The sequence below is a fragment of the Loxodonta africana genome, chromosome 2 (assembly GCF_030014295.1).
Source record: "Loxodonta africana isolate mLoxAfr1 chromosome 2, mLoxAfr1.hap2, whole genome shotgun sequence".
Taxonomy (NCBI): domain Eukaryota; kingdom Metazoa; phylum Chordata; class Mammalia; order Proboscidea; family Elephantidae; genus Loxodonta; species Loxodonta africana.
This window is the reverse complement of record NC_087343.1, coordinates 199,725,547-199,796,946: the sequence shown is the minus strand read 5'-3', so window position 1 is coordinate 199,796,946 and position 71,400 is coordinate 199,725,547. Positions and strand designations below refer to the sequence as shown.

General features: G+C 43.3%; 3 protein-coding genes across 3 annotated transcripts; 1 reads left to right on the top strand and 2 right to left on the bottom strand.

The window, feature by feature from the left end:
• The first annotated feature begins 15,092 nt into the window (after positions 1–15,092).
• Positions 15,093–28,788, top strand: LOC100673051 (butyrophilin-like protein 9). Its single transcript, XM_023552978.2, has 10 exons — positions 15,093–16,008; positions 17,893–18,303; positions 19,605–19,886; positions 21,485–21,613; positions 21,786–21,818; positions 22,120–22,140; positions 23,976–23,996; positions 24,753–24,779; positions 27,067–27,093; positions 27,969–28,788. The coding sequence occupies exons 1-10, from the start codon at positions 15,690–15,692 to the stop codon at positions 28,595–28,597; spliced, it is 1,899 nt and encodes a 632-aa protein (XP_023408746.1). The 5' UTR covers positions 15,093–15,689; the 3' UTR covers positions 28,598–28,788.
• An 8,562-nt stretch (positions 28,789–37,350) lies between these two features.
• Positions 37,351–46,535, bottom strand: LOC111751760 (olfactory receptor 2M3-like). The gene is made up of 2 exons (XM_023553484.2): positions 45,453–46,535; positions 37,351–37,375 (listed from the first exon to the last, which is right to left on the bottom strand). Exons 1-2 carry the CDS (start codon positions 46,430–46,432, stop codon positions 37,351–37,353), a joined length of 1,005 nt encoding a protein of 334 aa, XP_023409252.2. The 5' UTR covers positions 46,433–46,535.
• A 15,718-nt stretch (positions 46,536–62,253) lies between these two features.
• Positions 62,254–63,323, bottom strand: LOC100672771 (olfactory receptor 2V1-like). The gene has a single exon (XM_023552973.2). It carries the CDS (start codon positions 63,232–63,234, stop codon positions 62,254–62,256), a length of 981 nt encoding a protein of 326 aa, XP_023408741.2. The 5' UTR covers positions 63,235–63,323.
• Between the last annotated feature and the right edge of the window lie 8,077 nt (positions 63,324–71,400).

The window sequence follows — 71,400 nt, the reverse complement described above, 5'->3', positions numbered from 1 at the left end:
AGTGGTTGTACCATTTTACATTCCCACCAGCAGTGTATGAGAGTTCCAATCTCTCCGCAGCCTCTCCAACATTTATTATTTTGTGTTTTTTGGATTAATGCCAGTCTAGTTGGTGTGAGATGGAATCTCATTGTAGTTTTAATTTGCATTTCTCTAATGGCTAATGATCGGGAGCATTTTCTCATGTATCTGTGGGCTGCCTGAATATCTTCTTTAGTGAAATGTGTGTTCTTCTCCTTTGCCCACTTCTTGATTGGGTTGTTTGTCTTTTTGTGGTTGAGTTTTGACAGAATCATGTAGATTTTAGAGATCAGGTGCTGGTCTGAGATGTCATAGCTGAATATTCTTTCCCAATCTGTAGGTGGTCTTTTTACTCTTTTGGTGAAGTCTTTAGATGAGCATAGGTGTTTGATTTTTAGGAGCTCCCAGTTATCGGGTTTCTCTTCATCATTTTTGGTAATGTTTTGTATTCTGTTTATGCCCTGTATTAGGGCTCCTAAGGTTGTCCCTATTTTTTCTTCCATGATCTTTATCGTTTTAGTCTTTATGTTTAGGTCTTTGATCCACTTGGAGTTAGTTTTTGTGCATGGTGTGAGGTATGGGTCCTGTTTCATTTTTTTGCAAATGGATATCCAGTTATGCCAGCACCATTTGTTAAAAAGACTATCTTTTCCCCAATTAACTGACACTGGGCCTTTGTCAAATATCAGCTACTCATACGTGGATGGATTTACATCTGGGTTCTCAATTCTGTTCCATTGGTCTATGTGCCTGTTGTTGTACCAGTACCAGGCTGTTTTGACTACTGTGGCTGTATAATAGCTTCTGAAATCAGGTAGAGTGAGGCCTCCCACTTTCTTCTTCTTTTTCAGTAATGCTTTGCTTATCCGGGGGTTCTTTCCCTTCCATATGAAATTGGTGATTTGTTTCTCTATCCCCTTAAAATATGACATTGGAATTTGGATCGGGTGTGCGTTATATGTATAGACGGCTTTTGGTAGAATAGACATTTTTACTATGTTAAGTCTTCCTATCCATGAGCAGGGTATGTTTTTCCACTTAAGTATGTCCTTTTGAATTTCTTGTAGTAGAGCTTTGTAGTTTTCTTTGTATAGGTCTTTTACATCCTTGGTAAAATTTATTCCTAAGTATTTTATCTTCTTGGGGGCTACTGTGAATGGTATTGATTTGGTTATTTCCTCTTCGGTGTTCTTTTTGTTGATGTAGAGGAATCCAAGTGATTTTTGTATGTTTATTTTATAACCTGAGACTCTGCCAAACTCTTCTATTAGTTTCAGTAGTTTTCTGGAGGATTCCTTAGGGTTTTCCATGTATACAATCATGTCATCTGCAAATAGTGATAGCTTTAGTTCCTCCTTGCCAATCCGGATACCCTTTATTTCTTTGTCTAGCCTAATTGCCCTGGCTAGGACTTCAAGTACGATGTTGAATAAGAGCGGTGATAAAGGGCATCCTTGTCTGGTTCTCATTCTCAAGGGAAATGCTTTCAGGTTCTCTCCATTTAGAGTGATATTGGCTGTTGGCTTTGCATAGATGCCCTTTATTATGTTGAGGAATTTTCCTTCAATTCCTATTTTGGTAAGAGTTTTTATCATAAATGGGTGTTGAACTTTGTCAAATGCCTTTTCTGCATCTATTGATAAGATCATGTGGTTTTTATCTTTTGTTTTATTTATGTGATGGATTACATTAATAGTTTTTCTGATATTAAACCAGCCTTGCATACCTGGTATAAATCCCACTTCATCAGGGTGAATTATGTTTTTGATGTGTTGTTGGATTCTATTGGCTAGAATTTTGTTTAGAATTTTTGCATCTATGTTCATGAGGGATATAGGTCTATAATTTTCTTTTTTTGTAATGTCTTTACCTGGTTTTGTTATCAGGGAGATGGTAGCTTCATAGAATGAGTTGGGTAGTATTCCATCTTTTTCTATGCTTTGAAATACCTTCAGTAGTAGTGGTGTTAAGTCTTCTCTGAAGGTTTGGTAGAACTCTGCAGTGAAGCCGTCCGGGCCAGGCCTTTTTTTTGTTGGAAGTTTTTTGATTACCGTTTCAATCTCTTTTTTTGTTATGGGTCTATTTAGTTGTTCTACTTCTGAATGTGTTAGTTTAGGTAGGTAGTGTTTTTCCAAGAATTTACCCATTTCTTCTAGGTTTTCAAATTTGTTAGAGTACAATTTTTCGTAGTAATCTGAAATGATTCTTTTAATTTCATTTGGCTCTGTTGTGATGTGGTCCTTCTTGTTTCTTATTCGGGTTATTTGTTTCCTTTCCTGTTTTTCTTTAGTCAGTCTAGCTAATGGTTTATCAATTTTGTTAATTTTTTCAAAGACCCAGCTTTTGGCTTTGTTAATTCTTTCAATTGTTTTTCTGTTCTCTAATTCATTTAGTTCAGCTCTAATTTTTATTATTTGTTTTCTTCTGGTGCCTGATGGGTTCTTTTGTTGCTCACTTTCTATTTGTTCAAGTTGTAGGGACAGTTCTCTGATTTTGGCTCTTTCTTCTTTTTGTATGTGTGCATTTATGGATATAAATTGGCCTCTGAGCACTGCTTTTGCTGTGTCCCAGAGGTTTTGATAGGAAGTATTTTCATTCTCGTTGCTTTCTAAGAATTTCCTTATTCCCTCCTTGATGTCTTCTATAACCCAGTCTTTTTTCAGGAGGGTATTGTTCATTTTCCAAGTATTTGATTTCTTTTCCCTAGTTTTTCTGTTATTGATTTCTAGTTTTATTGCCTTGTGGTCTGAGAAGATGCTTTGTAATATTTCGATGTTTTGGACTCTGCAAAGATTTGTTTTATGACCTAATATGTGGTCTATTCTAGAGAATGTTCCATGTGCACTAGAAAAAAAAGTATATTTTGCAGCGGTTGGGTGGAGAGTTCTGTATAAGTCAATGAGGTCAAGTTGGTTGATTGTTGTAAGTAGGTCTTCCGTGTCTCTATTGAGCTTCTTACTGGATGTCCTGTCCTTCTCCGAAAGTGGTGTGTTGAAGTCTCCTACTATAAATGTGGAGGTGTCTATCTCACTTTTCAATTCTGTTAAAGTTTGATTTATGTACCTTGCAGCCCTGTCATTGGGTGCATACATATTTACTATGGTTATGTCTTCCTGATCAATTGTCCCTTTTGTCATTATATAGTGTCCTTCTTTATCCTTTGTGGTGGATTTAAGTCTAAAGCCTATTTTGTCAGAAATTAATATTGCTACTCCTCTTCTTTTTTGCTTATTGTTTGCTTGATATATTTTTTTCCATCCTTTGAGTTTTAGTTTGTTTGTGTCTCTAAGTCTAAGATGTGTCTCTCGTAGGCAGCATATAGATGGATCATGTTTCTTTATCCAGTCCGTGACTCTCTGTCTCTTTATTGGTGCATTTAGTCCATTTACATTCAGCGTAATTATAGATAAATAAGTGTTTAGTGCTGTCATTTTGATGCCTTTTCATGTGTGTTGTTGGCCATTTCATTTTTCCACATAGTTTTTTGTGCTGAGACGTTTTTCATAGTAGATTGTGAGATCTTCATTTTCATAATGTTTCACTTTATGTTAGTTGAGTCGTTACGTTTTTCTTGGCTTTTTTCTTGAGTTATGGAGTTGATATTCCTTTTTGTGGTTACCTTATTATCTACCCCTATTTTTCTAAGTAAAAACCTAACTTGTATTGTTCTATATCGCCTTGTATCACTCTCCATCTGGCAGTTCAATGCCTCCTATATTTATTCCCTCTTTTTGATTATTGTGATCTTTTATCAATTGATTTCCATGATTCCCTGTTATGTGTATTATTTTGTTTATTTATTTATTTTTTAGAATTAATCTTTGTTTTTGTGCTTTCCCTATTTGAGTTGATATCAGGACATTCTGTTTTGTGACCTTGTATTGTGCTGGTATCTGATATTATTGGTCATCTGACCAAACAATCTCCTTTAGCATTTCTTGTAGCCTTGGTTTAGTTTTTGCAAATTCTCTAAACTTGTCTTTATCTGTAAATATCTTAATTTCTCCTTCATATTTCAGAGAGAGTTTTGCTGGATATATGATCCTTGGCTGGCAGTTCTTCTCCTTCAGTGTTCTGTATATGTCGTCCCATTCCCTTCTTGCCTGCATGATTTCTGCTGAGTAGTCTGAACTTATTCTTATTGATTCTCCCTTGAAGGAAACCTTTCTTTTCTCCCTCGCTGCTTTTAAAATTTTCTCTTTATCTTTGGTTTTGGCAAGTTTGATGATAATATGTCTTGGTGTTTTTCTTTTTGGATCAATCTTAAATGGGGTTCGATGAGCATCTTGGATAGATATCCTTTCATCTTTCATGATGTCAGGGAAGTTTTCTGTCAGGAGTTCTTCAATTATTTTCTCTGTGTTTTCTGTCCCCCCTCCCTGTTCTGGGACTCCAATCACCCGCAGGTTATCCTTCTTGATAGAGTCCCACATGATTCTTAGGGTTTCTTCATTTTTTTTAATTCTTTTATCTGATTTTTTTTCAGCTATGTTGGTGTTGATTCCCTGGTCCTCCAGATGTCCCAGTCTACATTCTAATTGCTCGAGTCTGCTCCTCTGACTTCCTATTGCGTTGTCTAATTCTGTAATTTTATTGTTAATCTTTTGGATTTCTACATGTTGTCTCTCTATGGATTCTTGCAACTTATTAATTTTTCCACTATGTTCTTGAATAATCTTTTTGAGTTCTTCGACAGTTTTATCAGTGTGTTCCTTGGCTTTTTCTGCAGTTAGCCTAATTTCATTTGTGATGTCTTTAAGCATTCTGTAAATTAGTTTTTTATATTCTGTATCTGATAATTCCAGGATTGTATCTTCATTTGGGAAAGATTTTGATTCTTTTGTTTGGGGGGTTGGAGAAGCTGTCATGGTCTGTTTCTTTATGTGGTTTGATATGGACTGCTGTCTCCGAGCCATCACTGGGAAACTAGTTTTTCCAGAAAATCCGCTAAAAAAAAATGCAGTCAGATCCCTATCAGAGTTCTCCCTCTGGCTCAGGCTTTTCAGATGTTAATGAAGCCGCCTGGGGAGGGTGGGGGAGGGATGAGAGAGCTAGGAGTGTAGCACCTCAGAATATAGACAGAGTTGTTTGTCTTACTTGGAATTACTCTTATATCTGAAATTTCCGCGGGTCGCGTCGCGTATATGTACTGGGTGTGTGGAGATTGCCCCCCGGGGGGTCTGGCCCGCTGGCGTCATGGTCAGATCCTCCGCTGTCAGCCCCACCCCCAAGGTTAAGGCTCCCCTACTGGGACGGTGCACTCCCGTCGCCAAAATCCGTCGCTGCCTCCTGGGGGCTCCCCGTCTCTCCAGCCGCATCGCACGCTGCTGCCACGAACCGGGTGAGACTGCGCGTCCCGGCTGGGACGCCGCTCTCCCCGCTCCAAGACCAGCCACTGCCTCCCGGGGACTTCTCCCTCCGGCGCGCCACGCCGCTCGTGCAAACTGTGTGGGTGCCTCCCGCACGAACGACTGGACCCTCCCCGGGGTCAATTGAGGGAAATGTAGGTGGTCCCCGCGCTCACGCCCCGCCTGTGCCGCCAAACTCCCGGCGGGACGGCTCCCCAGCTGGGACGCTGCTCTCCCCGCGCCAAGACCAGTCACTGCCTCCCGGGGACTTCTCCCACTGGCTGCGCTGCCATGCCGCCCACGCCAACCGGCTGGGCTCGCTCCCGGGATGAGTTCGGGGCTAGGGCTGGGCCCCTTTTCTGTGCCGTCTGCCCCCCTGGGCTCTGCCCCAACTCGGACTCCGAAGGTCACCTGCCTGGTGCGCTGGCTCCTGGCTCTGAAAACAATCGCTGTCTCCCCGTATTTGTTCGTTCTCCGTCTCTAAATCTGTGTTTGTTGTTCAGAGTTCGTAGATTGTTATGTATGTGATCGATTCACTTGTTTTTCCGAGTCTTTGTTGCAAGAGGGATCCACGGTAGTGTCCACCTAGTCCGCCATCTTGGCCCCGCCTCTCCTTTGCCCATTTTTTAATTGGGTTACTTGTCTTTTTGCAGTTGAGTTTTTGCAGTATCATGTAGATTTTAGAGATCAGATGCTGATTGGAAATGTCATAGCTAAAAACTTTTTCCCAGTCTGTAGGTAATCTTTTTACTCCTTTGATGAAGTCTTTGGATGAGCATAGGTGTTTGATTTTTAGGAGCTCCCAGTTATCTACTTTCTCTTTTGCATTGTTAGTAATGTTTTACATACTGTTTATGCCATGTATTAGGGCTCCTAGCCTTGTCCCTATTTTTTCTTCCATGATCTTTTTCCTTTTAGATTTTATGTATTTAGGTCTTTGATCTATTTTGAGTTAGTTTTTGTGCATGGTGTGAGGTATGGGTCTTGTTTCATTTTTTTGCAGATGGATATCCAGTTATGCCAGCACCATTTGTTAAAAAGACTGTCTTTTCCCCATTTAATTGACTTTGGGCCTTTGTCAAATATCAGCTGCTCATATGTGGATGGATTTATGTCTGGATTCTCAATTCTGTTCCATTGGTCTATGTATCTGTTGTTGTACCAGTACCAGGCTGCTCTGACTACTGTGGCAGTATAATAGGTTCTAAAATCAGGTAGAGTGAGGCCTCCCACTTTGTTCTTCTTTTTCAGTAATGCTTTACTTATCCGGGGGTTCTTTCCCTTCCATATGAAGTTGGTGATTTGTTTCTCCATCTCTTTAAAGAATGTCATTGGAATTTGGATCGGAATTGCATTGTATCTATAGATCGCTTTTGGAAGAATAGACATTTTTACAATGTTAAGTCTTCCTATCCATGAGTAAGGTATGTTTTACGTTCTACGTGTTAAAAGAAGATGCTGGCTAAATGGCTATTGACTTTGGAGACATAAGACTGGTTGAGCAGTGGGGGGATGTATGCAACTCCTGCATCATCTTACATTCATCCAGGAACTCAGCTAAAGATTAGTGCCTGCATCTCAGAAAGCAGTCAATGTTTTTGTCCCTCTCTTTCTCAATGCTTATGTGTGTTTCACCATCGGTGTGACAAAAATACAATGTGGGCACTGTGCCAGCTGATAGGCAAAGGAATTTGCAGTCTGAGCCCTTTGGGAGCAATGAAGGAAGGTATGAAATACGGAAGGCTCAGGGGGCCATGCTTTGGAATGGAGAGGGTAGATCGATGAGAAATCATCAAATCCACTTTTCTGCCCCTGAACAGTGCAGAACAAAATCCATCTCCCTTAATGTAATGACTGTCTCCTCTTTTTGTATATCAACTCCATGCAATTGACTAACATCCTTTGTGAGAAGGAATCTATGCCAGTCTCCATGAGAATATACCAAGGACCAAGGAGACTCAGTCACTGAACTTCAGGAGTCAGAGTTGTGGTTGAAAAGACAATACAGACACATAAAGACATTTGCAAACATGCCCTCATGAGATATTTATACAAGTTCAACCTATCTGGGGCAACTTGAAGAGTAAGAAGAATGAGGTGTGCACCCAGGTCCAGTTCACCCAGGAAAACTTATAGGAAGCAAGAGTTCTGAGCAAGATTTCATCAAAAAGAACAGGGATTGGCAGAGAAGAGGTGGGTAGGATGCCACATGCAAAAGCACGGAGGTGAACATGATGGCCACATGTTCTTGGCTGGTGAAGAGATTAGAGGCCAAAAAGAGAGAAAGCCAGAAAACCAAGGATGAAGAGTAATACAAATCACTGGATGGACTCTGAGAATGAGGGAAAACTCTTTATTTCACAAACTCAGAAGAGGTAACTCACCCTTCCCAAGCCAGCCTCTGTGCTCTCAAATTTACCTTAAGCCACTCTACTTTTATCATGTTCCCTTGGCAGAAGAGGACTAATTTACATACTTGCAAGTTTGGCATGCTTTTCATTCCATCTCCTCAGGTACCCAAGTCTGCTCAGAGAAGTGATATGTATGAGAATGGCTTTTGTATTCAAAAAGGGGATTCTCCTGCTTCTCCACCTTCATGGTGAGGGCTGGCGTCCACCAAGGAGAATTGTCCTAAATTACTGTTGCAGACTGTGTAAGGGGGTGAGCTCTCCAAGAGCAGGTGGGAGTCCTTCCTTTCCCATATCACGTACAGCCTGCCACAAGTCAAGGGTTCACCCTCTGTCTCAGTTACCTAGTGCTGTTGTAGCAAAATATCACAAAGTGGGTGGCTTTAAAGGACAGAAATTTATTTTCTCACAATTCTGGAAGCTAGTGGTATCAGCTGTGTTTATTCCTTCTGAGAGCTCTGAGGGAAAATCTGTTCCATGCCTCTCTCCTAGCTTCTGGTGGCTCCCAGCAAACCTTGGCATTCCTAGGCTTGCATCTGTCTCTGTAGTCATGTAGCCATCCTTCTGTTCTTTCCTCTTATAAAACACCACTTGGATAGGATTAGGGACAATGCTCCTCCAGTATGAGTATAATTTAACTGATCACATCTTCGAAGACCCTATTTGCAAACAAGGTCATATTCATAGATACCAGGGATTAGAATTTCAACATAGATTTTGGGAGGGCAGAGTATCAATCCATAACACCCTCTGTTTTGGATATAGGTCCTAGGTACCCATATGAAGCTGATTGAACAGGGCACAAGGGCCGCTAGTTCCTGTTGGACAATCTACCCTGAAGTGCCAACCCTGGCAGGTGGGGTCTTCCTCCCATGTTGCATCAGGACTGTGTCTAGGCTCACAGAGCTGAGCTCTATTTCTCTCTCTGCATTCCTGCTGTGATAACCTCCTCTCTCTGAAGGCAGTGTGAAGACTTCTTATGGTCTCAAGGAACATGCTCAGGGGAAGTGCAGCAACGAAAAATTCAGGATTAGTGTTTTAAGATAGCCCTCACCACAACTGCAATTTTTCTCCTCTAGCCTGAATCACTTGGGACCTTGGAACATCCAAATGGCTCTTGACTGCTCATCAAACAACGTTGCACTTTCCTGTGGAGCATTCAGGGCCTTCTGCAACTTGGTCCCATCTATTTTTGTTCAAAGAGTCCCTGGATGGGACAAACGGTAAAAAGGTTGGCAGTTTGAGTCCACCCAGAGGTACCTCAGAAGAAAGGTCTGGCACATCTGCTTCTGAAAGCTCACAACCTTGAAAATCATCTGGAGCACAGTTTTACTCTGTAACACATGGGGTTGCCGTGAATCAGAATCCACTTGGCAGAAACCGTTTGGTTGTTTGGCTGTTTTAGCTCAGCCTTTCCTTAAATTGGTAAATTCCCTAAACCCTCACCACAATCCTGTAGTCTTTTCCAAGCCTCCTCACACATACTACTCACCACCTTGCCCTCAGGATGTCTGCTTCCCTCCCCTCCATCACTTCCCTGACCCTGCTGTTATTCTGTGTTCATTTTAAATTCAGTTTGTTGGTGAGCTCTCCTCTAGCCCCCCAGCCCCAGGGACAAGAGCCCACCATTTGAGGTTGGCATTCAGCCCCCTTTGTTGCCTTAGGATATCATTATGCATGTGTTAGCCCCATCTGTCTGAACCTGTAGTCACCTTGAAGTTGATAACCCACTGATCACTGGCTCTCACCTCTACTTAATCAGAATTCTAGCACCTGCATAGGGACCTCCTAAAACACCTGGCACTTCTGGGAGACCCTGGGGGTGTCCTGTATGTGCTTGAGGCACCCTGTGTCACAGTGCTAACCTGTCCCTTAGGGAGATGCCAGTGTGGGGCACAGCCAGGTGGACATCTCAGTCCAACGTGCTTCTTTCCCACTAACATCAAAGTTGCACCACGGGCTATGGCAAAATGAGATGAAGGTGGGGGTAGTGCTTGCTTCTTCTTCGATCTCCATTCCACTAGAGAAATACTACTACAGTGTGCCAATTTATTTCAAACTTGTATTTGAAATGACTCTTTCAGTTTTTACTTACGGCAACACTCATGCTATCTTTTGTTCTGCCTTGCAGAGATGGGTCTGGTGGGTTAAGATTTGGGCACTAAAAAAACCAGTTGCAGTCAAGTTGACCATGACTCATGGTGACCCCATGTGTGTCAGAGTAGAACTGTACTCCGTAAGTTTTCAATGTTTGATTTTTTGGAAGTAGATTGCCAGGACTTTCTTCCTAAGGTACCTCTGGATGGACTCAAATCACCAACTTTTCTGTTAGTAGCCAAGCACATTAACCATTCGCACCACCCAGGGACTCAAAGTTGGGCACTAGCCCCCTTCCCGAACCCTTGGCTAGTGGAAATTCCAGTCCAGTCTCTGTCTCTTTCGCTGTGATAGGGAGGGGAGAGGGGCTAGTAGGGATGGCCATCCTACCTCCCTGGAGTCCCAGCTCTGCCCACCCAGAGATTCCAGGCAGCCAGCCAAGCATTTTCTTCCTGCTCTGAGTCTCTATAGCTGCAGACTCTCTGAATCTTCCAGATAACTTTCCCCTCTTCCTAAGACCTAAGAAAATTTCTTCCCAGGGAAATTCAATTCATGATTTTCCTCACAGAGGCAGGATGTGATGAGGCGATTTCCTTGTTTTGTCCTTTCCATCTTGGTTTCTATACCAAAGGGCAGAGCACATAGCCTGTTTCTTAAGGTAAAAGGTGAGTGAGTAATTCTGTCACAGATGGGCTCACCCCCTGAACTCAGTGGCTGGGCCGTGTCTAGGGGATCTTAGCATCTTGGGCTGAGACGCTTTACAACAATTGTTTCCCTTTGCAGAGGGATTTGAGATTGCCCAAGACTCATCTGTCATTCTGGATACTTTGTTGCCACCTACTAGGTAAGTAGCTCATTCTCAACACCTGTCTACATCTCCACTTTTCAGAAATGGAAAAGAGAAAATTATAGTGAGAAGTTTTGGGGACAGCATGAGATGGGTTGGAACCATCTTATTAGTTGAGTCAGCTGCAGGATGGAGTTTTGAGTGTGGTTAAGAGGAGATGTCTGTTCAGGCAGCTCCCACCTGAGGAGGCAGGATTCCAGTTGTCCTATTTCATCATCAGAGAAAAAAGATTTCAAGCCTTACTGAGGCTCCCCTCTTGGGGTTAGGGATAGAAATCCCCTTGTGGGCTTTTTGAAAACAAACCAAAGTAGGCTGGTGCACATTACTTGACTGCACATTAACTGAGCGCAAGGCATTGCAGTGGGCCTCAGGAGGGGGCAGTGAGGAAGAATGGGAAAATCCCACGTCTTGTTAGTGTTGTGATTCCAATTCATGACGGCCCCACGTGTGCAGAGTAGAACTGCTCCATAGGGTTTTCAAAGCTGTGACCTTTTAGAAGCAGATCGTCAGGACTGTCTTCCGAGGTGCCTCTGGGTGGCTTCAAACCACTAAATTTTCCACTGGTAGTTGAGTGTTTGGGGAATGGGAGGAGGGCAAAACACACCACCTGAGTTTACAAAAGTAGCAAAAGCAAAAAATAACAATCTTTAAAGAGAGATTCAAGAGCTCAGGGACTGGAAATCCAGGCAGTATAAGGTGTTGTTTAAGAATTGGAGGTTCTGGAGGAGAGAAACTGGAATAGGGCTGGAGCTGAGCAGTGAGAAAATAAGAAGAAAACAAAAGAGAGTAAAGTAGGGAGAAGGAGGCCTGGTGGTGCAGTGGTTAAGTGCTCGGCTGCTAACAGCAACTGTGGTTTGAAGCCACCAGCCATTCTACAGGAGAAAGATGTGGCAGTCTGCTTCTGTAAAGATTACAGCCTAGGAAACCCTATGGGGCCGTTCTACTCTGTCTTATAGGGTCTGTATGAGTTAGAAATTGACTTCAAGGCAATCAGTCAATTTCTTGGGTGGGGGAGGGGGTTGAAAGTAGGGAGAGAGAAATGGGCTCCCCTGGTGGAGGGTGGAGGCATTTCTTCTGCATCAGTGTGCAGGATAAATACCTCAGGAGAGAACATTCCAGAGGCTACAAGAGAACTCCAGGGAAAACGTATCCCACCAGCAAAGCTTAGCTCCAGTCTCTAGCCTGAGACCTCCTTTCTGCCCTGTCCTTCCCCTGACTGGATCTCCCATCTTTCCCAAATATCCAGTTGTGTCCAGTCTCTCACCCCTTCCTCCAGCAAAACTTTCTTACCTGGAACAGAACTGATATCCATTTACACTGTGGCATGAATAATTGAAGTCTTAAAGTGTTTCCCTTCACAGTAATAAATGCACTTCAAGAAGGATCAGAGCCTTTAAACTGGTGACATGCACTCATAAAGGGCAAACTTCAGCCAGAGAGTGGGGAGAAGGATCCATTTAGAGTGCAGAGGGGCTTTCAGCCCTCTGAAATCGCTGACTTTTCCCCCAAGAAATTGCCAGACCCCTTTCCCTGGATTGAAGGATTTCAAGGCAATGTCCTTGAGTGTTGGGAGCAAAGGGATCACAGTGCATCATGTACTTTCTGTCTAAAGCTTCCTTGACAAAACCGAAGGGAGACTCCAGTTTTAATTCATCTAGCAATAGGATTTTTGCTTTTTTATTCATTGGTTGGTTGGTTGGTTTTTTGGCTGACACCCTTGTGACCCATGCCACTTCTTCAGTCCATTTCTGAGATGGCTGATCAGGCTGTGAGCTGTAGCCAGAGAAGCTCATGGGGCTCCGTAACATGGTCACAGTTTTGGGTAACAGGAGTGACCGAAGGGTATACCTAGACTTGACAGAGGAAAAGGCTGGTGAGAAATCCATGTCCAGAGAACCAGCAGAGTACAGACTCTGAAACGAGATAGCTTGGCTGGGATCCCAACTCCACCATTTATTAGCTGTGTGTCTAGGGGCAAGTCACTTAACCTCCCTTGCAGCTGTTTCTTTATCTGTAATTTGGACTTACTAGTAATCAACTCGATAGCAATTTTTTTTTTTTTAAATAATGATGATGATGGTACTTATTGCATAGGTAAGTGCTTGGTAAATAGTAAGTGCTCACTTAGTGTGTGCACATGTGTGTGAGTGTGTTTACAACCTCCTTCTAGCATAGACTCACTGTGGAAATCATATGGGTGTGTCACAATGGAGAATAGGGGCTCCTCTAGCAATTCTATTGTTCTGGAAAGCACTGCCCCATCCCCTGCCCCCCAGGAGGTGGTAGCACCCCCTGGTCAGGGAAATTGGGCATGTGCTCCTCCTGTGAGGCAACCCCACCCCAGCTATGGGTCTTAATACCCTATCGATGTTGTGACTGATTGTTCAGAATCTGGCTGATTCAAATGGATTCATAAACACTCTCTGAGCTCCTCTTGTTTTAAAAGGCACTAGCTGGATGCTCATATACCCAGCATGGCTCTGCACTCATGGGGTTTTAATCTACGTCTAGAGTGCAGAAGAAAAGACAGAGGCACAAAAGAAAAGAGAAGGGAATAAGGAAGAGGGTGAGAAAACGCAAACCCAGGTTGCGACTCACTGCTCTAGACCCACCCTTCACTGCTTTCTTCCCAAGTCTATTACAGATGCGTTCCTGCTGTCAGTCACAAAGACAAGAGGCTGGACTGTCCAGCCAGAGCCTCAATTCTAGCCCAAGGCCTCGCTCATGCTGGCCATTGTGCTAATAAGTTACTCCAGTAACTGCTGGCCATCAGCGCTGCTAGGCCTCCTCCAGAGAGAACTTCCAATCTCCTCACCGCTGAGGGACCCCTGTGGTAGCATGAATTGAACTCCAGCAACTTGCTCCTCTGTCTCCCACCTGTGTTTGAGCTTCCAGAGGGCAGGGGCCAATCAAAACTGGCCATTCACCTCACAGACCATGGCCTCTCCCTCACATTTTATTCCCTTCAGCTTGAGCCCTTCCTAGCTCAGGGGTAACTGGGGGCGGGGGAGGCTCAGATTTACTCACCTTACATACCCTACTCTGAATGCTCCTCTGCTACATGGTCCAGCAGCTTGTAAATTCCCTTGTTTTTTATACCCTACCAGGAAACCCTGGTGGTGTAGTGGTTAAGTGCTACGGCTGTCAACCCAAAAGATTGGCAGTCTGACTCCACCAGGTGCTCCTCAGAAACTTTATGGGGCAGTGCTACTCTGTCCTATAGGGTCACTATGAGTCAGAATCGACTTGACAGCAATGGGTTTGGTTTTTTGGTTTTATACCCTACCAGTGGTAGTGTGGCTCAGCCACGCAGCCACAGTGTAAGGTGGAGGGGGAGAGCTTGCACTCGGGAAGAGGAAGAGGCAGGGGATGGTGACATTCCTAAATAAGACAATCCCAACAAAGGAAGAGACAGGGGGTGGTGACATTCCTCAGTAAAATGGTCCCTTCATAGTTAAACTTTAAGCCAAGGAAATGATCTTCACAGGGGTCTTTGATTTGCTAAAGTCCTTAACTTGATAAAGTCCCTAACTTGATAAGACCTCTAACTTGGTAATTAAACCTTAAGCCAAAGAAATAGTCTTCGTAGCGGGGTCTTGTCCTGGCTTTTAAATGTTAATAGAGAGAGAGATCAAGAGACAAAAGGAGTATAAAACCCTAAGAAAACGATTATTGGGGCACTCAGATTCTTTCTCTACCTGAGTAGCCCGCTTGAGGCTTCCTAGTCAAGTGTACTTTTACTACTAACCCTCCGCTTACTAATAAACCTCTGCTTGCTTGGCACTGTTTGTCTCAGTGTTTAAATTCTTTTCTACACCAAAGACAAGGACCGAGGCCATTCTCCGGTAACAACAGGACAGTAGGAACATGTGCCACATTGTGGGTCTGCAGAAGGAAAAATCAAGCAATGGGAAAATATGGTGGCAGACAATGGGAGAAGGGGAGATAAGTAGGGCCTGGAGAATAGAATCTTACTGTGGGCCCCTTACTCCCCACGTGCCCCCCCTCCCGCCCCGCCCTGGGATGCTATGATGATAAGAAAGGAGAGAGTCTTTTGGAAAAAGACAGAAGATGGACATTTGGAAGGTGGAGGGGAGAGAGCAGAAATGCTGACATTTATTAAAGAGCATCCAACCAAATGTATGGGAGGCTTAACTACCCTCAGAACTGGCATTGATTTCTTCCACTGTTCAAACAATAAAACTGAGGTGTAACCAGTAACAAATTCTGAGAATCTGAGAAATGTGGAGAGGCTTGTGTGTCTCTAAAGATATATCAGCTCCACCACACTCACTGGCCACCCCAGACTGTGAGACATTACAGTGAGGGGCAGGGGGGGTGCTGAGGAGAGGGAGTGGCTCTTGTATGATTTAGGGCACAGGTCTTCTGGACCACAGATCGGGGGGGTGGCTAGATGGGATGAGTCCATCACTGTGGTCCCGAAGATACCACAGACACCAGGACATTGGGGCCCTCTCCACTGGAGGAAAGTGTCCCTGAAAGCCATTGGAGCTGACTCCACTTTGGAAAGATTGGAACTCTGTGTTTGTTCCTCTGTTTTGTGGACCTGGTGTTCAAGAGCAAAGGGAAGTAGGAGCAAGGCTGAGTAGCTAGTGGTAGGGCCAAGAGATTGAAAATGCATCTGGGATTCCCCATAGATTTGCCTTTGTTTGGGGAAAGTCACTAAAACTAGAAGAGGGTGGCACTGAGGCCCCACCCTCCCATAATGTGGGAGTCTTTTTCTGGGTGTAAACAATATTCAGCTCGGGGCTGCTTCCTGTGGGACCCTTTGTCCTGTCCCCTTAAAGCTCTGAGCAAGGCCAGTGAAGCTATTAACAGTGTCACCTGATAAAATAAGAAGCAGCTCTCACATCCAGCCAAGACTTAAAAGAAACCAGGCTTTGGGGCTGATAAGGAACTCCAGAGCCAGATAAAAAATAGTTGAGGCAAGGACACACCTCTGGTCTGATGGACCACATTCCAATTCCTCTGAGTCACTTAGCATCTCTTTGTTCCTCTCCAGGTAGCCACCACTGCTGGCAGGAGATGATGGATTTCTCAGTCTCCCTGGACTCAACGGCACTGGGTTTTTTTCTGGACTCCTTGTATCAAGTACCTCTATCCAGCAGTCTCTTCTTCCTCACCCACTTCCTTCTCCTCTTCCCACTTGTGCAGCTTAGCTCAGGTAGTGTGTCTGATCTGTTCCCTGTCCAGTCAAGACACGAGTACCTCAGCTTTTGTTCGTCTCTCCTTCTCCCAGATGCAGCCCTGGGCAGAGATCTTATAAGCTAGTACCAGGCTATACCAGTGGCTAAAATACACAGAGATATCCATCCCAGTTGTTAAATTGCCACTTCTCTGAGCATCATGTAGCTCTACTACCATTTCTCCAGCCACCAGCATCATTCACATAGTTTCCCAGGATTCCTCAGTTAACAGGCATCCAAGGAGACACAGCAGGAAGGTGCCAGAAGACTCTCACTGGTCTGTACTTATGCTGAGCCAGTTGGCAAATATTTTTCACTCTGCTCCTGTGTATAGGCCATAACTTTTGAGGAGCATGAAGGACCTCAGTCTGACCATTTCTTATCAAAGAACCAGCCAACAGAGGGTATAAACTAATTATGCAAGTGTTACTCCCTAATGCTCTGGGCTGCAAACCAGGGACACTTGGGTGACTGAGGCACAGCCCAGGTCCTCAAGCAGCTTGTAGTCAAGGTAGAGGCCAGACATGACCTAAGCAGCTATCCAGCTGTGTGACCAAGGCTGCAAGAGAACCATATCCAAAGACTTGGGGAGCATAGCTAAGAAAACAATTTGTTTTTCTCCTGGAAAGCCAAGAAGAGCCATAGAGAGGAGGTGCTGTTCAAGCTGAGCCTGGCAGAATGTACATTCTCCAGGAAGATGACAGGTGGAGGGTAAACTGAGTCAGGGTGTGCCCATGTAGACGGCCAGGCATCAGGTGTGTAGGAGAAACAGCTAGAAAGAATTTGGGCAGGGACACTGGTAGGAAGGGTGTTGGAGCTTCACCCAGTGGGCAGCAAGGTGGTGTGAACAAAAAAAGGTACCTCCACATTCTGTGAGCAAAGTGAAGGACGGGGAGGGATCCACGGAGAAAGAGCTTTGGGGATGGGATTTTAGCTGAACTTGGAAGGAAGGAAAGGAGGTGCATGGAGGTCAGACAGAAGAAAGTGAGGGCATGCTGAGTGGCCAGGAACAGCTCATGCAAGGGAACAGCAGCAGGCACCAGCAACTCTCATGAAATTGCAGAAAACAGATTAGCTAGGGAGGGGCAGAGGTGCCACATGAGACATCACTGACGAGGAGGACAATCAAATGAAAGATCATGATAAAGAGAAGTCTCGAAGGCAGGGTTTGCTCTTTAGATAGGAAAACCCATGAAGCAGGGGGCCCCCACAGATTATTTTGAATGCCCTTTGTTATTACAGAAGCTATACATTATAAAAAATTAGAAATCAGACAAGCAAAAATAAGAAAACTTCTGTTCTCATTGTGCAGAAATTACCATCATCAAAAACTTGGTGTATCTCCTTTCACATCTTTTCCTCTGTACATTCATGCAAATATATCTTCTTTTAATCAAGATTGTTTAGTAGTGCACATATTGTTTTGCAACTTACTGTTTATGATAAAGATTTCATTTCAGTAACTTTTCATTTCATTTAATACCTTGGCCATATTCAAATTTACATAATTGTCACCAAAATAACAGCTGCAGCCAGTTGGTTCAAACCAGGGCTTCCAACCAGTTCTTACCAGTTCAACCCCCTGCTGAGAATTTGCATTTCCACCCCAGAGATACTGAATCAGAATTGAAATTTTAACAAGATTCTTAGGGGGATCTAGTTAAAATGTCGATTGTGATTCAGTATCTCTGGGATAGAAATGTAAATTCTCAGCAGTCAAAGGACCACACTGGTTCAAACCAATAACCAGACCGGTAAAAACCAAACCCAGTGCCATCAAGATGTGGCACCTAGTATATCTGGTTGTAATGTCCCTTGTGTGTTTTTTAATCTAGCACACTCAATTTTTAAAATAACAATTACTTGTTCAAGAAACCAGGCCAGTCGTCCTGTAGAATGTTCTACCTTCGTCGTTTGAATGGTTTACTGGAAGAGGGATAGGATGAAAAATCATATTTGTTGAGGGCTGATTTTGGCAGTTGTTACGGCTTCTTCTTCTTTTTTTTTTAATGGCTTCACATTCCTAGAGAAAGTCAAGGTGGTAGGACCTGGGCAATCCATCCTGGCACTCATCGGGGAAGAAATAGAGTTCCCGTGCTACCTGTGGCCCTACCTGGACGCCGAGCACATGGAGATCCGCTGGTTCAGGAGCCGGCCCTCTGACATCGTCCTCCTGTACGGGGAGCAGCAGGAGCTCTCCAGGGGGCAGATGGCGGAGTTCCAGAACAGGACAAAACTCCTCAAGGACGAGATCAGAGATGGCCACGTGATCCTGAAGCTCCATAGTGTTGTTCCCTCCGATGAGGGCCGCTACGGATGCAGCTTCCTCTCCAGTAACTTCACCGGGGAAGCTATCTGGGAGCTGGAGGTAGCAGGTGGGTAAACTAGCCACGCCTCCAAAAAGCAGTAGGAGAAAGGATCCATTTGGATAGAGCTGCATTGCTTGAATTTCAGAGAAAGGAAGAATATCCCTAACACATAAACAAATAACTATTAATAAACTCGGGGAAAGGTCCATTAGGAAATGGGTAAGATATATGAACAGCAAGCCCACAAAAACATACTCAAAAGGCTCTTAAACTAGGGAGAGATGATCACTTTTACTCATAATGAGAGAAAGGCAAATTAAAGCTATGCTAAATATACCTATATCTATCAGATTGGCAAAAATTCAAAAGCTGGACCACCCACTCTCTTGGCAGGGCTATGGGGAAACAGGTCCTCTCATACCTTGTTGGTGGAGTTGAAAATTAGACTCTCCAGTGGAGGGAATTTGGCAATAGTTAATAGAACTACCTGTGCATTTACCTTTAGAACAGCAATCCCACCTGTAGGAACCTACCCTGAAGATACACCTCCAACAATATGAAAAGAAAAGCACATGTATAAGTTTAATCCTTGTAGCACTGTTTGTAATTGCAAAATACTGGAAACAGCTAAACACCCAAGCACGGGAGCCGAGTGTGGCACACACGTACAATGGAGTACTATGCAGTTAAAAACAAAAACAAAAAAAATGAGGAGAAACTGTACAAACAGTTGTGGGGTGATTTCTAGGGTATACTGTTAAGAGTAAAAAGCAAAATGTAAAAGAGGTTCTACAGTAAGTAAACTTTTGTGTAAGAAAGAAGGTGAGCCAGTGCAAATAGAAACACAGGAAGGATAAATTAGGAACTAAAGAAGTTGGTTACCTAAGGGGGGTGGAACGGGATGGAAAGGATGGAGAAGGACATGGGGCTTCCTTGAATATACATTTTGCAGTGTTGATATTTGAACCATATTACTGTTTTACCTACTTAAAAAATGACGCTAACGCCACAAAGATGTGGAGATAAAACAGTACAGACAGCCCAAGCACTGAGCTTTGGAAGAATCCAAGACAGAGATAAGACATTCTCTTGGAATTTGGGGTGGGGCAATTCTTCATTCTGGGGGGACTATCCCTTGTATATCAGGACTAAAGACCAGTAGCACTTCCTCACCAAATGCCCCACTTTATATTTTCAAATGTACCTAAGGAGTAGTACTGCCCCCACATGCCCTACTGATCTTGACTGTCATTTATAGTCCATGGGTGGAGGCTACCAGCCAGTGATTGCAAATGGTGAATGGTGGCATGGGCTTCATGCACAACCTTTGGGAAGGAACCTGATCTTTCCCACTCCGTCTCTCCCAGGGATGGGCTCGGACCCTCACATCTCCCTTGAGGGCTTCAAGGAGGGAGGCATTCACCTGAGGTGCAGCTCCAGTGGCTGGTACCCCAAGCCCAAGGCTCAATGGAGAGACCATCAGGGACAGTGGCTGCCTCTTGAGTCTGAAGCCGTCATCCAGGATGTCCAGGGCCTGTTTAGTCTGGAAATATCCGTGGTCCTCCGAGAGGGAGCCCACAGCAACGTGTCCTGCTCCATCCAGAACACCCTCCTGGTTCAGAGTAAAGAGTTTGTGGTTGAGATAGCAGGTCAGTGGTTGCCAGTAACCTTCACCTTCCTAGTTACCAGGTTCTCCAGATCCATTGTCCCAACACCTGTCTATAAGGACACAATGGCCTATATGCATGTGGGCTGGGCTGGGCTGGGCTTCACACCTGAAAAAGTCAGCAACTAAGTCTACTAAGAGCACAACTGACAAGCCACACAGTAATGGGGGGAACAGGGGGAGAAAGGCCCAAAATTTAAAGGCCATGCACTAAGTCCCATAATCTCATTAGAAGTCATATGAGAACCTAACCAGCCAGTTGCCGTTGAATCAGCTCTGACTTATGGTGACCCTATGTGTCAGAGCAGAACTGTGCTGCATAGGATTTTCAATGACTGATTTTCACAAGTAGATTGCCAGGCCTTTCTTTTGTGGTGCTTCTGGTAGACTCGAACCTCTAATCTTTTGGTTAACAGCTGAGCATGTAAACCATTTGCACCACCCAGGGACTCCCCATGAGTGTCTACTTGTTCCTAATTTCATCCCTTTGGCAGCATTTATTGAGACCTACAATACGCCCAAAACCTCTGTCCTAAGGTTCATATTCTACTGAGGGAACAGACAAAATGAGTAAATTACATCACACATTAGAAGGTGTTGGAGCCCTGGTGGCACAGCGGTTTTAAGAGCTATGGCAAACTACGGCTGCTAACCAAAAGGCTGGCAGTTCAAATCCACCAGCCACTACTTGGAAACCCTATGGCACAGTTCTAGTGTGTCCTATAGGGTTACTATGAGTTGGAATCGACTCCATGGCAACGGGTTCAGTTTTAGAAGGTGTTAGGTGCTATGGAGAAAAATGAAGCAGGGAAGGGTGCTAGGGAGTGGCAGGATGTGTATATGGATTTAAAAGAGGTGGGTCAGGGAAGAAATTTAGGTGAGGCCATTACCTAGTACCAAAGTCTTGTATGAGGCACTCACAGAAGGGTGCAGACTGAACTTACACAGTGTTTAATGTACATGGTTCAGTTTTAAGTCTTGAGGACAAACCCAACCTGTGATTCATTTTTCATGTCAGTCCAAATCAATAGTTATAATAGAAAAAAATCTTTCCCTTTTATACAGTCAGGAAGATATGACCTATTACAACGTATCTCTGAGAAGGAGGTAGCTACAACTTGGAGCCAGGCGCCCAAGTTAAATTCCCATGAGACAGAAAAAGAAGGGCACTACCTTCCTCTATGTTTACCTTTCAAAGAGATGGCTCTGAGATCCTGAAGAAAAACATTTCTGGGTTGTAAAAGTGGGCAACATAGCAATCTGTAAAATGGACGTGATAGTGGCTGTTCCACGTGCTCTCCAGGTAGCATAATGTGGAACAGAGGCAAACTTAAACTTGCTTAGCAGAGGGGCAAAGTGCTGCAAACCAAAGTATGTGACCAAACCAAACCCTTTGCCATCAACTCAATTCCAACTCACAGCAAACCTATAAGACAGAATACAACTGCCCCACAGGGTTTCCACGGAGCAACTGGTGTATTCGAACTGCCAACTTTTGGTTAACAGGCATAGCTCTTAACCACTGCGACTTAGTGCTGAGTGGTGTCTAAACCTAGACAACTCCCTTGGGATGTTTTCCAGATGTTTTTTTCCCCACAACCTCCTCCTGGAAGGGAGCTTTCCTTCGGACTCTAGCAGGACTGCCGTTGCTCATGGTTCTCCTCATGGTACTAGTGTTGTACTTCTTTCAACAGCAACAGAGAACCCAAGGTAGGAGGGAGGCCAGGGGACTTTGCTGAGGAGGGAAGTGGTGAAAAGGGCGTGTGGAGGAGGGCACGGTGGCAGTGCGGTTTAGAAAGCCTCCATCCTGCCTGGAGGCAGGGCTGAAAGGCAGAAACAGGCAGGGGAGAAAGCATCCTCACCTCTCCTTTCTTCCTTTCAGAGAAGCTAAAGAAGCTGGCAGAGAAGGAAAAAGGTAACAGTGGAAGAGGCACGCTTTTCCCCCACATCCCTGACTTCCAAACGGGCGGGTGCTGGGTCAACAAGGTAGCACCTCAGGCCCAGAGAGACCTAAGAGCAGGGCAGAGTGTGGGTGGGACAGAGAATGTTCACTCTTTCTCTTCCCGCACCTTGGAGCCTTCTCCTCCCGGTGTCCAGCGAAGGTGCGGAGGGTGGATGAAGTCTGTGCACTTTGAGGAAATGATGTCTCTGTGTTCATCAATCTTCCTACCTGATTCATTTTCCCACCTGAGAAATTTTTCTCATTTCTCTTCCAGAGGAACTCACAGCAGAGCTGGGTAAGTTCTGGGTGGCCATAACCAAAATGCTGGCTGCAGGCAGTGTACAGCACACAGTGCGTGTGGTCGTGGGAGGAGTTAAGTGGTTTTAGGCTTCCCTGTGGAAAGAAATGTACCTCAAGGATCTAATCCTAAATCCACCCTTCTGCCGCTCCTACCTCCATTCCCCAACCAGTGAAAGGACAGGCTGCTTACCCAGGAGCAGCTGCCAAGGTGGCCTAACTTGACATATTCTCGGCAGATCCTAAGGAGTCCTGGGGCGCAATGGCTAAGTGCTGATCTGTTAACCGAAAGGTTGGTGGTTCAGGAGAGAAAAGACCTGGCGATCTGCTCCCAGTTGCCTTTTCTGACTCATAGAGACCCTATAGGACAGAGTAGACCAGCCCCATAGCATAGGGTTTCCCGTAAACAAACAAGGCCATAATATTTACAGAAGCAGATTGCTACATCTTTCTACTGCTGAGCGGCTCATGGAACCACCCACCTTTCCGTTAGCAGCCAAGCTCTTCACCACTGATCCACCAGGGCTCCTTCCAGTGAAGATTACAGCTGAGAAACCCTATGGGGGCATTTCTACACTGTCATATAGGGTCTCTATGAGTCAGAATCAAGTTGACAGAACCTAACAACAACAGACAGATCCTGCAAGCCCTTCCCATCAAATCATCCAACTCAATTAAAATTCCACCATTAAATGTTTTCTCCCTCTGGTTCAGCTTCCTAGGATGTCTTTCTCTTTTTAATGAAATGCCACTGGGGAGGGTGGTACATTTCATTTGCCCCAAAGTAGGACTAATTATTCAGATTCACTTTTCTCCCCAGGGAAACTCAGCAACTCTCTACTATGGAGTGTGGGAGTTTATACATAGGAGGGGAGACATGGAGAGTGTGAGCCCAAAAGAAGGGGTGATAGGAAAGAAGGCCACAATGAGTGAGGGAAAAACCTCAAGAGAACCACTTGGCCTGTACCAGCAATGCTCCAGAGAAAACTGTGAGGTTGGGGAAGTCCTGCTGGGAGGCAAGGGGGGAGGCTGCTGTAATAACTCGTTGGAGTCCCTGGGTGATGCAGACGGTTATGTTGGAGTCCCTGGGTGGTGCAAATGGATAAGTGTTGGACTACTAACCACCTAGAAGTGCCTCGGAAGGAAGTAACACCTGGTGATCCGCTTCTGAAAGGTCACAACCTTGAAAACCCTATGGAACATAGTTCTTCTCTGCACACTGAGGTTGTCATGAGTCAAAATCAACTCGACAGCAACAAGTCGCTAACACCATAGTTTGAATTAGGATACAGTGTCACCTTTCCCAGAAGCATTTACTTTTGAAAGAGGGGATAGGGTGGAGATATCAGGGGAATGCATTTTTAGTGGCAAAATGTCAGAGTCCTTGGTATCTGGGCAGGGAAAATAATTGAGTGTGATTTCCTTCTAGTACTTTAAATAAATTACCCGGTAAGTGGCCCTGAGGCTTATAGAGGCTGTGTGCAGTGTCTCTGAACTTATTCCAGACCTTTTCCCCAGGAAAAGTTTGTGATTCCAGGGCAAATGAGTGTAACCTCTTCAAACCAGACCTGAGCTGTGGAAAGAGGCCCCTCAGTACGAAGATCTGTTTTCCCTTCCGGGACTGTGCAGATTTCTGCCTTTGAGCAAAGAACAGGATAAGGCATCAGAATCCCAAATATGAGCCTACTTTATTAGGGTGATGCAGATGTGAGGATGGATTGGGGTCAGCAGTGATTTAAGACTAAGCTACCCCTTCCCAGTGGCCTGACTGCCATAGGGAGGTGGTTCCACTTGTTTGAAGGCTGATGTTTTTTTCTTGCATTCTGCTTACAGGGAAGCTTCAGACAGAACTTGGTAAGTGACCCCTCTTAGAACTATTTCTTCTTGTCCACCTTTTGCATTTGGTTATTGCCTTAGTCATCTAGTGCTGCTATGACAGAAATACCACAAGTGGGTGGCTTTAACAAAGGGAAGTTTATTCTCTCACAGTCTCGTAGGCTACAAGTCCAAATTTAGGGCACCAGCTCTAGGGGAAGGCTTTCTCTCTCTGTTGGCTCTGGAGGAAGGTCCTTGTCATCAGTCTTCCCTTGGTCTGGGAGCATCTCAGTGCAGGAACCTCAGGTCCAAAGACTCGCTCTGCTCCCAGCACTGCTTTCTTGTTGGTATGAGGTTCCCCAACTCTCTGCTTACTTCCCTTTCATCTCTTGTAAGATAAAAGGTGGTACAGGCCACACCCCAAAGAAACTCCTTTTACATTGGACCAGGGATGTGGCCTGAACAAGGGTGTTATATCCCCTCCCAATCCTCTTTAACCACAGGCAAAGATTATTATTTATAACACATAGGAAAATCACAAAATGGAGGACAACCACACATGGCCTAACCAAGTTAACACATATTTTGGGGGGAACACAATTCAATCCATTACAGTTATCCATGTATCTTCCTCGCATCTCCCAACTAGGTAGGATGCCCAGGTTGGCACCTTGCTGGCTGTGTGGATGACAGAGAAAGGGGAAAGGAAAGGGGGTTGGTGCAAAAGAAGATGTGTGAGCAGAAAAGCTGTGGGCTGCTGATGTTCTAATCCATGTTTTTCCTTGGCTGATGCAGACTGGAGAAGAGCCGAAGGCCAGGCTGGTGAGTGAAGCACCTTTTCCTTCCCACTATTCCACATTAAAGCCCAGTCACACTCACTCTGATTAACCACACTTCATTCTGATTTCATTCTATAGCCTTACACACTGCATGCATTAACCTACGTTACTTGGTAAAGGTTATATTCTAATTTTATTTTTATATTGTTCTGAAGCCTAAGCAAAATGTAAACCCTTGGTTCAAATCCTAGATGTACATTAGGATCACCTAGACTCCTGGTGTCCACTTGGGCCTGGGATGGGCACATTCCCATATACGTAAATATTTCTTCCCCATACCTCCCTCTATTCCCCCCCCCCATAAAGCAGTCTACTGTGTATCTTTATTTTGTATATATTTTTGCAAATGTGAATTTCTATTTTGTGCACATGCATTTTAGTTTATGTAAATGATATTTACAATCTTGCACTGTTTTTTTTTTTTCACTAATCACTGTGCCCACATGTGTGTCTGATCTGTGTCTCCTTCTTGCTGTGGACCCCTCCATTTTAGCCAGCCACACTTCTGAGGTAGACATCCAGACTGCCCCTAACATCACAGCACCACAAACAATGCTGAATGAATAGCCTTAAACATGTTGTCTTATGGCCCTGTGTGAAGAGTCTCTGGGCTATGCACCCAGGAGAAGCATTGCTCACCCATGGGGGATACACCCACTAGGTGGGAGAGAGAGGGACCCAGAAGGCAGTGCCATCCATCCTCCCACCAGTGGTGCACAGAGGCCCATGTGCCCATGTCCTGTATGAGCCAGCTATCTAAGTCTGCCAGTTCCTTGGAGATAAGCAGTTGTTCATTGTTGTTTTAGTTTGCACTCCTCTGTGAGTCCGAATTGACTTGATGGCAGCAGGTTTGGTTTGGAACACTAAGAAGTTTGAGCATCTCTTTATATGCTCATTGGCTCCTGGCACTTCCTCTTCTGAAAATTGCCAGTTAATATTCTTTGCCCATTTTTCTATTGGGGTTTCTGTCTTTTTCTTATTGATGCACAGGAATTCGTTATACATATTACAGATACTAATCCTTTGTTGGTATTAAACATTGCAAATTCCGTCTATTCTGTCATCTGCCTACTAGTTTTGTCCATGGTGCTCTGTATTGAAAAGAAGTCATCTGTTTTGATAAAATAAAATTTATCAAAATTTTTACCTTATGGCTTGTGTTTTTAAAGTTTTGTTTAAAAGACCTTCACACACTTTGATCACAAAGATATCCTCCTACACTTTCTTCTATTAACTTTATATGTATGATGTGTAGGTCTTTAATCCATTAGAATGCTGTTTTCTGTGTTGTTAGGTGATAATCCAGTTACTTTTCTCCAAATAGTGAGTTGGTTTGCCCAGTGTCATCCATGATTTCCCCACTGATGTGGGGTATCTGTCACCATTAGTGCATATTTGGTTCCCATATATAGATGGGTCTGTCCATTGGCCCACTTCTTATCTCATTGTTTTACTGCTAAGGCTTTTATAATACCTGGACGTACAATTTCCCCTTCCTTTTTAAAGTTAATGGACTTTTTAAAAATATATAAATCTTAGGAAGGATAAATTTATGAAGTTCTTTAAAAAAAAAATCCAAAAGGAGTTTTGCATGGGATTTCTTTGAATTTATAGATAAATTTGAGGAGAAGCAACATTTTTAGAGAATTGAGTTATTCTATGCAAACACTATATGGTTTTTCTGTTTTGTTTTTTAAGTTCTTCTGATACAAAACTAGGGTTGAATACTCTGCTGTAAATTTTTGGAGCTCTGAAAATGTCTTCTACTGCTTTTGCTATTTTGTGACTTGGTGATGTCTCAGTTGCAAAACAAAATAAGAAAAAACAGAAATCCACTCAGAATGGCTTATGTTAAAAAGGAGGCACGTTGGGAGAAGACATGGTCTTTAGAGGATATCTTAGAACAGGAGCCATGGTCAGCAGAGCTTCCTGGGGACTGAGCCAGGCAGGTCAGAGATTGAGACCTTCTTTCCATTCCTCAGGACATCCAGGCTACTTATATTCGTTCTCTTTGTCCATAAGCTCCATCTGCTTTTCCTGACACGACTTCAGCCTGCATGCAGCCTTGGCATAACCCAGTGCTGACCCCAGCTCCCCTACCCAATCCCAAATTCCCAGGAAAATGATGTGATGGATACACAACAATTTGGATCCAAACCAGTTGGCAGGGTGGGGATGGGGTTATTCAGTTTGCAGGTGTCATCATGCATCTTGGATCTTCCCTCCCTCTTGTTCTAGAGTGATTGACTCAGATCTTTGTTTGGTTTCAGAATGGAGAGCAGCCCAAAGATATGCAGGTAACTGAGCGGAGAAACTGTGACTGAAAGTGCTTTGTGACTCAGGTTGTTTGGATCTTAAAAGGGAGATGGAGAGGAAAGAGGAGATTAGAAAAAGAGACTGTCCAAGAGCCAAGCACATGGGCCTGCCTGCACAGACACTCAGGCACACTTACAGATATGTGCACGTATGCAACATGACACATACACCTGCATGTGGATGTATGCACACCAACACACATACACACACACATGCTCACACTCACACAAAGCCTTCTTGGTTTCACTAGACTTGTTTCTATCTGGCAGGAATGGTGGTTCTTGGGCTTGTTTGCAAGGAGAGAATACAGCCTATAAGGAACTTCTCAGATCATCCGGTCCAATCTCTTCATTCGACAGAAGGGACCCTGGGGTTCCCCATTTATTAAATGGGTGTGTGTTGGGGCAGAGGTGTTGGAGTGCAGAGCATTGAACTAAATAATCTGAGAGGTCCCTTTCAGTTTTAAAATCCTAAGATCGCTGCAAAACTGAGACCCAGAGCCCATTGATGATTTCAAAACCACAGCAGCTGATGGGACTGAGCTGGAAATAGAACCTGCCTGGAGTTCCTTCCTCTTGGCTCCAGGGGGACGTGCGCCTGCCTCCATCCTCACAAACCAACCTGTTATCTTTGCCCTCCAGGGCACCCAATGTGGAGTTTAGAAACTTTCCTATTTCACGAAGAAATAGGATCCCCCTTGTCACTTTGAAATACTTGGGAATGGCTCACACACCACTTCGGGGAGGGTGACCCCATTGATTGCTCCAGTAGAAGAAAATAAACCTTTGCCCACCGGGGTAGCGGACAGGCCAGGGCCAGAAGGCCCCGGCCGCACTAACCCTATGCCTCTGCGTAGTGGACGTGACCCTGGATCCAGCCTCTGCGCACCCCAGCCTGGTGGTCTCCGAGGATGGCAGGAGCGTGTCTTCCCGTGAGGCAGTGCTGGCCCTGGCCGTGGGTGCCTCGCAGTGGTTCGTGGAGCAGACGTGCGTGCTGGGCCGTGAGCGCTTTTCCGCGGGCTGCCACTACTGGGAAGTGCACGTGGGCCACCGAAGTCGCTGGTTCCTGGGCGTGTGCCTGGCGACAGTGCCACGTGTGGAGCCAGCACGCCTGACCCCGGCCTCAGGCTACTGGGTGATGGGGCTGTGGAACAGCTGCGAGTACTTCGTGCTGGACCCCCACCGTGTCGCGCTCACTCTGCGTGTGCCCCCGCGGTGCGTGGGAGTCTTCCTGGACTTCGAGGCGGGAAGGTTGTCCTTCTTCAACGTGTCCGACGGCTCCCACATTTTCACCTTCACTGACACCTTCTCAGGGCCACTGTGTGCGTATTTCAGGCCCAGAGCCCACGACGGCAGCGAACACCCAGAGCCCCTGACCATCTGCCCATTGCCCATTAGAGGGACACGCATCCTCGAAGAGGACGACAGTGACACCTGGATACAGCCCTATGAGGAGGCCTCGGACCCCGACCTGGGCCTGTGGTGAGGCGCCCTGGGTCCTGGGCAGCTTCCTGAATTTGCCCTCCCTCTTCTAGAGTGAACAAACTCGCTAAAGCGAGCTTCCTTGCCAAAATGTCAGCCATGGCTAAAGCCTCAGCAGAGAAGACAGGAAAAAGGAGAAGAGAGGGACCTTTACCTGTGCATATGTACGTGATTTTCTTTAAGGAAAACCAAAACATTGTCATGGAGTCCAACTCATAGCGACCCTATAGGACAGAGTAGAACTGCCCCACAGGGTTTCCAAGGAGGGGCTGGTGGATTCGAACTGCCAGCATTTTGGGTGGCAGCTGTAGTTCTTAACCACTGGGCTCCTCTTTAAGGAAAAGAGACAGGTAATTCCAAAGTTCATTTGTGCCTATTGTAGGATTGAGCAAATGAGTAAATGTTGCTGGGAGCCAGGGTATTAACTGTGGGAGATGGGAAAGAAATATGGAGGGGGGCGGGGGTGGAGGGGAGAAACCTTGTTGGATTGGAATTAGAGGTATCAGTATATTTTTATATATTTTTTTCCTAGCTCTAAACAGGTGTAGAAGCAATGACATCTCATTACCAACGTGTTCTCCTAGGTCTCAGATCTTAGTTTTGTAAGACCATTTCCCACTAAAATGAGCTTGATGCGAGGGATGATTTCAGGGCTAAGGCAGACAAAGTACAAGGTAAGCCTGGAGTATCTTGTGCCATAAGGTAAAAATGTGCTTAAAAATTGATGGAGGCATAACAAAAGGACATAGGAGCCAAGTCGAAGGGACTCCACGGACCAATTATGAGACAGTTGGAACATTTAAAATGAATGAAATCTGCCAGATTAACCACGTGATTAAATTTAACATCATCGATGATGAGAAAAGGGACATTAGTTTCACAGCTGGGGAAAATGAAATATTAGAGAAAAGTATTTTATCAATTTAAAATTTTCTGAGTGTGACATTTGTACATACAGTGAGTGGTTAGTAGGAGAATGTTCTTTTTCTTGGGAAACATGTTGAATTTTCAGGAGTAAAGTACCACGGTGTTTGCAACTTACTCTCAAATGGTTAAATTAAAAATGTATATGAATATATAAAAAAAGATAAAATGAAATGCTAATACTTGGTGAATCTAGGTAAATAGTTTACAGATGTTTATTGTATTATTCTCACAACTTTACTGTAGGTTTGAAATTTTCCCAAAAGAGTTGGGGGAAAAAAAAAGAAACACCAAAAAGTTGTGATTATCTGTGCATGGGAAAATGGTTATTGTTACTTTTTTATTTTCTCTGTATCTTTTATAATGCATCAGTTTTGTAATAAGGAAAAAGCAACCTGATTTTTAAAATGATGCCGTTTCCAAAATAACTGATTTAAAAGGAACAATAATAAAGCCACTTGCATGATCTTCCATGATGTTGTTTTAGAATAAAAGAATATGGCTTGCTTCACCGTCCCCTTGATTGAGGCTGAGCTTTCCTTGCCCAGCTTGGCCAGGAGGAGTGGTGGAGCAGAGGAGACTAATTTGGGGCTGAGCTTTCTAACTGGCCTTTTCTCCCTTGCCCGTCTTTGCCTTTTTTCTTTTCTCCTTCATCAGCACTGAGCTTTCTATTGGTGCACCCAGCACTGCGGACTGGAGTGGGATGGGGGAGGGGCTGGCACATAGGGGCTGACTGTTTCATGGCTCAGGAATTTGGTTACACACAGGAGGATTGAAAATGTAAGAAAATTCCTTAAGTGTGGTGAGAGTCAGATTTCTTCATGTCAGAGAAGGTAAATCCAGAAAATCTGGAAAGGAGAAAGAAGAGAATGAAAAAATAACTGTCGTGGAAGACTGGAAGTAGAGATGACAAGTAAATACATGGTTTTTTACTATGTAGAATTTTTTTTTTAGAGATAAATAGTATATAAATACATTCATATTTATCTTGACTCACGTGTGTATATAAAATATATAGGTAACAACGACAAAAAAAAAAAAAAAAAAGGCTGCTGAGGCTGCTTATGGACAATCAAATACCTCATGGGGTTTGGTTCCCTGATTTGGAGGTTTAGAGTCATGGTTTCATAGGACACCCCAGCTAATTGGCCTAATAACGTGTCTAGGGCTTCTGTTCTACCTCCTAGTTTGTTGTGCAATGCTTGGGGTCTTAAAAGCTTGCAAGTGGCTATCCAAGACACAGCAATTGGTCTCTGTTCCCCTGGAGCAACAGAGGAAGGAGAGTCAGAAATAGGAGGATATGGAATGTGTGGCTAATTGCCTCCATGAACAACTGCCTCCTTTGCCACGAGAACAGAAATGGAATCTGCCCAGCTACCATTACTGAACATTTTGACCAAAGATTCCATGGAAGAATCCTGATCAAAAGGGGGAAAATGCAGAACAGGTTTTCAAATTCTCATGGACTCCAGACATTCTGGAGCCATAGTGAATTCCTGAGATAATCTTTAAACCTTAAGCCAAAAATGTCCCCTGATGTCTTCTTAAACACAAACAATAGTTTAGCTTAACTAGTAAAAAATGTCTGCCTTGAGCATTATGCTCTATCTATCTATATGGGATCAAATCAACAACAGCAACTCAAAAGATTAGATAGAAATCTTAGGGGGCGGTGAGTTTATGTTAATGGAGGAGGAACAATTCAGAAACGGAGGGTGAGAATGGTTGCACAACTCAGGGTGTGATCAGTTTCACTAAATTGTTCATGTAGAAACTGTTGAATTGGTGGTATGTTTTGCTATGTATATGCTCAACAAAATAAAATTATTAAAAATAAAATATATAGGTGTGTATGTGTGCATACGTATAATTGCTAGTTCTGTCTGTTTTGAGAACCTAGAAGCAATGAGTCCAGTACCAGTGAACACACCTAGCACCCAGAACTTGATTTTTACTGGTATTTTCCACTAAAAGAAACTAAAGCTTCTTGGAGAAATGGTTAACTCCAGGTCTGGGGCAGGGAAAATACAAGATGAGTCTGAAATATACCAAAAAGTAAGGAAGTGCTCAAAGGATGATGGGAGATGACAAATGGACAAAAAATACAGTGGCTGAAACAAAGGACTCAAGCATGCCAGCGATCATGAGGATGGTACTGGACCAGGCAACATTTCACTGTTGTACATAGGGTCACCATGAGTTGGAGCTGACTCCACGGCAACTAAGAACCCTGCAAGAGTTGAATGGCAGGAGGGAGACTGCACAGTGTTACCCACATGGTGCTGCTGATCTGCTGACTTGCCTCCTTGGTGTGAAGCAGCAGCTGGTCCAATTGCTCTCCCTACCCCATGGATCTTTCTTCAGTTTGTCTGACTCTTGGGCCAAGTGTGTATATATTCAGCTCCATGAGGAAGGGCCCTGGCTTCGGCAAGATACCCTCATCACCAACGTCAAACAAAGGCAGCAAGAGTGGACACAGGTTTCAATTAACTCAAGATCTCTTCCTGACTGCTTGCCCCACGATCTTCAGGCTCCAGCTCAAGTTCATGGGCTTCCAGCCTGCTCGTGAATCTCGTTGATCTATAAAAACATTAAGTTCTTTTTGGGGGGTCACTGATGCTTCCTTTCCTTCTTCCTCATGTCAAAGGGAAATGATCACAAGGAAATCTTTTAGAACTTTACAGTTGAAATCATTTGATTGAGCAGTCTTAATGCTTTCATGTCTTTTACATTTTTCAAATCACTGCCTTTGATTGTTTTTATAGAATCCTACTTTTTGGTCTTTAATAGCATCTTGAGCAGAGCCTATAGTATTCTGGACACTTTAATTATCAAATGATCTGTCCAATTTGCAAACCCTGACCTCATGTCCAATTCCAATTCCAGGGCAGGCAGGCTGGGGGAGTGGCCTCTGACAGGCTCTTGCTGCTGCTTCAGCACTGAGGCAAGAAGGAAAAATGAGGGAGTCAATGCAGCCACAACCCCCCTCCCATGTTCTCTCCATACCTTCTACTGAACTAGAACCTCTGCTCCATCCTGTTCAGGCCAGAACACCCCCATGCTCCTTTGATGCTGGATTCACTCACCTGACAGACAACATGCTTGGGAAGGAAACAGCAAAGTGGCTCCATGTGGCTAGCTTTCTAGATGTTCTTTTGACCCACAGGAAACTCACACATGTATGCAAAGTTGAGGGGGGTTGGGGCAGGGTGCCCATAGCTGCCCGTCACTCCAGGAGTCATGTCTCCAAGTTTTCTTTTTTTCTGGGCAGATCAACGAGCCTGCAAAACTAGATGCCAAGCTCCTCTTTTCGCAGGCTTGCAGGCATTCCCAAAAGTTACATGTGGTTCTTTAGGGGTGACTTACGGGAATGATAAGGACCACCCACCCTCCTTTCCATGGAGGCAGGGAATTGCCTCCCACAGTGAGCACTCCACTCCCAAGGCTTTGGCCATGAGTCACCTTCTAGTCTTCTTCCCATCCCTCATTCTCCCCAAAGGAAACAAGCTCCTCTTTAAGCCACTTATTTATTTCATACATTTATTTCCTTTATTTACAGTTTATGGTCAATACCAATCCATAAAATGAGAAGTTATGAAGAATCAGAGCATAATTAAGCAAATTCAAAATAGAGATTCAACACACAAAAAAACACAAGCATAAAAGTGGGTTTACTCACACACACAGAAGCATGAGATCCATCAGATCTTATTTCAAAGAATGGCAAATACTTGCTTTTTTCTTGAAGATTGTGGCCACACCAGATACTAGAACACCACTATTTATCAGTGTTGTGAACCCGAATTTGTTTCTAAAAATAATTTCTCACATTGAAACTGCTGTAAAAAGAGACACTTTCTAGAATTAAGCCTGCTCTTAGGCTTACTATCAGCTTCTAACCATCTAAAAACTGACTGATACAGAAAGTGTTTCAAATACAACTGTGCTGATTCTAAAGGTTAAAAAAAAGTATTTTCGAAAACAGTTTAAAAGAATTATTGCAAACTTAATACTTCCAGTGCTCTTCCAGGTCTTAACCTCTCAGATACTTGATTTACTATCCTGGGATTCATTATTTGTTTGCCTCTTAATTTCGAGATTTTTAAATATAACTTCCCAGTAGATAATCTTTATATTTAGGAATTATTTAATATTAGCAGAAAAAGACAGCAGTGTTTGAGTATTGTCAGGTCTCATATGTCTAATCGGTGGAATCAGGTCCCTTGTTGGATGGGAATGTCTGTGTGGGAACCTTTTTACTTTATCATGTATGAGCCAGGTTTACAGTTAGGCATGGATTAGGGAAGAATCCTATCTCTTGTAGCTTCTGTACATGTCAATAACACCCAGCAATTTAAGTGCGATACCAAATCCAGAGCTCCAGAGGAAGGAGTTCTATTCCCCAAAACAGAGAGATACTAACAATAAAAAACTTCACCTAGACTCTATCAGGTTGGAGTCTGTACTACCTCTCTTAACCTAGGTTTGTGGATAGTAGGAGGAGATGATGACAAGACCAGCCACTGACTACAGGGTGGTGGCAGCCAGTGGATTTAGGTTGCAGGTTAACGGTCCTACGGAAGAATTATTGGGTATTGGTGGCTTGCCTGCTAAGAATGGCAAGTTGCCTGTCCACCATAGCCTGGACCAAGCCGCACTTCTTTCTAGGCTGAGAAGTGCTGGGGGATGGCTAGGGTGTCAAAGTCAATTGGGAACTTCTTTGTAAACCCCAAGGATGGTCCCTAGCCTTTGATGATGGCAGCTTAGAGTATTCAGGGCCTCTTTGGGCCATCGTTGCCAATTTGGGACAACAGGAATATTCTGCTACACCATATGGTTATATACATTGCAAATATTTCCCCCAATTTTGTCACTTGTCTATTTAATTTACAATTGCTCTTTAGCACAGAAGCTCAATTTTCTAATGTACCGTGCCTTTCTCTTTGTGGTTTCCTCCATCACTTCCAAGCTCAAGAAGCAATGCCCATTTCCACTCACATGGATGCTCACCAGGATCTTGCCATTTGGGGTTCAGCCACCATTCTCTGCTTCCAGAAGGGGAGTCTCTGTTTTGGAATTGGCAGCCCTGGGCCAGGCCTTGGCAATCAATCGTTCCAATCTCTCTGCTTACTTCCTGCCCAGGTTCTTTCATCAGCAGCTCTACCTTAGCGCCAGGCAGTGTTGTGTCTGGTGACTAAGCCTGTGTCCCACAAGGGCCAGGGTTCCGGGGGCCCCCCACACTGATGAGACTTGGGGGGCTCTTCCTCCAGCCAGTGGACCCCTGTGTACTGGCTGCCACAGCCTCCATCAGGCTGGGGAACTCTGACCTTCTTCCTCTGTCGCAGCAATAATTTGGAGGAGATTTTGTAGACAAAGGCCCAAAACCATGTCATTGTGGGCTCAGTGAATCCACCACTCCTGCTGCCTCCCTGGGACGTTCTCTAACCCTCACCTGGAAGATGACCTTGGAGAAGACTTGGTCAGTGAGGGACCTGGTAGGACCCTAGGACTGGGAAATAGAGAAGCAGTAGGTAAGCTGGGCAGTGCAGGGGCACAGGCTGGAGACTTTGCTGGGCCTGAGGCCAGTTTCGGAAGGGTGAACCCCACATAAGGTGGGGTCCAGACATCATTTAAACCCAGTGCCGTCAAGTTGATTCTGACTCATAGTGACCCTATAGGACAGAGTAGAGCTGCCCCATAGAGTTTCCAAGGAGCGCCTGGTGGATTTGAACTGCTGACCCCTTGGTTAGCAGCCGTAGCACTTAACCACTATGCCACCAGGGTTTCCTAGACATCATCTAGCTTCTACTAACCAGGGAGATCACAACCTCATCATAGGAGCAGGTACTGCGTACATCTGACCACAGTTTTAACTGTCACTTTCTTGCTGAACAAGTTGCTTTCAGTAGGTCAAAGAAGCAAGAAGCATGAAACTAAACAAGGTCAACCCAGAGGAAATGGGCCACTGAAGTGGAATTAGGGCCCCCTGTTGGTAGCCATGGGAGGAAACCTCAGGCATAATAAAAAGGTAGCCTGGATTGGGGAAAGCAGGTCTCCAAAAGGTCAAAGAAAGGAGAGCTAGACTCCCATGGCCTCACTCTCATAAAGTGTTAATCATTCTAAAACCTTGGGATAAGGGAACCACAGAGGAGCTCTGAGAGAAATATGGCAGTGATCCTAATAGAAAAGAAAAGGTGAGAGGAACAGTAGAGACCCATGAGGTAGCACAAGGACCTCTTCAAAATCAGGCAGGAGATACATTGAGTGGCACCGGCCATGCACAAGGGCCTCAGATAGAGCAAAGGCCCAGATGGACTGGACCCAAGACATTGAGATCTATTTTCAGAGAATAGGAAGCTTCACTTGACTACAGATGCTTGGTAATCCATTCATTCATGGATTCCACCAATGTTATTGTTCTGGGTTGATTTGTGTCCCTATTATATAAATGAGCCAAAGATGGTCTCTGTGTATTGGTCCTAGGTTGTCTATTTCTTCATAACAGACTGGGGCCCATTAGTCCAAAAAGCCCACCATTTAAATCAGATTTTCACTCAAGTATTCTTTTACGCTGCAGAAGTTAGAAAGTGATGGTGGCTTGGAGAGGGAGGCAACAGTAACTTGGATGTATAAGGCATTGCAAACATAACCTGAACACAAACGAGCTCCTGATGTCCCACCTTCCCCACAATGAGCCTGCTTTCCCCTCATTGTAAACCAAAAACAAAACCAAACCCAGTGCCATCAAGTCGATTCTGACTCATAGTGAATAATGGTAATTCACTTCCTTCTTCCCTGTTGCTCAAAACACATTCTGGGTGTCATCCTTATCTCCTCTCTGTCATCCCAATCCAGACTGTTAGCAAATTCTATCAGTTTTACCTTTCAAATAAATCTAGAATTGGACCACTTCTAATCACCTGGTTTGTCCAAGACAGCATCATTCACACCTGGATTGCACACTACCTCCCACCTGGTCTCTCAGGCTATATCCATTTTGACATGCCATCATCCCTTAGGGCTCAAGTCTGTTCCTCACCTACTCCCCTTCAGCCTCTGTAGAATAAAGTAGGATAATCATCGTCTCATCCTGAAACCATTCAGAATGTACTACGGTCAACACAGCCAAGATTTACGTTGGCGAGCCAGGTAGTTTTGTTTGGGGAACAAGGGCAACTGCATGTCACTTGTACTCAAGCCTTTCTTTGGCAACTGTTTCACCATCTTCCCCCCACCCTAGAGATGTTTGGGTGGTTTTATGGCCCTGTAGAACCTTGGATTGAATCCTACTACATTCATTTCCCATTTGAATCACTATTACTAGGAATTCTATTTCTGTTCTCAAAAGCTCCCCCTCCCCCTCAACCCAGCAGTGGTCACTCACGTGTTTTATCTTCAGGTTCCACAGCTCTTTCAGCCTGTAGAATTAGATGGGGCACAGGAAGACCCCACTGCAGAGTCGCACTGAGCTCCTGTGTGAAATCAGCCAATTACAAATTCAGTGGCCTCTGCTTAGCCTCCGGCCCACTCTCCCCACCTTTTTAACAAGCTTCCAGGACAGACTTGACCAGTTATTTGCTATTGGTGTGAGCAGGAAAAGTCAGCATTGATTCAGAGCCTACTAAGTACCAGGCCCTGGAGAGCAAAGATAAATGCTTCTCTCAAGGAGTTCCCAGCCTACAGAGAGACAGCTGAAAACAATCTTGTTTTAGTAGGTGAGGCCCCAGGATAGATGAACTGAAGGAAGAGCCAGGGAAGCAGCATCCAGGGCAAGGGCAGAGCTAGCACAATTTGTGAAGCCACACAGCAAGCAGTGCTTATTAAGCTTGGTCTTCAAGCTGTTTTTTTTTTTTTCAAGCTGTGTCCTTGGCATGTCAGAATCACCCAGGGCCTTATAAAAAATGCAGATCCACAGACCCCACCCTGAGATGCTCAGATTCAGGAGATGTGGGTGGAGCCCTAGAATCTTGCAGGTTTAAGGGGGGCCTGGGGGATTCTGATTCAGATGGACTTATTTTAGAAGCCTAGAGAATCACGCTGCTGTGGGGGAGGGAGTTGATGGGTTGATGGGTCTTCACTGTTGCCTGGGAAGGTTTGGAGACCCAATGTGTTTGTGAGTAATTCTGGAGTGTAGGTGGGGAAGAACAAGGAAAGCCCAAGGGTATCCATACTTGACAGAGGTCCTGAGACTTATGTAAAAGGAGGAAACTGTCCTGAACATTTTCTGGAAGGTGATGGCCCTGCAGACTTTCCTGTTGTGGTCACACCTTGATCATATCCCCCTTACTGGGGCCTAACAGTCTGGGTGTCCCATGTCTTATCAGTTCTCCATTTATATTCACTTCCTGGCTACAACAAAAACACAAGGCTCACTTACTTCCAAATTCAGTCCTGGTCTTTCGTTTAGGAAATAATATTGGAGCCATTATTCCCTGAATGTGACCTGACTGGAACTGGGCTCCCAAGGGCTCACAAAGACTCACAAGGACACATCAACTGGGCCCTGAGGTATAAGCACAATAGCTAAAACAATCTTGGAAAATATCTTTTAGGGACTCTTTCACAGAAGTCAGAACACAAAAGACTTTCCACTCTTATCTTTTTTCTATAAACATTTAGTAAATAGAAATTTGTTGGACCAATGAAGGCCCTCCTGACTGTCGTTACTGAACCCTGTACCAATGATTGTTGAGAGGGACAATTCAAAACGTAGGATCACAGTTCCTAGCCAATCTGTGAAAAGGTGAAGCTTTCAATGGTTTTCCCATTTTGTAGTGTTAATACATACTGATGACTCTGTAATGTTCTTTGGACTTGGGCAGACATGGTTGTGGCAGCGTGCTTGTTCATTTTCCCATTCTTGTTTATTCTGCAACGTTCCTTGGACTTGGGCAGACATTAGCTCTGGCAGCATGGCTCTCTGCTTCTCAGTTTTTGCCTTTTTTTAATATATGCCAAATAAAACTTTCTTTTTGCTTTACTAAACTTTATGATGTTTTTACCCTATAACACCTTCCAAAACGACCTCATTTCCTAGGCCTGTCACTTCCATAAGGCCCCAGTGGTTACTGCTCCTTGAGCTAGTAGAAGGACTCACGCAGGTGAAGCCCCTATAGAAATTAGAGCTAAGGGTTTTTGCTTGTTTGTTTTTTCTTTAATCAGCAGGGAGAGTTTCAGGACAAAAATCAGAAAATCTTGGAGGATCCCCCAGAGCCAGACAATGGGCCTGAGTTAAGATAATTGCTGGGTGTCAACTCCAGGGATGGGACCCTAACTGCCTTAATTATCTAGAGCTAAAACCAAACCAAACCCATTGCTTTCCGTTCCAACTCATAGGCACCCTATAGGACAGAACACAACTGCCCTGTAGGGTTTCCAAGGAGCAGCTGATGGATTCAAACTGCCGACCTTTTGGTTGGCAGCCGAGCTCATAATCACTATGCCACCAGGGCTCCTCTCTAGTGCTGCTCTAACATAAATACCACAAGTGGGTAGCTTTAACAAACAGAAATTCTTTTTTTCTTACTGTTTAGGAGGCTAGACATCTAAATTCAGGGTGCCGGCTCTCTCTGTTGGCTCTGGAGGAAGATCCTTGTCTCTTCTGAGCTTCTGTTCCTAAGCAGATCTTCATGTAGCTTGGCATTTCTCTTCCCCCATCTCTGCCTCTTTCGATTGCTTGTTTAATATCTTTTATATCTCAAAAGAGATTGATTTAGACATACCCTACACTAATCCCATCCCACTGAAAAGCAAAGACAACCCATTCCCAAATGATAACCGAAAAACCCACCACTGTCTGGCCAATTCCAACTCATGTGACCCCATAGGGTTTCGAAGCTGTAAATCTCTGCAGAAGCAGACTGCCACATCTTTTTCCCAAGGAACCACCAGTGGTTTTGAACCATCAACCTCTTGGTTAGCAGTCCATCACTTCAACCACTGTGCCACCATATTTTGGGGGGGCACAATTCAATCCATAACACTAACCCTCTTCTGTTGGTGACTTTTCTGCCTCAAGAGAAAGGAAAAAAAAGAGTTGGAGGAGATACCTACTGCTCCTGACTGTCCACAGGGGCAAGAGGGCTCTGCAGTAAAGGAGCTGAAGGGGAGATAAAGAAGGCTATTGAGCCCTGGTGGTGCAGTGGTTAACGTTGGGCTGCTAGCAACAAAGTCGGCAGTTTCGAAACCACCAGCCGCTCCTTGGAAGCCCTGTAGGGCAGTTCTACCCTGTCCTATAGGGTCACTATGAGTTAGAATGACTTAACAACAATGGGTATAACTAAGGCCCCACTGACATGGACTGGGAATGCAGAATGAGGCCTGTTCTGTTGCAGAAAGACAAAGGCCAATTAAGTGGGGGGCAGGCATGGTACAGGGCCTTGGAGAAGGGTTCAGATGGATGTAACTGAACAGATAAGGAGATGGGAGGGGCTGGAGGCCAAGGATAAGAAGCTGGTGGAGTGGGTTAGGGAAGGGTTGGAGGAGAAGAGAAGAATTTGGTTGTGAATGTTCCTCAGCCCTTACTAGAAGTGATGGGTACATTGCTTACTGGAATGTGTTGATTACTGAAGCTTATGTGCATTTTATGGAAAGGGCTAACAAAGAGCTCAAGCACAATGCTGGACACCTTAAATGCATTTTCTAATTTTATCCTTCCTAAAACCTTGCTGAAGTGGTTATTCTAGCCCCATTTTAAGGTAGAAAATCCTATTGGCTTGACCTTCAAAAATGTGTCCAGAATCTGAGCGCTTCTTGCCACCTCCATTATTTCCACCCTGGTCCAAGGCCGTCATCTCTGATGAATGGGGCTCATCCTTCTGGAACTAGAACTTTTCTCTAGGTGACCTCTCTTCCTCAAGGCAGCAGAAAGGTTTTGGGAGACAACTGACATCAGCATGGCTATGGGGAGGGAATTAGGGTACTAGGTATGGCAGAGTGTGAGGTGCTAAGTAAGTAGAGGGCATGGAGCAAGCTTTACAGAGGGGAGGTGGGGTGAGCCAAGCCCTGAAGAATGAGAACAGCCTGCCTTAGGCTGGAGACGGAGCCTAAGGCAGTTCTCCAAGAGTGTGTGGGTCACCTGCATCACTATCTCCTGGGTGGCTTTTTTGGGAAAGTGACTTCCTGAGCCCAGTGTACTAAGTCAGAACCTCTGGAGGGAGACCAAAGTCTATGCCATCAACAAGCATACTAGGTCACTTTTAAGCACTTTCATGTTGAGGAGACCCCTTGAACAAAGCCAAGAGAGTATGGGCCTTTCTAGAGTTTGTTGATAGTGTGCTGGAAAAAAGAGGGCTGTACAGCACTCTGTTGCTTTCCCAGTTGAACTAGTGGTTAATCTCAATTTACACTTGCTGACCCAAGATTTGAAGGGGAGGAGGGTAGTGGAAAGAGGCAATTGCAGGCAATGGTCGTATAGGGTCGCTATGAGTCGAAATCGACTTGACGGCAGTGGGTTTGCTTTTGGTTGGTTTGGTTCTGTTACCGGAATAAGGTTCTTGCCTCTCACTGGTCAAGAATCAGCAGGTAAGGCACGTACAGTTTTCCACCCAAGCAAAGCTTTATTGAAGAGGCTTGCAAGCTGAGACGAGGAGGGCCTAAAGCAACTTTTACCCTCGTCTCACAGAATAAAAGAACCGCCTGCATTTTTAAAAGTTCTTGGGTGGGAAAAGATTCATGTTTATTCATAGGCACAGGCGGGGATATGTTAACTAAGGTGCCCGTGCAGCAGCTTTCTAAGATGGCTCCTGTCCCAGAGGCCTCTGGGATTCGCAGCAGGACTTATTATGGGGTGTCGCACCTGCGCAGTCTCTTGCTCCCTGGCTTTGATTCCCTGGCTGGTGCTGCAGCTCCTCACTGCCCCTAGTGGAAGGTCACACAGCAGTCACAGGTGGATGTTCTGCACATGTCCCTGGAGCTGGTTTTCTCCAGCTGCTTCTGGAAGACAACTTTAAAAACGTTTGCAGGCTATTTTCTGATATCCTTCCCCATTGTTCTGGGGAATGGCTTTGTTCCTGTGCCCTGGCCCACTTCATGTTACTTCGTAGATTTAGGGGGCCCTGTTCCCTGTCTTAGTTCCAAACTTTGGTTACATATCAGAATCATGTGGATAGCTTTTTAAAGTTGCCTTGGCTCTACACCAGGCCAATTACATTGAAAGCCCTAAGTCAAAACCCAGTTAAAAACATTTAAGACTTGCAGGTAAGTTTTTAATGTGCATCCAGGGATGAGAGCCATTGTGCCAAAGCAGGGGGTCTTAAGACCTTTTGTGCCAGGGACTGCTTTGGCAGCCTGAAGGATCAGGCAGTTTCTCAGAATGTTAGTAAAGACACAAAATAAAATACACAGGATTACAAAGGGAAGACATTATATTAACATATGGTTATCAAAAATTAAAACAAATGCATTAAGTAGGCCAGATGAAGTCACCATTTTTTCTGTGTCAAAAATGGTCTAATATTAATTTCATATGGTTCAACTAAATTGTAATATGTGCTTATCACATTAAATAACAAGATACAGCAGTGGGTTTAATAAACGATAAACATAAAATCTGGAGGTGTCTACAACTGCAATGTAGTATGAAAACAGCTTTTAACCATACTTACCCGGCCTGGGCAGTGTGGACGCACCAGCAGTCCCGCCTGATTCAGCGGCCCGCACCATCTGTCCAGTTGGCCAGCCCAGTGCCTCCCAGAGCACCCTATGGGTCCCACCTACCTGTCACGTCCCCCAGAACTTTCGAGGGCGTGAGCAGGAGGCCCAGGGGCCGGGCTGGTCTGGTACCCGCATGGCAACTTGCAGCAGTGAGCAGTGGAAGGAGCGAGGGGCAGACACAGCTCTCTAACGTCCGATAGGATCTGGAGGGGGCAGGCGGTGCTGCTTGAGGACCCGGGCGGAGGCGGCGGATCCCTCCTTGGACAGGATCCGAGAAGTTCCAGAATAAATGTTGGGCTATCTGTAAGTGCTGGTCTCTAAATGTATCCATCTCAAAAACGCGTAGAAGGTATATAGACCAATTTGAAAATTTGCTTCCTTAAATGGCATACAACAATTGTTATGTCATAGTTTTTTTTAAGTAATGCACTTATAACTGAACATAGTACATTTTACGGAAAGAATTGTTAAAAAAAAAAAAAAACTCAAGCACAGCACCAAGCAAGGAAAATGCAGTTTCACATTTTATCCCTCCTAAAACCTCGTGAGATGGTTATTATTAGCCCCATTTTATTGCAAAAAACCCTGTTGGCTTGACCCTCAAAGTGTATCCAGAACCTGAGCACTTCTTGCACCTCTATTATTTCCACCCAGGTCCAAGTGCTATCATCTCTCAACTACAGGAGGCTCCGTATGATGGGGCCCTACAGGCAGTTCTCACACAGCAGCCAGGGTGGTTCTGTGGAATCTTGTTGCAGATCATCTCTCTCCTCGGCTCAAAACTCTGAGCCCTTCCACTGGCCTACCAGACCCTAGATGACATGGCCCCTGTCCCCTGTTACGTCTCTGGTAAGCTCTCCTTCACACTTTCCCTGGCTCTCGGCACTCTAGAACACTTTGCTCAGTTGTCCCTTCTGCCTAGAACACTCATTTTTAGAGTTGGCCAGACTCTAAACTCCCTGAGGGCTGGACCATGCTTCACGATTGTGCGCATATCCCACAAGTCTCAGAAAATGAATGTGAGTCTCTTGGGAGCAATGTGATTGACTGGTTGAGTGGAAATATTTGGTCCAGCCCGTTCAAGGAGATCATTGTAGAAAACATTTATCAAGAAATTATTTCCCAAATCCCTTCAGAGTCCCTCCATGATCAAAACCTCCACCAGTTCCGGCCGTAGGTCTCCTCCTTACCCCTTACTACTGTTGCATCTTTGATCTCAATGATAAAGACTCAGTTGCCCCCCAAACTCCATGATTTCATGGAGTGACCCATTTGTAGCCTCTGTAAACTTCCATGGTATTATGCTGATGGGAAGGATATAAAAACTTTCTGACTGTTTTTGAGATTTTATACTTTGATATTTGTATTTAAAGTATAATTGTGAGAAGGTACAAGCTTAAAAACATAAGAAATGAGATTTGTGTTACAAATAGTAATGACTCAATAATAATTTAAAGAACAGTTGTTGTTGAGTCAACTCCAAATCATGAAGACCCCATGTATGTCAGAGTAGAACTGTGCTCCATAGGGTTTTCAATGGCTAATTTTTCAAAAATAGATTGCCAGGCCTTTCTTCTGGGGCACTTCTGGGTAGGTGGGCTTGAACTTCCAACCTTTTGGTTAGCAGCTGAGTACATTAACCATTTTCATCATGCTGGGTCCAATAATAATTAGTGAGTGTGTATAAATGCCAGGGAACATTAGACTTATATTACCAGTAGCTATGATCACATTCCCGCACACATCTCTCTACCATGAGAGCTTGCGTGTTGCTGTGATGTTGGAAGCTCTGCCACTAATATTCAAATACCAGCAGGATCACCCATATTGGACAGGTTTCAATTGACCTTCCAGACTAAGACAGATTAGGAAGAAAGCCCTGGCAGTCTACTTCTGAAAAGAATTAGCCAGTGAAAACCTTATGACTAGGAAATACTGCAAAGATGTCACTTTAAAGACTAAAGTGTACCTGACCCAAGCCATGATGTTTTCAATCACCTCATATGTATTCGAAAACTAGACAATGAATAATAAGAAGAATAAACCCAAAAAAATCTGTTGCCATCGAGTCAATTCTGACTCATGGTGACCCTATAGGACAGAGTAGAACTGCCTCATAGAGTTTCCAAAGTGCGCCTGGTGGGTTTGAACTGCCGACCTATTGATTAGCAGCCGTAGTTCTCAACCACTACACCACCAGGGTTTCTGAGAAGAGTTGACGCCTTTGAATTACGGTCTTGACGAAGAATGTTGAATATACCATGGACTGCCAAAAGAATGAACAAATCTGTCTTGGAAGAAGTACAGCCAGAATGCCCCTTAGAAGCAAGGATGATGAGACTTCGCCTCATATACTTTGGGCATGTTATCAGGAGGGATCAATCCCTGGAGAAGGATATCATGCTTGGTAAAGGAGAGGGTCAGTGAAAAGAGGAAGACCCTCAACAAGACGGATTGACACAGTGGCTGCAATAATGGGCTAAATCATAACAATGATTATGAGGATAGCACAGGACCGAGCAGTATTTCACTCTGTTGTACACAGGGTTGCTTTGTCAGAATTGAGAACACCTGACAACAACATGATCATTCAGATGAATATAGTGTAACCTGTAGAGAGAAGTAACTTTGTCCAATGTCTCACATCTCGCATATGTGAGACTCAAACTCTGTGCACTGTACCCACTTTAGTACTCAAATGAGACAAGCTAAGTTCTGAATCAGTTATCGTACCTTGCTCACTTTTAACATGCAAGCGAGAAGAACAGTTGCCCCTACGAGCCCTAGAAAGAATGTAAATAATGTATCTACTTTTTTTTTTTTTCTTAATTTATAATGGGCCTTGATTCCATGGAAATGGCTGTGCTCAATGCAGACATTCATTGTAACATCAGTGGTCAAGCACCACCAGCTACCTTGGCATCTTCCTTCTGAGCATCCCAAATATTTTTAAAGATTACTCGGCTCCCAGCCTTGCTCAACCAGCCAGAGAGGTCCAAATGAGGATGGAAACCAAAAACCAAACCCGTTGCCACTGAGTCGATTCCGACTCATACTGACCCTATAGGACAGAGTAGAACTGTCCCATAGAATTTCCAAGGAGTGGTTGGTGGATTCAAACTGCTGACATTTTGGTTAGTAGCCAAACTCTTAACCACTTTGACAAAGAGAAGAAATATGAGCCACTGGGGATCCTGAGCTTACAGAGGAAAGGGCAGACCAAGAGAGAGCAGAGGAAGCCCCAGAAGAGCCTGTGTGCCTACACGCCCCATCTCCCCAGCATCTTCTTCAGGGCCCTCGTTACCTCCTTGTTCTTCAGGCTATAAATAAGTGGGTTGAGCATTGGGGTGAGGACGGTATAAAAGATGGAGGTGGCTCGGTATCTAGTCGGTGTCTTAGAGGAGGCCCGATGCATATAGCTAAATATGGCTCCCCCATAGTAGAGGCCCACCACAACCAAGTGGGAGGAGCAAGTAGTTACAGCCTTCTGTTTCCCCTCAGTGGAAGGCATCCTGATCACAGCTGTGAGAACTTGAGCATAAGAAGCCACAATGACCCCAATGGGCAGCAGCAGCATGACTATACAGCAAGCATAGATGAAGTCCTCAAAGAGCAATGTGTCAGCACAAGAGATGCGCAGCAGGGCAGGGACTTCACAGAAGAAGTGATCTACCTCTCGAGAGCTGCAGTAGAGGAAGCTGAAGACCATGCTCACGTTTATCACACTGTCCGCCACCCCACCCATCCAAGAAGCCTTGGTCATGAGGGAGCAGACCTTCCAGTTCATGAGCACAGAGTACCTCAGGGGATGGCAGACCGCCACATACCGGTCATAAGCCATGACTGCCAGGAGAAAGCACTCAGCTCCTCCTACCATAACCACTAGGAAGATCTGAGCCCCACAGGCTCCCTGAGAGATAATCTTACTGCCTGAAAGAAAGTTGGCTGCCATCTTAGGCACCACAGAGCACATCATGGTCAGGTCCATGATGGAGAGCTGACTCAGGAAAAAGTACATAGGGATGTGCAGGTGCACATTGGCCTGGATGAGGAAGAGGAGGAGGATGTTGCCAGCCAGTGCGGCCATGGAGGCCAGAAGGACCAGGGAAAAGAGGAAGAAGCCATATGGTGTGTGGCTGAACAGGCCTGAAAGGAGGAAGTTCATTATGGTGGTGTGGTTCCAGAGCTCCACGGTAGTGACCCTGAGAAACAAACAAACAAAAATATCATCCTGGGCTGTTGTTGTGGGAAGGTTTAGCATATCTTGAGATCCAAGGAACTGAATGCGGCATCTCCATCATACATGGAAAATAACAATTTCCCATTTCTTCCAAAGGACGGAGCCCGGATCTCTGACACGGGTCCCACCCTCTCCTCCTGCAGTGAAAATCCATTTTCTCTCACCTGCTCTCCGTGGTTACCAAGCAAGATTTGATCTTATTTCTCTGGAAAGACTGTAGAAAACAGGAAAGAGAGGCAGGTGTGACCAGAGAAGAGAAGGGGTTTTAAGTGGCACGTGGATAACTATAGAAATAGGAAGCAGGGGCGTAGATTTAAGAGGAATGGTGTAAGAGTTTAGCTGACTGAGAAGGTAGAGGGAACAGTCTCTGTAAGATCACCTTCACATCTGGCACCAGCTATAACTTTGAGGGTTCCCATAATGACCCTCAGGTTTGATAATCTGCTGGAAGGACCCACAGAACTCACTGAAAGCCATTATACTCATGATTACAGTTAATTAAAGGGTCCCTGGCTGATGCAAATGCTTAAGCTCTCCACTACTAGCTGAAAGGTTGCTGTTTGAGCCCACCTCAGAAGAAAGCCTTGGCAATCTGCTTCTGAAGGTCTAAAGCCTCAAAAACCCTGTGGAGCAGTTATACTCTGCACACGTGTTTGCCATGAGTCAGAATCAACTCAATGGTAATAACAATAGCAAGCAGCCAATAAAATCAGCCAGTGAACAAAGTGCATATGAGAGAGTCCAAGAAAATAGCAAATGCAGAGTTTCCAGCTGTCCTCTTTCCATGGAGTTAGAATAGCATTACTTTCTCAAGATTGATGTACGATGACATGCATGGAGTATTGTCAACCAGGGAAGCTACCCTAAGCCTTGGTGTCCAGAGTCTTTATTGGGACTCCATGATCGAGTGCCTATGTGACTGACCTCAGCTGCCAGTGCCTCTGGTTGAGCTGATACTACGTGATCCAAAGCCCACACCCTAAAACACATTGTTACTACTTAGTGTAACCAACTCCCACCCTTAATCACATTGTTAGACTATCCAGTGTGACCCAAGGCAAACAAAGATACTCTTACCAGGCATGACATGCCAAGGGCTTAGAAATCACCTCTCAGAAAGCTGAGGGCAAAGGCCAGATCTCATTTTGGGAAAGAGTAAATTCTTTGCTACATAGCAGGGAAGTAAAGTATTGGGGGGTAGGGAGGGGGTACAAAAAGAGAGAAGGAAGAAGGAGTGGAAGCAACAGGCAGGCACAGCAACAGAGCTAAATGTTGATGTCAAATATCACATGAGAATGTCAGAAATGCCTCCTGGACACATTCCAACCATTCATCCCACTTGTAAGTGGATTATATGTGGGCAGGGATGGGGGGCATGCCACAGTTACGCATCACTCGTTAGCACAGTGCCTAACCTCGAGGAGGCATTCAAGACACATTCACTGAATTTACAAAGGAAGGGATGGACCAGTGTTGACTCTACAAATAGTGAGTCTCTGAGGATGCTTTGCTGGAGAATGTGCCTCCGGTTTCTGTGGTGTCACACTCAGAATTCAAGAATGTCTCCTAATATAAACTGAAAAGACTATCAAAGAGAGACAAAGAATATTGACTGTAATATGTGGGTATTGATGAACAAAAAGGAAAGAAAAAAGAGTAAGATACACAGAAGCATCCTGTGGACCTATAGTCATGACTGGAGTTCTTAATCCTGTTTATGTCTCTGGGACATCTGGAGATGTTAGAAATGCAGATGCCTTGGTCCCACCCCCTGGGGTTCTGGTTCATTGGGTTTGAGATGGGAGCCCCCTCATATATGGCTTTTTAAAAGCTTCTCAGGTGATTCTGATGGGGAAATAGGTTTACATGCACTGAATATAACTCCACTCTCATGGTGCCAGCAGGGTAAAAGCTGTCTAGAGCCGACAAAGAGAGTTACAGAGATGTGCCAACAAAGGGAGACAGAGCACAGCACAGGAAGGTACTTTCCAAGATGGGCAAGGACCAAGTCATGGAGCACAACCATCAACACCACAGTGAGATGGGCACCCAGTGGCAAGGAATCAACAGATCTGCCTGACAACTTTGAAACTACCTAGTGTGCCCGAGGAATGGATGAACAATGATAGCAATTTTGTCCTAGAAAACTAGAATTACCACTTTCCTGGTCTCCTATGCCAACAGCCTTTGTTAGCTGGCAGCAAGGAGATTTCTCTGTACAGTTCTCACCTGACTTTTTCTCGGCTGAAGCTTGAAGTCAGATTGACTTCTCCCACTTCCCGGTCACCCTCAGTCCCTCATCAGTTGGATGCCCCCCTCACTCCTTTCAGCATGTCCTACCTCCATTCAGCTCCCCATATTTACCTTCCACTCCACCTAGTATATCTCAGTAGAGATAGGTCAGAGCCAAGTAGTATGCAAAGATCCAGCCCTCAGGGCAATACTTGAGCAAGTGTTCAGCTGAAAAAGGCTCCTTACACACATCCCTCTAATTTCATGGCCCCAAATAAAAATTTAGAGAACTAACCATCCAGGATGTTCTCCCATTTCTCACAAAATTGATCATAAGCTCATGTCCCAGGTTTATACCTCTAGTCACTGAGCAGATGTCTCAGGACACCCCATTCAGCTTATAATGAGCCTGGGGAAGAGAGAGACGTTCCACACCAAGGAGCAAGCCAAAATTAATGAATTGACTTCAGGACAAAGTTCATTCCCTATAGCCCTGGCTCTGGAAACTACCCCGGATTCCTACCTTAAGAAGGAAGGAGGTACCCTTGGGATATCCCCTGACTGACACACCTGCCTATACTTCCCTAAGGGGAGTCTTCACTCTCCCCTTGCCATTGGGAGCTGGAGAGAACAGAGTCACAAGAAGTAGAGTCTGATCAATTATTTCGTGAACCTGGTATTCAACTGATGTCCTGTAATTTTATGCACTCAATCATTGGTTATTAACACTGTTCATTCAACAAATAACTATTAAGAACTATGTATGTCAATATTTGACTTTTGAATGATAAAACACTCATGCATTACTAAAATAAACCCTACTCTTTGTGATTTATTATCTTTGTTTTATATTACTGGATTCATTTTGATAGTATTTTGTTTAGGAATTTGGCTTCTATTCATGTGAGAGCTTGGCCTGTAATTTTTTTTCTTATAATATCCTTGTCAGATTATAGAATCAAGGTGAAGCTGGTCTAATAAAATAAGCTGGGAAATGTTATTTTTTCTATTGCTGAAAAGATTTTGTTTAGGATTGGTGTTATAAACGTTCAGAAAAATCATCAGTGAAACCTTCTGTATCTTTTTAGTACCTACTTTTAATGCTACAAAATATCTTCTAAGTACAACTAAGGCTGCATCTTACCAATCTATATTGATGGATAGTATGTATTTGTACTTTTTTTTTAAGCTGTAATTTTTTAATCATTCAGTTCAAAATATGTTGTAATTTCCACTGTAATTTCTTCTTTGACCATGGATTATTTAAAACTGTATTCCTTAAATCCAGTTAAGCAGTGTGGATATTTTCTAATGGCTTCATTATTATTGATTGCTGTTGTTGTTAGGTGCTGTTGAGTTGGTTCCAACTCATAGTGACCCTATGTACAATAGAAAAAACTCTGCCTGCACCATCCTCACAATCATTGCTAAGTTTGAGCCCATTGTTGCAGCCACTGGGTCAGTCCATCTTGTTGAGGGTCTTCCTCTTTTTCACTGACCCTTTGGTTTACCTATTATGATGTCCTTCTCCAGGGACTGACAATTTCCAATAACGTGTTTAAAGTATAAGAGACAAAGTCTCACCATTCTGGCTTCTAAGGAACATTCTGGCTATACTTCTTCCAAGACACGTTTATTCATTCTTCTGGCAGTCCATGGTATACTTGATATTCTTCACCGACACCATAATTCAAAGACATCAGCTCTTCTTTGGTCTACTTTATTCATTGTCCAGCTTTTGCATGTATATGAGGCAATTAAAAATAACATGGCTTGGGTCAAGTACACCTTAGTCCCCAAAGTGACGTCTTTGCTTTTTAACACGTTAAATAGACCTTTTGCAGATTTGCCCAAGGCAATACGTCATTTGATTTCATGACTGCTGCCTCCATGAGCGTTGATTGTGGATCCAAGTGAGAAGAAATCCTTGATAACTTCAATATTTTCTGCATTTATCATGAGCTGCTTATTGGTTCAGTTGTGAGAATTTTAGTTTTCTTTATGTTGAGGTGTAATCCATACTGAAGACTGTAGCCTTTGCTCTTCATCAGTAAATGCTTCAAGTCCTTTTTGCTTTCAGCAAGCAAGGTTGTGTCATCTGCATATCACAGGTTGTTAATGAATCTTCCTCCAACCCTGATGCCATGTTGTTCTTCATATAGCTCACCTTCTTGGATTATTTGCTCAGCATACAGATTGAATAAATATGGTGAAAGAATACAACCCTGACATACACCCTTTCTGATTTTAAACCACGCGGTATTCCCTTGTTCTGTTCGAATGACTGCCTCTCGGTCTATGTACAGGTTCTGCATGAGCACAATTAAGTGTTCTGGAATTTCCATTCTTTGCAATTTTATTCATAACTTGTTATGATCCACACAGTTGAATGCCTTTGCATAGTCAATAAAACAGAGGTAAACACATCTTTCTGGTATTCTCTGCTTTCAGCCAGGATCCATCTGTCATCAGCAATGATATCTCTCGTTCCCATCGTCTTCTGAATCCAGCTTCAACTTTTGGCAGTTCCCTGTCAATGTACTGCTGCAGCCACTTTTGAATGATCTTCAGCAAAATTTTACTTGCTTATGATATTAATGATATTATTCTATAATTTCTGCATTCCGCTGGATCACCTTTCTTTGGAATGGTCACGCATATGGTTCTCTTACAGTCGGTTGGCCAGGTAGCTGTCTTCCAAATTTCTTGGCATAAACAAGTGAGCACTTCAAGAGTTGCATTTGTGTTTTGAAGCATCTCAATTGGTATTGCAACTTGAGGCTTGGATTTTTTCTTCAATTCTTTCAGCTTGAGAAATGCCAAGCATGTTCTTGCCTTTTGGTTTTTTAACCCTAAGCTTTTGCACATTTCATTATAATACTTTGTCTTCTTGAGCTGCCCTTTGAAATCTTCTGTTCAGCTCTTTTACTGCTTTGTTTCTTCCATTTGCTTTACCTATTCTACATTCAAGAGCAAGTATCACAGTCTCTTCTGAGATCCATTTTGTTTTTTTCTTTCTTTCCTGGCTTTTCAATGATCTTTTGCTTTCTTCATATATGGTGTCCTCAAAGTCATCCCACAACTTGTCTGGTCTTCGGTCATTAGTGTTCAATGCATCAAATATATTCTTGAGATGGTCTCTAAATTCAGGTGGGATATACCCAACATTGTATTTTGGCTCTTGTGGATTTTTTTTTTTACTTTTCTTCAGCTTCAACTTGAATATGAACAATTGATGGTGTGTTCCACGGTTGGCCCCGGCCTTGTTCTTACTGATGATATTGAGCTTCTCCATCATCTGTTTCCACAGGTGCAGTTGATTTGATTCCTCTGGATTCCATTTTGCAAAGTCCATGTGTATAGTCACTGTTTATGTGGTTGAAAAAAATATTTCCAATGAAAAGTCATTGGGCTTATAAAATTCTGTCATGTGATCTGCAGAATCGTTTCCATCACCAAGGCTGTATCTTCCAACTACTAATCCTTCTTTGTTTCCAGTTTTTGCATTCCAATTGCCAGTAATTATCAATGCATCTGGATTGTATGTTTGATCTATTTCAGTTGGTAAAAATCTTCAATTTCTTCATATTTGGCATTAGTGTTTGGTGGGCAAATTTGAATAGTTATATTAACTAGTCTTCCTTGTATGAATATTATCCTATCACTGACAGTGTTGTACTTCAGGATAGATCTTGAAATGTTCTTTTTGACAATGAATGTGACACTTTTTCTCTTCAATTTGTCATTGCCAGCATAGTAGGCCATATGATTGTCTGATTCAAAATGGCCAATATCACTCCATTTCAGCTCATTAATGTCTAGGATATCAATCTTCAAGTATTCCTCTTCATTTTAGACAACTTCAAATTTTCCTTGATTCATACTTTGTACATTCCATGTTCCAATTACTAATGGATGTCTGCAGCTGTTACTTCTCATTTTGAGTCATGCCACATCAGCAAATGAACATTCCAAAAAGTTTAGTCCATCACATCATTAAGGTAAACTCTACTTCAAAGAGGCAGCACTTCCCCAGTTTTATCTTGAGTACCTTCCAGCCTGAGGGGCTCATCTTCCAGCACTCTATCAGACAATGTTCTACTGCTATCCATAGGTTTTCACTGGCCAATTCTCTTCAGAAGTAGATCACCAGGTCCTTCCTCCTAATCTGTCTTAATCTTTGAGGCTCCACTGAAACCTGCCCCTATGGGTGACCCTACTAGTATTTGAAATACCTGTGGGATAGCTTCTATCATCACAACTTGCAAGGCACCACAGTATGACAAACTGACAAGTGGTGGCATTATTGATGAGGGCCACCGAATAAGACAAGGTCTTCATTTGAGGGTTAGCTTATGTGAACTGTAGAAGCCATGCAGTTTCCCATACTTACTTATGGGAGGGGAGGCAAGAGAGATAATAGAAAAGGAACATGCCACAGGACAAGCCAGAAAAAGCCAGGCAGGAGGTTCCTTACCCTAGATTCTATGCATCAAAGCCAGTCTGGTCAATATTTCTCACGTTTAACATGAACTCCTTTTGAGAAAGTCTTCTGATCAGACATTGGCTTAGTTCTCCAAGTTGATGGGGACTTCAAACTCTGTGCTGTCATCGGGATAATTAATGCCTCCAATGGCCCCATGGAAGAGTAGGCTTGGCTAAGTCTGTCTGTCTCCCCATTGCCGCCAGCTTAGCTGAGCCATCATCTTTGCATATCTGTACTGTTTTAGCAGCTTCCCATTTGGTCTTCCACAGCTCCTGCCATTTTTGCCCCTTCTCGATCTATGTTGGTATACTGTAGCCATGATGATATTTTTAAAATGAAAACCAAATCCTATTATGCCTTCAGTGGTTCATTAATTTCCTATGGCTGCTGTAACCAATTATCACAAACTTGTGGCTTTAAACAACACAGATTTATTCTTTTACAGTTCTGGAATCCGGAATTTCAAAACTACTTTCACTGAGCTAAAATCAAGGTGTCAACAAGGTTGATTGCTTCTAGAGACTCAGAGAGGAGAATCCATTTTCTTGCTTTTTTTTCAGCTTCTGGTGGCTGCCTGTATTCCTCATCTTGTAGTTCTTTACCCCATTTTCAAAGACTGCAGCAGCGTAGCATCTTCAAATCTCTCTCTGCTTCCATGGTCATATCATCTTCTGCTCTTACGTCATCTAATCTGCCACTGCATGTCTCTTAAAAAGACACTTGTGATTACATGTAGCACCCACCTAGATAATCCAGGATAATATCCTCATCTCAGTATCTTTAATTGCACCGGCAAAGTACAGGTTCTCGGGATTAGAATGTAGATAGCTTTTCAGGCTATTCAGCCTACCACAAGTGGGAACTCTTGTCTTTAGCAGGAACTCTTAAATACCTCCACATGGCGTACCATCCCAGAGGTCCTGCCTCATCTGGCTTCTGCCAGACTCTCCAAGCTCCTCTCACTGTCACTCGAAGGGGAACAAAAGAGTCAAAATGGGGGAAAGGCACTTTAGCTTTCTTTCTATTCTTCTGTCAAAAATGCAAAGCATATAGGGTTTATTTGAGTGGTTAATCTGTATGCATACAGGAAGATCTCTCCTGTTCAGAAAAAAAAAAAAAAAAAGGAGGGCTCCTCATAGGCTAGTTACAATGAGGTTTTAAAGATGAAGTTGAGTAGAAAATTAACCATTGGCTAATTTTTAGCATAATTGGATCATGCTTTTTCCTTCCTGAGACTGCTAGGTCCTTGTGGCCTGGTCAGCCTGCATTTATCTGCACCACAAACATATCTCAGTTACCCAGGAAACTCCAAAGGTTTTGAATTATCTTCTCAGGAAAGAAGGTTAAATTCTTTACACAAGGTAAACTGTAAGCAAGTCCATGGTTAACAAATGTCTTGTCACAAAGTGGGGGATGTGTGATTTTATGATTGCTGTGTCTCCACATGCCTCCTTTGTTCTTGTTTATCTATTCCACATTGGTCAGTGACCTTTGTGAAATTTTCTAAGCACTCAGAGGAATCTAACAATCTGTATAATTAAATTGAAAATGGCAGAAGTCCTTCCTGATTAGTATGTACTTCAGTTATAAATAAATAACACTTCCAAATTAAAAGCCAGAGACTGGTAGCAGGTACTAAAAAATATATATGATCCAGCTATATGCTGGATGCAGTGCTAGAAGTGCTCACTTGCCTATGCCAAGAAATTCGGAAGGCAGCTACCTTGCCAACCAACTGAAAGAGATCCATATTTATGCCTATTCCAAATAAAGGTGATCCAATCAAATGTGGAAATTATTGAACAATATTATTAATATCACACTCAAGTAAAATTTTGCTGAAGGTCATTCAAAAATGGTTGTAGCAGTACACTGACAGGGAACTGCCAGAAATTCAAACAGGTTTCTGTAGAGGACATGGAACCAGGGATATCATTGCTGATGTCAGATGGATCTTGGCTGAAAACAGAGAATACCAACCAGAAAGATGTCTACCTGTGTTTTGTTGATTATGCAAAGGCACTCGACTGTGCAGATGTAACAAAATTATGGATAATACCACAAAGAATGGGAATTCTAGAACACTTAATTGTGCTCATGAGGACCCTGTACATAGCCCAAGAGGCAGTCATTCAGACAAACAAGGGGATGCTGTGTGGTTTAAAGTCAGGAAAGGTGTGTGTCAAGGATGTATCCCTGCACCATATTTATTCAATCTGTATACTGAGCAAATAAGGCAAGAAGCTGGACTATATGAAGAAGGAATGGGACATCAGGATTGGAGGAAGACTCATTAACAACCTGTGATATGCAAACGCACAACTTTGCTTGCTGAAAGTGAAGAGGACTTGAAGCACTTACTGATGAAGATCAAAGACTAGAGCTTTCAGTATGGATTATACTTCAACATAAAGAAAATAAAAAACCTCACTACTAGACCAAGAAGCAGCATCGTGATAAAAGGAGAAATTACTGAAGTTGTGAAGGATTTCATTTTATTTGGCCCTACAATCAACACCCATAGAAACAGCAGTCAAAAAATCAAACAGTGCATTGCACTGGGCAAACTTGCCGCAAAAGGCCTCTTTAAAGTGTTAAAAAGCAAAGATGTCGCTTTGAGGAGTAAGGTGCGTCTGACCCAAGCCATGATGCTTTCAATCACCTCATATGCACGGGAAAGCTGGACAATGAGTAGAAAAACCAAAGAAGAATTGACGCCTTTCAGTTATGGTGTTGGCAAAGAATGTTGAATATATCCTGGACTGCCAAAAGAACAAACAAATCTGTCCTGATAGCAGTACAGCCAGAATGATCCTTAGAAGCAAAGATGGTGACACTATACTTTGGACATGTTATCAGGAGGGATCAGTCCCTGCAGAGGGACATCATGCTTGGTAAAGTAGAGGATCAGTGAAAAAGAGGAAGACCGTGAACAGATGGATTGACATAGTAGCTGCAACAATGAGCTTAAGCACAATGATTGTGAGAATGGCAAAGGACCAGGAAGTGCTTCATTCTGTTGTACATAAGGTCACTATGAGTCAGAACCGACTCAATGGCATCTGACAACGACTGTATGCTATCTACAAGAAACTTACATAAATTGAAAGTGAAAGAATGAAAAAAGATATTCCATGCAAATAGTAAACAACAGAGAGCTGGGGTGGCTATACCAATATCAGACAAAAGAGACTTTAAGTCAGAAACTGTTACGAGAGGTAAAGAAGGCCATTGTATAATGATGGAGCTCTGGTGGCTCCGTGGTTAAGCCTTCGGCTGCTAACTAAAATGTCGGCAGTCCATATCTACCAGCTTCTCTTTGGAAACGCTATGGGACAGTTCTACTCTGTCCTATAGGGTTGCTATGAGTCGGAGTCAACTCCACGGCAATGGGTTTGGTTTTTGGTTTATTATGTATTGATAAAAGGGTCAATTCATCAAGAAGATATAACAGTTATAGGCATATATGAACCTAACAAGAGAGTCTCAAAATATATGAAGCAAAAATTGACAGAATTGAAGGGAAAAATGGGCAGTTCTACAATAATAGTTGGAGAATTCAATATCTCACTTTCAATAATGGGTAAAAGATCCAGACAGAAAATCAATAAGGAAATAGAGGATTTGAAAAACAAACCCACTAGAAACCCACTAGGCCTAACAGACAGGCATGGGAATGTAAAATGTTTCAGCCACTGTGGCACAATTTGGTGGTTCCTCAAAAATATAAACATAGAGTTGCCGTATGACTCAACAATTCCACGCACAGGGAGATACCCAAAAGAATTAAAAACACAGGCTCAAATGAATTCTTGTACATACATATTCATAGCAGCACTATTCAAAATAACTAAAACGTGGAAACATCCCAAATGTCCATTAGCAACTGATTGGGTAAGCAAAATGTGGTATATCTGTACAATGGAATATTATTCAGGTATAAAAAAGAAATGACACACTGATACATACTCAGCTGTAAAATAGGAATAAAGGCTTTATAAAGCTGCTAGAAAGATAAGTAAAATAAGATGTGTGAAATGCCCAACATGGAAAAGGTGCTCATATCACTGGCAGCCTTCCATTCTCTGGTGCTTTTCCTCTACTCCTGACAGTAGTCACTCTAGAAAAGGTGTTTCTCACCTATCTGGCAATCTATGGTATATTAAATGTTCTTTGCCAACACCATAATTCAAAGGCATCAATTCTATTTCGGTCTTCCTTATTCACTGTCCGGCTTTCACATGCGTATGAGGCAATTGAAAATAACCATGGCTTAGGTCAGACACACCTTTGTCCTCAACATTTTTTTTTTTTTTAACTCCTCAAAGAGGCTTTTGCAGCAGATTTGCCAATTGAAATATGTCCCCTGATTTCTTGACTGCTGCTTCCATGGTCATTGATTGTGGATCCAAGCAAAATGAAATCTTTAACAAATTTGATATTTTCTCCATTTATCATCATGTTGCTTATTAGTCCAGTTGTGAGAATTTTTGTTTTCTTTATGTTGAAGTGCAATTCATACTGAAGGCTGTAGTCTTTGATCTTCATCAGTAAGTGCTTCAACTCCTCTTCGCTTTTAGCAAGAAAAGTTGTGTCATCCGCATATTGCAAGTTGTTAATGAGTCTTCTTTCACTCTTGATGTCCCGTTCTTCCTCATACAGTCTAGCTTCCTGGATTATTTGCTCAGCATACAGATTGAATAAATATGGTGAAAGGATATAACCCTGATGCACACCTTTCCTGATTTTAAACCACACAGTATCCCCTTATTCTGTTCCAGTGATTGGCTCTTGATCTATTACAGGTTCCTCATGAGCCCAGTTAAGTGTTCTGGAATTCCCCTTTCTGCAGCATTGTTTATAATTTGTTATGATCCACACAGTCAAATGTCTTTGCATAGTAAATAAAACACAGGCAAACATCTTTCTGGTATTCTGTTGTCAGCCAAGATCCATCTGACATCAGCAGTGATATTCCTGGTTCCATGTCCTCTCCTGAGTCCTGTTTGAATTTCTGGCAGTTGCCTGTCAATGTACGGCTGCAACCATTTTTTAATTATCTTCAGTAAAATTTTACTTGCATGTGATATTAATGATATCATTTGATAATTTCCACATTCTGCTTGATCATTCTTTGGAATGGGCACAAATATGGATTTCTTCCAGTCAATTGGCCAGGTAGCTGTCTTCCAAATTTCTTGGAATAGACCAGCGAGAGCTTCCAGTGTTGCATCTGTTTGTACCAACATCTCAGTTTTGGAATTATGTCAATTCCTGGAGCCTTGTTTTTCGCCAATGCCTTCAGTGCATCTTGGACTTTTTCCTTCAATACCATCAGCTCTTGGTCATGTGCTCATATGCTGCCTCCTGAAATGGTTGGGTCCTTCTGATAGAATTCATATTAAACTAATTTGAAGCACCTTGGTCTATATTATAGGTTTCTTAACTTTTCATATTTTTATATTCCATGCTTCTTTAGGCTGAATTCTGAGTGAATTCTCTGGGACCAGCTTTCGATGAACCAATTTTCTCTTCAACTGGGTCCAGTGTGGAGTTTATTCCAATTATTGTGCTTTTTTATTTTAACGTGACATTTTTACCTCAAATATTTTAATCAGTTCTTTTGCACAGCCAATATCGATAGCTCATTTTTTACCATTTTTGCTTACTGTTTTCTATTCTATTTTGATGGGAAATACACCTTCGCTTGTCTCTTTACACACCTTCAAAATATTATTTTAAATTCTTTGTCCAATGCTTCTATAAATGAATTTTATTTTCAGTCAATTACAGTTCTGATTTTTAACGTTGTTAACTTTCTTTATTAGCATCAAAATTTGGCTCACGGTTTACATTTATGCTTTGGTTTTGTTTTCAGGCTCTTTTTGTAGAGGAGGCTTTATATTTTTATTCTTATCTTTTTTTTTTTTTTGGTCTGTCACACGCATGCCCTCCCCAAAAAAGCACATACCCCGCCCCCACCCTGCTCTGCTCAGTGGTTTCTGGTTGCTTCTTTCCAGACTTGTGGGTACCATATTCTAAAGCAAGTCTCGAAATGAGAACTTGGACTTGGTTCCAATGTGATGCTGACACTGTGGCAGAGCTAAGTGGTTGGGCACCAGACTCCAGCTGTGCCTCCCCTGGCCTGCAGCTCACTGGGAACTGGACCCCAGGCAGCACTTGGCAGCAGATTTTTCAGTTTTGAGGGTGGGGTGGGGTGTTAGTCTCTCCACAGCTGTTAGCTCCAGCCTGCAAGTGTGGCTCTTGTTCCTCGTCATGCATGGAATCTTTTAGTGTCCTTCATTCCGTAGGATCTGAACTCTTCTCCACCTTGGAGATGTCAAAGCTTACACCTCAGCAAGACGACAGTTTCGGTCCTGCTCACTTTTTAGCACTTCTCTATTTTCTGTATCCTACGAATTTGCTTATATTTGAAAGCAGCTGTGGCCTTTTGGTTTCCTCTTTTTAGATTTCATCTGTTATCACTATATGTTTTTGAGGAGAGATGTTTACAATTTGTGAATGCACTGTAGCACCTTAATCTAGAAATCAGATGTCATCATCTTTCAAAAAAATCCTCACTCTATTCCACCCTCACCCACTTACCCCAGGCATTTCTACTCTTGTCTTTCCACCAGGGTCAAACATTAAGATGACATGCCTCTATCCTCTAGGTATCCTTACTGACTCCCTTTTGCTCAACTCATCTTGCTAACTGTCAGCCCCTGACAGAGGCTGGCTGTGGCCTGGAGAGATACAGAATGGTGAAAAAGATAAAGATCGAAGCCACTTGGCTTTACCAACTCTCAGTGCATGTCACAGAAGCTACAATGAAAGAACCCTTTTAGTGTAAAGGCTGATGAATTCCTAACGAAATTAAATACAGGTTTAATTAAATACAGGTTTCCATGAAAAACACCAACCTGTCACAGTCTTTCAAAAGTATCACTCAGGTTTGCACTTGTGCCTCATCTCTCTTTTGCTGAGGTGTGACTACATTAGTAATGTGCTTAAAGGAAACACAACTTTCTGATTAATTGGGAGATTACCATTCCAAATGCAAAGTTGAATGAGGAAAGGGAAATAAGAGATACACAAACACAGGCCAGCCCATTTAGACAGTTGCTCAAGCAAAAATCTCTTAGATTTTCATGGGATTCCATGCATCATGAAGGGAGAGGGTGGGTCTCTGGGGACAGCGGTGGTAGCAAGAGCAGGAGAAACCTGGAAGTGCATTGTGGATAAACCTGGCCTGCCTGTACCACAGCCCTCTCAACGCCCCCTGGAAATCGATTCCAGGCACACTTAGGGGTCCCCTCGTGCATACCCACCTGTTATGGTTTTCCTGTGGCTTCTAATAGTCCTGGCCTCTTAGAGGCACCACTAAGTACTCTAAGAGGCAGCTAGGAAGATGTAAGTAATGCCTGTAAGTTTAAGATGAACTTCACTAGCATTTGCTTCTCTCAAACGTAGGTCATTCAGATTATGATTACACTTAAAATCTTTGGATTTATATCAAGTCCTGAGAATACATGATTGTATCGGGTTTTTTTTTTTTTTTTTTGGTCATTTTGTTTATTTGCTTCCTTGAGTAGAAATATAAGGAGGGCTAGGACAGTGAAAAGATTTTTGCTAGGTTGCACCTCTTTCCTCAAAGAACTACCTGCTTCCCCACTCCTCAGCCAAGCAACAGAGCTGTAGAACTGCATGAAACCTCAAATAACACTCCTTCAACTGCAGGAACCCCCTTTAACTTGGCTCCCTTCAATTCTAGCATTTCCCACTATGGTCAGGGTTGAGATGTGGGACAGAGTAAAACCTATGGGAGTAGAACATTCTTAGACCATGAAGACTTCAGGGCACAGAACTCCAAGAAGGGGGTTTCCTAGGGCTGTCCCTGGAATCAGGAAGGATGTGGAGATCTGAGTCTCCATCTTAGTTAACATTGCGGAAAGGGTGGGGCACATCATGAAAGCCCTTCCTCTGCTGTCTAGCATCCTGTGCGCGTGCACACACACACACACACACACACACTTCTCCTCTGCTTTACCCCAGCTGGTGCTTAGTGCTGCCCTCTAGGTTCCCAGAGCCAAATATTAGGCCCATCTGTGGTTGCTCCTTTAGCCTGTGCCAAATATTAACTTAATCTCCTTCCTAACATCAAAGCTCACCCATCCTGTGTGGAACAGAACAGTCTAGCGCTTTAGTTGAGGGATGAGTGCCCCATTCACCCTTGTCACCCACTAGACAGCTCCCCTTATTGACACTTCCATCTGTACCTGTGGGCATTTAGGTTTGCCGCCTCTGCATGAAACCTCTCTTAGGTGTCTCCATGAAACCTCTTTGACCTCCTTCTATCACCAAAATGATGTTATGGCCCTTTCTTGGTGCCCACATTGTATACTGAGTGCATGTACCTGACCATTTATAGCAAATGCTACTTTAACTTACCATTACTCCTGAGTTTCTGTGTCACAGGTCAGGTTTTCTGGAAGCAGACTTAGACAGGATTTGCATGCAGGAGGTTTCTAAGAGAGTGCTCTCAGGACCAAAACCTATGATGGGGGAAGGGAGTTGAGGAAACAAAATTGGATAGAAGGAGAAGTTGCCAGTGATACCTCAACTTATCCTATGGAGAGCTCAGAGCTGGAATGATTCTTCAGGGTTGTCCCAAACTGAGACAAGGCAAGGGGGTCTTCATACCCTTATTGATCAGTCATGGGATTCAGGCAGCCCCCAAGGAGAGGGCATGACTGTGGGCATAGTGGCTCTCTTCAGCCACGGTCAATTCCTAGAAAGGGGTGCTGCTGAGAGCTGTCACCTGCTGACTCTCCCAGGAGCTGTGGGGATAAACATTTCTGTCTGTGTCTTCTACTTTTTGTAACCCCATAGGCCCCAGCCTTTCTTACTTATTGCCTACACTCAGCATGCATCTGATGGATTGAATCAATGTGTTAAGCCTGATTAACTTTGGTCGGAGTAAGACTTTTATTTCTAGTAAGCTACATTTGTTTCTGCTCTATCAGAAGATGCCATTAAATATATATATATATATATATATATATATATATATATATATATATATATATATATATATATATATTAGCTAATCCAAATTCCCAAGTCAAGAATCCCATATCTGCTGGTGCCAACCTAGCTCTGTCTCCCTGCCACAGGGACACCTTCCCAGGAGTTTCCTCAGAGCCCCAGTTACTTCCTTGTTCCTCAGACTGTATATGAGAGGGTTGAGCATGGGGGTGATCATGGTATAGAAGGCGGAGACCACCTTGTCCTGCTTTGAGGAGTGGTAAGCCTGGGGTCGCATGTAGGTGATCATTGCAGCCCCATAGAAGAGGGAGACCACTGCCATGTGGGAGGAGCAGGTAGCAAAGGCCTTCTGCCGACCTTCAGTGGAGTGCATGCAGAGCACAGCCACCAGGATCCACAGGTAGGAGGCAGAGATGACAGAGAAGGGTAGGAGCAGCATGAGCATGCAGCAGACATAGTTCATGGTCTCATAAAGGGAAGTATCAGTACAGGCCAGCTTGAGCACAGTGGGAACATCGCAGAAGAAGTGGTCGATCTCCTGGGAGCTGCAGTAGGGGAAGCGGAGGGTGAAGACAGCCTGGATCAGCCCGTCCACCAGTCCAAAAAGCCAGGACCCCGCCACCATGATCCAGCAGACACGACGGCTCATGACCACCGAGTACCTCAGTGGGTTGCTGATGGCCACGTAGCGGTCGTAGGCCATGAAGGCCAGCAGGAAGCACTCATCCCCCAGGAGGGTGAGGAAGAAGAGGATCTGGAGCCCACAGCCTGTGAAGGAGATGGCGCCACCACCCAGGAGGAAATCCACAGCCATCCGTGGCACAATGGTGGAGATGAGCATGAGATCCATGAGGGACAGCCAGCTGAGGAAGAAGTACATGGGGCTGTGGAGGCGGGAGTCAAAATTGATGAGGAGGATCATGAGCCCATTGGCAGACAGGGCCACCAGGAACATGACCATGATGATGGAGAAGAAGAAGAAGTGCAGCGGGGAGTGGGTGAAGAGGCCAAGGAGGATGAAGTGGGGAATGAGAGTCTGGTTTCCCATCCAGACCATTGTTCCGGCAGAAGGATGCACCCAGGGAGGGTTGGGATCTGAAAGCAGGTGATATAAATTTAGGGCTGTAATATCAAGGATATTATAACTTTGCCTGATGTATTTCCCTTTTTAAATGGGTTTAGAATAAAAGGCTTGGCCTCTTTACGAAAAAAATCTCTAACAAAGATGCAGATGGGTTTTTTTCTTTCATTTTCTAGGGCTTTGTGACTTTGTTGAAAAGGGAATATTAATCTATTTATTACTAAAGTGGGCAACTGCTTCTGCTTCTGCTAAAAATAGGTGTCTATTCTCCAGTTCATGTAGTTGTTATCTCTTACAAAGCTCTAGGCCAGTCTCACTGCAGGATTTGCTTTTACAAGAAAAAATATGAAAGTAGCAAAGGCATTTACCAGATGTATGAACTGGACACCTTCAATAATGTCTTTGAACCTTGGCTTCCTTATCTTAAATTGGGATAGCCATACTAACTTACAGAGTAACAGTAAAAATTGGAGATGATAACATAAACAATTCCTAAGAGTTTAAAAATGATGATGGCTAGCATTACTTGAGTCTTTTTCATGTGCCAGGCACTGAAATGAACACTGCTGCATCCTTGCATTTAATTCCTGTAACTACCATGAAAGATAGAGCTATTGAGCAAAATATATATACATATATATGCAGAGAGAGAGAAAAAAAGTATTCCTAAGTCTTTCTAAAGACTGGAAGGAGATGTTCCTATATATTAACTGTGTGGTGGAGTTAAGGGTTATTTTTCCTCACAATTTTCTAGAACTTCACAAATTTTCCACAAGGAACATATAAATATAATTCATTTTAAAAGCAGTTACATTATACACACCACCCAACACAAGATCAGAAAAATCAACAGGTTTCTCATATAATACCAATAACCCATTAGTAAAAGTAATAGAAAAAATACATATATCTTATTCACAATTGAAACAAAAACTGTGAAGTACCTAAGAAAGAGCCCTAATGTTAAAAATTATAAAACTTCACTGAAAACACAGACAAAAAAAAGAAAAACTTGACTGAAAGTCATAGAAGAAGGTCTGAAGAAATGGGAAGATATGCATATTCTTGGATAGATAGGCTCAAACAGTAAGGATGTAAATTCTTCCCAAAATTAGTCCATAAAGTCCATGTGATCTCAACTAAAATCCCAATTGGACACGTCTGGCTTAAAAATGGGAATACAGAGTGAGAATCCTCTCAGAAGTCACCCTGAAGCACAAAGAAAATTGAAAGCAGAAGCCCAAAATCCACACTGGACAGAGTTGGGATAGCTAAAAGCTGAAGCTACGAAAGTATGGAAGGAACACCAAACACAGTGGAGACTGAGCAACTGTAATGGAGAAAGTGGAAAAGGACACCTTTAAGTACAGATCACAAAAATACCATCTGCAAAGAGAGGGTATACACTGAGGGCCAAAACCAACAGTACTAGTTTGCACCTGTGAGAGCAGGTGAGTAGTCTGGTGTAAGGAACCCCTCTGGACCCAGTTTCGTTCCAAGGAGCAGAGAAGATAGAATAAAATAAAAGATCTAATAAAAAAAACCCCACACAACGACAAGTCTTATTTGCAGGAAGAATGCTATCTGTGTGGCGGGGAGAGAAGAGGGAATTTGCATTAAGAACAGCCCTACATTTCTCAGTCTCAGTAGCCTGAGGATAACTAAAAGTTATCCTCAGTATCCAGGGTCCCAGGAACCATGGAGTATAAATAACTCTACTTCTGAATTAAAATGGCAAATAGAACACACTGAATCACTATTCCCTTCAAAATTCCCACTGGAATGAGTGTTGTCACAAATACAGTGAGAACAAGGGAGAAGACAATAAAAATATTTTTGGCAGCTGGAAGCACATGGGTGGGTGAGAACCAACTTGTGGACGTAAGAAGACTGAGTTCTATGGTGATGGTGAGGAAAGGGGTAGACTGATGTACACCACAGAATGTCCACAGGGACTCAAGAGTTGGTGGCAGGAGTCACCAAACATAAGTGAGGGTAAGGGTAAGACTGAAAACAGGGATTTATGGAGAGTCTGCTGAAGGAGCATGTGGATGCACAGATCTCTTACCACTCTACATATATAGACCCCGCCCCTCTTACACTCTGGCAGGAAGTGGGAGACTAATTCCCCAGGGAAGATGAGGTAAAGAGTTACAGGACAAGGGGCCATCAAGAGCAGTTGAGGTGGAGGTGTTGTGAACACAAAGGAATTGTGTGAGGAAAGCAGGGATGCCCTGGTCTCCTCTCACTCAGCTCCTGGGACCCAGATTTATTCCCTTCAGGCTAGAAGTTAGAAGATGCACCACCCCCTCTCCCAGCTCCAGAAGACGTTGATACTGGAAGTTTAAAAAAAAAAACCCAAAAACCCAGTCATATCACCCAAAATGAAACCACAATTGACTTGCCCCACCCACACGCTCAGATATTCAATTTTTTTAAATTAATTTGAACAGACAACCAAGCATCCGCAGATACCTTAAAAAACAAACAAACAAACTTTCCTTCATGGAAGAAAGAAAGGAAAACAACAAAGCAATAAGGATAAAAAAAGAGCCTGTATAGGAAAAGTTTTAAAAATTCTTCTCGTCAACATGGGATGAGACAAAGAAAGATAGTATACACATGAAATAAAAAAAGATGCTATTAAAAAGGAGCATTCAGAGTGCAAACCAAAGAAACTAAACCCAATGCTGTCAAGTCAATTCTGACTAACAGCAAGACATTTAAAAAATAAAAATGCTTTTTGACTAAGCAGTTCTACTTACAAGAATTTATCTTACAGATATATTGCACATTGGTGTAATGACTATAGACAAGGCGGTCTGGTATATAGTTGTTTATACAGTAAAACCTGCGAGAGCTGGAAACTGTGTAAGGCAGCAACCTGTCAGAGAAGAAAGCATAAATATTTTCCACTAAAGCAAGTAGAAGTGGTAAGACTGCACCCTGTCAAAGGCAGAAAATTGGCAAAATCTGGAAAAACAAAGCAGTCCCATAGAGTTCCAGGTTCTCACATGTTTCACAGTAGAAAAAAGACTGAAAACAATCTAAAGATCCATCAATAGGGGTAAGGATGAATAGACAATGGAATAATATGAAAATAAAAAACAGAATGACGTTGGTTTTTATGTGTTGATGTAGAATTCTTTCTAAATTACATTGTGAAAAGGCAAGGTACAGAGTGTGTATGGTATAATTGTATAGATATATATATCATTAAAAAAAAAAGGTTTTCAATTTACTTTGCCCAGATCCATCAGAGGAATCACGAGTCTTAAGTGCCCTGTTGTTGTTGTTATCTTGTTAGGTGCTGTCGAGTCAGTTCCAACTTGTAGCAACCCTATGCACAACAGAACGAAACACTGCCTTGTCCTGGACCATCCTTACAATCATTGTTATGCTTAAGCTCATTGTTTCAGCCACTGTGTCAATCCACCTCGTTGAGGGTCTTCCCCTTCTCTGCTGACCCCGTACTTTGACAAGCATGATGTCCTTCTGCAGGGACTGATCCCTCCTGACATGTCTGGAAACCTTGATGGCATAGTGGTTAAGGGCTACAGCTGCTAACCAAGAGGTCGGTAGTTTGAATCTGCCAGGCGCTCCTTGGAAGCTCTATCAGGCAGTTCTACTCTGTCCTATAGAGTTGCTATGAGTCGGAATCAATTTGACGGCAGTGGTTTTTTTTTTTTTTTTTGGTTTTGACACCATGTCCAAAGTATGTAAGATGCAGTCTCACAGCCTTGCTTCTAAGGAGCATTCTGGTTGTACTTCTTCCAAAACAGATTTGCTCGTTCTTTTGGCAGTCCACGGTATGTTCGCTATTCTTCACCAATACCACAATTCAAAGGCATCAATTCTTCTTTGGTCTCCCTTATTCATTGCCCAGCTTTCACATGCATATGATAGGATTGAAAATACTATGGCTTGGGTCAGGCGCACCTTAGTCTTCAAGGTGACATCTTCGCTTTTAAACACTTTAAAGAAGTCCTTAGCAGCAGATTTACTCAATGTAAGGTGTTGTTTTTTTAATATGTCGAAATCCTTAACAACTTTAATCTTTTCTCCATTTATCATGATGTTGCTCATTGTTCCATTTCTGAGGATTTCTGTTTTCTTTATGTTGAGGTGCAATCCATACTGAAGGCTGTGGTCTTTGATGATCTTTAGTAAGTACTTCAAGTCCTCTTCACTTTCAGCAAGCAAGGTTTTGTCATCTGCATAACGCAGGTTGTTAATGAGTCTTCCTCCAATCCTGATGCCCTGTTCTTCTTCATATAGTCTAGCTTCTCAGATTATTTATTTGCTCAGCATACAGACTGAATCAGTTTAGTGAAGGATACAACCCAGACACACACCTTTCCAGACTTTAAACCAATCAGTATCCCCTTGTTCTGTCCAAACAACTTCCTCTTGATCTTTGTAAAGGTTTCTCATGAGCACAATTAAGTCTTCTGGAGTTCCCATTCTTTGCGATGTTATCCATAATTTGTTATGATCCACACAGTCGAATGCCTTTGTATAGTCAATAAAACACAGGTAAACATCCTTCTGGTATTCTCTGCTTTCAGCCAGGATCCATCTGACATGGTTCCACGTCCTCTTCTGAAACTGCCCTGAATTTCTGGCAGTTCCGTGTAGGTATACTGCTGCAAATGTTTTTGAATGATCTTCAGCAGAATTTTGCTTGTGTGTGATATTAATGATATTGTTCTCTAATTTCCAGGTTCGGTTGGATCACCTTTCTTGGGTATAGGCATAAATATGGATCTCTTCCAGTCAGTTGGCCAGGAAGCTGTCTTCCGTATTTCTTGGCATAGAGAAGTGAGCACCTTCAGCGCTGCATCCGTTTGTTGAAATATCTCAGTTGATATTCTGTCAATTCCTGGAGCCTTGTTTTTCGCCAATGCCTTCAGTGCAGCTCGGACTTCTTCCTTCAGTACCACTGGTTTCTGATCATATGCTACCTCTTGAAATGGTTGAACATTAATTCTTTTTGGTATTGATGCTTCCTGCATCGTTTAATATTTTCCCCATAAAACCCTTCACTATTGCAACTTGAGGTTTGAATTTTTTCTTCAGTTCTTTCAGCTTGAGAAATGTCAAGTGTGTTTTTCCCTTTTGGTTTTCTATCTCCAGCTCTTTGCACATGTCGTTATAATACTTCACTTTGTCTTTTCAAGCCGCCCTTTGAAATCTTCTGTTCAGTTCGTTTACTTCATCCTCTCTTCCTTTTGCTTTAGCTGCTTGACATTCATTACCAAGTTTTAGAGTCTTCTCTGACACCCATCTTGGTCTTTTATTTCTTTCCTTTCTTTTCAATGACCTCTTGCTTTCTTAATAGATGATGTCCTTGATGTCATTCCACAACTCGTCTGGTCTTCGGTCGCTAGTGTTCAGTGCGTCAAATCTATTCTTGAGATGGTCTCTACATTCAGGTGGGATATACTCAAGGTCATATTTGGTTCCTGTGGACTTGCTCTGATTTTCTTCAGTTTCAGCTTGAACTTGCATATGAGTAATTGATGGGCCCTAGGCATTTCGAAATGGTAAATGAGCATTGGCTTCAATTTAAAGTCACCAGCTGCGTTAGCCCCTAAAAAGAGAGTTAGCTTCTCCTTTGAATCTTGGAAACCAGGCATTGGCTTCTCCCCTCTAGCTATGAAAGTCCTAGATGGCATCTTCTTCCAATATAAAGCTGTTCCATCTACACTGAAAATCTGTTGTCTTCATCCATTACCTTAGCTAGATCTTCTGGATAACTTGCTACAGCTTCTACATCAGCACTTGCTGCTTCACCTCGAACTTTTTTATTGTGGAGACAGCTTCTTTCCTTAAGGTTCATGAACCAACCTCTGGTAGCTTCAAACTTTCCTTCTGCAGCTTCATCACCTCTCTCGGCCTTCACAGAATTGAAGAGAGTTAGGGCCTTTCTCTGGGTTAGGCTTTGGCTTAGGGGACTGTTGTGTTGGTTTGAGCTTCTATCCAGACCACTAAAACTTTCTCTATATCAGCAATAAGGCTCTTTCACTTTCTTATCATTAATGTGTTCACTGGAGTAGCACTTTTCATTTCCATCAAGAACTTTTCCTTTGCATTCACAGCTTGGCTGTTTGGCACAAGAGGCCTAGCTTTTGGCCTATCTCAGCTTTTCGACGTCTTCCTCACTAAGCTTCATCATTTCTAGCTTTTGATTGAAAGTGAGAGGTGTGCAACTCTTCCTTTCACTTGAACACTTAGAGGCCATTGTAGGGTTATTAATTGGCCTAATTTCAGTATTGTTGTGTCTCAGGGTATAGGTAGGCCCAGGGAGAGGGAGAGAAAGAGAGGAACAGCTAGTTGGTGGAGAAGTCAGAACATACCCAACATTTATTAAGTTCACTGTCTTTACCTGGGCTCAGTTCACAGCCTTATACAGGTACAGTTCACGGTGTCCCAAAGCAGTAACAATCGTAATATCAAAGATCACAGATCACCGTAACAAATACAATAATAATCAAAAAGTTTGAAATATTGCAAAAATTATCAAAATGTGACACAGAGACACAAAGTGAGCATATGCTGTTGGAAAAGTGGTGCCAGTCATCTTGCTTGATGCAGACACAGGGTTGCCACAAAAGTTCAACTTATAAAAAACACAGTGTCTGAGAAGTGCAATAAAGTGAAGAACAGAAAAATGAGGTATGCCTGTATAAAGCTATATTAATTAAAAGAGCCTGGTATTGATGAAGAAATACACAAATTGTCCAATAGAACAGAGTAAGGCCAGAGTAAGACCATTTATGTGTGAAAATTTCCAATATCATCAAAAGAATAGAATTAAATGTTTTTCTAGGGAAATGAGCCCTGGTGGCTCAGTGGTTAAAGTGATGGACTGTTAACTGAAAGGTCAGTGTTTGAAAACCACCAGTGGCTCCATGGCAGAAAGATGTGGCAGTCTGCTTCCATAGAGATTTACAGCCTTGGAAACTCTATGGGGTCATTATGATTCAGAATCGACTTGATGGCAGTGGGTTTGGTTTAGGGAAAGAAAGGCTATTCAGTACATGATTTGGGGCAATTGCCTACCTGTTTTGACAAAATAAAACTAGATTCCTACCTCATATCACACATAAAAATAAATTCCTGACAGATTAAAGAATTAAATGAGAAACAATTACAACACTAACAGAAGAAAATATAGGAGAATGTGTTTATGATCTTGGAGTAGGAATAAAAAAAACAAAAAATAAAATAAAATAAACCCACTGCTGTTGAGTCGATTCCGACTTATAGGAACCCTACGGGGCAGAGTAGACCTGCCACATAGGGTTTCTAAGGGTGTAGATATTTATGGAAACAGATTGCCACATCTTTCTTGTTTGAATCGCCCACTTTTCAGTTAGCAGCTGAGCTCCTTAACCACTTCACCACCAGGGCTTCTTTATTAGGAATAGCCTCATTAAATAAGGCATAAAAAGTGGACAAAATATTTACAATATAAAATTGAAAACAGGTTCATATTCAAAATATATAAGACTACCCACAAATTAATAAGGAAAAAGTTAAACAAAATGAGCAGTAATTCTCCAAAAAGAAAATCCAGATAAACCTTATATATATATAAAAAAGATTGCTTTATCTCACAATTAACTGGAGAAATTCAAATGAAAACAAAGATACAGCTGTTTACCCATTAAACCCATTGCCCATCGAGTCAATTCCAACTAAAATGACCCTATAAGACAGAGTAGAACTGTAGGATTTCCAAGGCTGTAAATCTTTTGTCCTACAGAGAATTCAAATCGCCATCCTTTTGGCTGGCAAACAAGTGCTTAACTGCTGAACCACCAGGGCTCACGTTTACCTATTGAGTTAGTAGAAATTATAGAGTTTGGAAATATCATGGGTGGGTAATACTATGAGAAATATGAGATGGCATAGGATACAGAGCATAAAGAAAACAGTAGTTACCTCTGGAGAAGGGGTGGGGCTTGGGGTTTGTGATCAAAGAGGAACTCTAGCTTGACTTGCAATGTTTGAGTTTTTGACAAGAATGTTTTCTTGTATTCCTTGAATTTAAGTGAAAATTGTCAGAACTTAACTGATGTATCTGGACAATATTTTCTCCTTAAGCTTACTTTCTATCATAACATTTTAAATCAT

What these genes read in the sequence shown, in the direction of transcription:
- LOC100673051 (XM_023552978.2), top strand. Translation starts at nt 15,690, where the DNA reads ATGGACCACATTCCAATTCCTCTGAGTCACTTAGCATCTCTTTGTTCC. An exon ending in GCTGGCAGAGAAGGAAAAAG is followed by an intron (nt 21,819 to 22,119) that starts GTAACAGTGGAA and finishes TTTCTCTTCCAG; the next exon opens with AGGAACTCACAGCAGAGCTG. An exon ending in GAAGCTTCAGACAGAACTTG is followed by an intron (nt 23,997 to 24,752) that starts GTAAGTGACCCC and finishes TGGCTGATGCAG; the next exon opens with ACTGGAGAAGAGCCGAAGGC.
- LOC111751760 (XM_023553484.2), bottom strand. Translation starts at nt 46,432, where the DNA reads ATGCTAAACCTTCCCACAACAACAGCCCAGGATGATATTTTTGTTTGT. An exon ending in ACGAGGGCCCTGAAGAAGAT is followed by an intron (nt 37,376 to 45,452) that starts GCTGGGGAGATG and finishes CCAAGGACACAG; the next exon opens with CTTGAAAAAAAAAAAAACAG.
- LOC100672771 (XM_023552973.2), bottom strand. Translation starts at nt 63,234, where the DNA reads ATGGTCTGGATGGGAAACCAGACTCTCATTCCCCACTTCATCCTCCTT.